The sequence below is a fragment of the Lynx canadensis genome, chromosome B4 (assembly GCF_007474595.2).
Source record: "Lynx canadensis isolate LIC74 chromosome B4, mLynCan4.pri.v2, whole genome shotgun sequence".
NCBI classification, from domain to species: Eukaryota; Metazoa; Chordata; class Mammalia; order Carnivora; family Felidae; genus Lynx; species Lynx canadensis.
Window position 1 is genome coordinate 81,423,072 of NC_044309.1, and position 72,089 is coordinate 81,495,160.

General features: G+C 36.8%; 4 protein-coding genes across 5 annotated transcripts; all 4 read left to right on the forward strand.

Moving 5' to 3' along the window:
- The first annotated feature begins 24,469 nt into the window (after positions 1-24,469).
- On the forward strand, positions 24,470-31,954 carry LOC115519335 (endogenous retrovirus group K member 6 Env polyprotein-like). Of its 2 annotated transcripts, XM_032593987.1 has the most exons (3): positions 24,470-24,576; positions 28,610-28,743; positions 30,007-31,954. In XM_032593987.1, the coding sequence occupies exon 3, from the start codon at positions 30,008-30,010 to the stop codon at positions 30,767-30,769; it is 762 nt and encodes a 253-aa protein (XP_032449878.1). In that variant the 5' UTR covers positions 24,470-24,576; positions 28,610-28,743; position 30,007; the 3' UTR covers positions 30,770-31,954. The 2 variants fall into 2 exon arrangements, with proteins under 2 accessions (XP_032449878.1, XP_032449879.1); XM_032593988.1 differs by lacking the exon at positions 28,610-28,743.
- On the forward strand, positions 26,644-27,249 carry LOC115518727 (endogenous retrovirus group K member 7 Pro protein-like). The gene has a single exon (XM_030322278.1). The coding sequence runs from the start codon at positions 26,644-26,646 to the stop codon at positions 27,247-27,249; it is 606 nt and encodes a 201-aa protein (XP_030178138.1).
- A 5,266-nt stretch (positions 31,955-37,220) lies between the features above and the next one.
- Positions 37,221-38,159, forward strand: LOC115518330 (olfactory receptor 6C2-like). Its single transcript, XM_030321775.1, has one exon. It carries the CDS (start codon positions 37,221-37,223, stop codon positions 38,157-38,159), a length of 939 nt encoding a protein of 312 aa, XP_030177635.1.
- Positions 38,160-50,269: 12,110 nt separating this feature from the next.
- Positions 50,270-51,244, forward strand: LOC115518728 (olfactory receptor 6C2-like). The gene has a single exon (XM_030322279.1). The coding sequence runs from the start codon at positions 50,270-50,272 to the stop codon at positions 51,242-51,244; it is 975 nt and encodes a 324-aa protein (XP_030178139.1).
- The last annotated feature ends 20,845 nt before the right edge of the window (positions 51,245-72,089 follow it).

Genomic DNA, 72,089 nt, shown 5'->3' on the forward strand with positions numbered 1-72,089 from the left:
AATATTAGTTCCTAAAAGGCCAGAGTGGTTCCATTACCTGCTCTGTTTCCTTCTAATCCCTTTGTCTTAGAGGAGCAGGATGGGGAGAGGGGTGGCAGGGAATGTGGGGGGAAGGTCCTGTGACTAATTCCTCCAAGTTTTCTGGTCCATAAAATTCACACTGATGAAAAGCATCTGATATAGTCATCTGTGCAAACATAAGCTGTGCATCTGGGTGAGGCACAGCAGTGGATTCAATTTTTTGTAAGCATTTGATTAACACAGTAACACATATAATTAAGATTAAGAGTGATAAATGAATTTCTCCTATCATTCTTAACCATGATCCTATTTCTGATGGTAAACAACTAAAGAGATCAAAATAACCTCCAAGCCCTGTTTTCTTATGTCGCACTTCAGCTAATAGGTAGATATCATCCTTTATAAATTTTAGTTATGTTACTTCACCAGACCAATATGGAAACAAAATTTTTCTAACAGGGCATGAGTGCCCTCCTGTTGTTCCATTAAAATATCAAGTTGCCTCTTATTTTGTAAGACAATCTCTGTGCTATCAACCTGAGTTTGTTGATAATTCAAATGCTTGAACAGAAGCATTTGAGGTGATGGCTATGACTATGAATAAGTTGTATATTGTCCTTTCCAAGTCTATTGTCCCAATCCAAGGAAAAAAATGCTTAGGAAAAGGTATGACCAAGACCCTTTCTATATACAATTGAGTTATTGATAACAGCAATCCAAAACTATAACCATCCCAGCTTCACCAAGTTCTTTTTAATTGATATTAGAAGAATCCCAGACTTGGTACAAGAGCAGTGGGGGGGGGAAAGTCTTTCTAATGGTGGCATCATAGACAAAATAAATAACCCCATAATGTCCTTTCCATTTAATAAGAAGAGTGAAGTAAATACGTGTGCCACACACACAAAAATATCCAGAACCTTCTAAGGACAAAGCGTAAGTGGGTCCCTTTGCTCAGACTGTTTTACCAGTTTATTTTTTTAATTAATTTATTTATTTTGAGAGAGAGAGAGAGAGAGAGAGAAAGAGAGCAAGCAGGGGAAGGGCAAAGAGAGAGAGAGAGAGAGAGAGAGAATCCCAAGCAGGCTCCACGATTAGCACAGAGCCCAATACGGGGCTTGATCTGACAAACCATGAGATCATGACCTGAGCAAGATCAAGAGTCAGATGTTTAACCAACTGAGTCACTGAAGCGCCCCTCTTTTACCAGTTTCAAAGGATATCTCATGATCAAAATGTAATCCACTTTACAGAGTATAGGATAATCTGATTTACTGGAATTGTGTGAGTGATTATAAGAGCATCTTATTTTTCTGTATACTTGAAGCAATAATGAGTTTGATTTTTATGAGTCAGATTCAGGCTAAGAGATGGGGTGTTTCCAGGAAAAAGATGGGTGGAATTAAGCTTCCACTATTCTCTATATTTTTTATCAATTCCCCATATCATCCCATTAAGGGGAAGCATATCTGCTTCCTAATTATCCAGGTCCATTACAGATTTCATTTTTCTACCACAAGGATATATTAGAAGAAACCATATAGTCATATAAACTCCAACACAGAGTGAGTTTATGATCATCTGAATCATGTAAGAGTGCATAGCTACAAACATTCACTAGAAAATAACCTATGTTCTACCTATACCATTTATATTTTTAAAACATAAGAAAAATTATTAGTTAATGTCCAGATCTGAGTGACAAGAGATTTCCTTATAAGAACAGGGAATCCAACGGAAGACAGTTATATCTGGGGCTTGTTTTCCAGATGGAAGTTGGTACTTTCAAAGACGCCAAAAGAGAAACCTACAATTTTACCAATAAAGTTTCTCCCTCCTTTTAGGGATAGAGATCAACTATTAATTCAGGCACCTCCTGAGTATGGTTTGTTCTGGCACAAATCCATCAATCAATCAGGTTTGTAGAAACAAAAAGTTTTTGCAGGATAGGGACAGAAGGGTGTGATAAGGCTTGACCATCAGCAATGAGGGTCACAAGAAAAAAATAAAATATTAACCCAGGGGCTAAAATCATTCCTAATAACAAGGGCCATTGTAAGAACTTGGAGAAAGGCAGATAAGTCAGCTAGTATATGAATTCCAGGCAGGATAGAGTAATTTAACAAATAAGAGATTCAGTCCACAGGACAAATAACAATATAAAAGCAGATATGAAAGCAACAAGTTCCTCCAATACTATAGGTGTTTACCACCAACTAAGAAGTCTTACTGTGTGTAATAGAGCAAATAGCATTAGGATACTAATTAGGAAAAATAACAGTGCAAATACTTTGATCCATCAGTCCTTCATAATTAATTTCCTCAAGAATCTGAGGAATGCTCTCCAAGTTAAAATTCCAAGCATAAACCCTTCCTTGAAATTCTTCATTGAGCAAATGGGTTCAAAAGAAGGAATACAAGGATGTATGTTACAAATGGAGTCAGATTCCTTCATAGAAAAGTAGATAAATGAGCTTTTCCAAAAAAATAATTATGAAAAGGAGTCTAAAGAAAATAACTAGTTAGTGATTTAAAGAAAAAAAGCCACAGTACAAGTCAATTCTAAGGCTACCACTTTGGCAGCCTTAGAAATATTTCCCCACCAGTATTGTTTCATGAAACTTACAAGTTTATCAGCTGCCCAGCAGGTCATCTGATGAGTCATTTTCATCAGAGGTCTTCTCATGGACTACTAAGACAGGTGTTTTGTTCAGGTCATACGATAAATGGGTCAGCAGACTGAAACTACAACCATTGTCAGCCCAATAAAGTTTTTCCTTATGAGGTGCTCTAGATTGAGTATCCTTAACAATAAGCTTTAGATTTTTCTTAAGGAGGTAATTAGTATTAACTTTGATGGCCTTGGTTTTGAAAAATTTTAAGACTTTCTCACTGCTTGAACAGACCCTTTTATGTCTCAGTTTATTGTGGTATAAGAGCAGTAGCTTTCAAACATGTTGGATCATTCCACGGTGAGAAAAACAGTGCATATTATGTCCCAGCACATACTTGCACATAAAAAAACATAACCATAACTGAAATAAAAGTTAATTAAACTGACATGCATTTCCTACTTTCAGTATATGCCATGCTCTATTTTCCATTGTATGAAACTATTTATTTATATGTAGATAATAAATATATAACAAAATCGATAAATTATAGACAAAAAAAGACATATATCACCTATCCAACTATATATATAGATAGATATGCATAATATATGTATTTTCTGTTTGAATAAATGTTAATCATAATTCATCAATGGTGTGTGAGCACAGTTTGAAAAACAAGCAGTTCCGGTAAATCCTTCCAGAGCAGGAGAAATCTACGGGACTTCACTGCTCCTTACCTTCTAAAGGGACACCTGCTGTCTTGTCTGCATTCTCTTGGCATCAATGCACACAGTTGGCACAGAGTTAACTTATGCTTATTACTCTGTTGACATTTTCTCTGGTTCATTTGGTATTGTTGGCTCTTCTTGCAACCTTTTTAACTATTCGCAATCTTTGCTTTTCAGTGAAAATGAGGAAGCCAGCAATTGTGAAATACCACAAATTAGCATTCCATAGTATAGTAGCTAGCTTATAAATACATTTAAAATTTTTAGAAATATAAAAAAAAGAAATTTTTAGAAATATTTCTTGTAATATATTTTTTTAAATCAAAAAGCCAAAATTGTGCTTTTTAATATAACTTATGCTTAGCATTTAATGTTTATCTTTTTTGGAAGTAATTTAAATATTTAATGAATAGCCATTATTCAGTTTAACTTAGTCTAAACTTTGATCTTCTTCATATTAATTTAAATTACTTGCTTAACACTTCTGCACAGCAAAGGAAACAACCAACAAAACTAAAAGGCAACCAACGGAATGAGAAAAGATATTTGCAAATGACATATCGGACAAAGGGCTAGTATCTAAAATCTATAAAGAGCTCATCAAACTCCACACTCGATAAACAAATAACCCAGTGAAGAAATGGGCAGAAAACATGAATAGACACTTCTCTAAAGAAGACATCCAGATGGCCAACAGGCACATGAAAAGATGTTCAGCGTCGCTCCTTATCAGGGAAATACAAATCAAAACCACACTCAGGTATCACCTCACGCCAGTCAGAGTGGCCAAAATGAACAAATCAGGAGACTATAGATGCTGGAGAGGATGTGGAGAAACGGGAACCCTCTTGCACTGTTGGTGGGAATGCAAATTGGTGCAGCCGCTCTGGAAAGCAGTGTGGAGGTTCCTCAGAAAATTAAAAATAGACCTACCCTATGACCCAGCAATAGCACTGCTAGGAATTTACCCAAGGGATACAGGAGTACTGATGCATAGGGGCACTTGTACCCCAATGTTCATAGCAGCACTCTCAACAATAGCCAAATTATGGAAAGAGCCTAAATGTCCATCAACTGATGAATGGATAAAGAAATTGTGGTTTATATACACAATGGAATACTACGTGGCAATGAGAAAAAATGAAATATGGCCTTTTGTAGCAATGTGGATGGAACTGGAGAGTGTGATGCTAAGTGAAATAAGCCATACAGAGAAAGACAGATACCATATGGTTTCACTCTTATGTGGATCCTGAGAAACTTAACAGGAACCCATGGTGGAGGGGAAGGAAAAAAAAAAAAAAAAAAAAAAAAAAGGACGTTAGAGTGGGAGAGAGCCAAAGCATAAGAGACTGTTAAAAAACTGAGAACAAACTGAGGGTTGATGGGGGGTGGGAGGGAGGGGAGGGTGGGTGATGGGTATTGAGGAGGGCACCTTTTGGGATGAGCACTGGGTGTTGTATGGAAACCAATTTGTCAATAAATTTCATATATAAAAAAAATAATAATAAAAAATAAAAAATAAATTACTTGCTTAACAGAACAATCATATTTGAATTAGACATTAAACAGCCAAACATCATTTATTCCTCTTGTTGACAAATTTTGTAACATAGAGAAACAGGAGCTTATTTGACTAGTAAACGGAGGGAGAAAAAGTTGTTTGCATTATATCTAAGGCTGATGACTCTGAAGACATTCTTGTTTTTATTAAACCAACAAACTTGAGTTAGCTTTTATTTATCAAAGATTATCCTAGATCACATGAACTTGAAAAACACTTGCATTCATTTGTGTTATATTTATAAGAACTTTAGGAATACTTAACTTATAAACACTTGATTTACCTTAAGCCAATTTAATAGAGCTCTTTTACAAATTAATTTTGGCCATACCATCCAGAGGTAGAAAAATATCATGTCTATAACATGCATGCAGACAAATCCACAGACATAGAGATCTTATAGCATTTTTTTTTTTAATTTTAGCTATGCCTGAGGTATGAAACTCAAAAGAATAGCTGGATCCAAATTGTTTCTGGCATATGGGCCAAGTTAAAATTACCTACTCAAAAGCTCAAGATCTTTAACCAAAGACTTTTTCATTATTTCTATTATTATTATTTATATGTGGATCCTTTTAGAGCTTTTTGGAGTTATTTTGTTTTTTAGGAACTTCTGAATACCAATCAAAGAATGCATTCCATTGTCTCCAAGAGGTTCGGAATCCTCTCTTTTAAGGGTGTCTGTTAAGGTGGACTCATTTAAAATAAAGCCTCCCCAGGATGGTCATTGCAATTTTAAATCACCCAACAGCTATTTTTAAACACCAGGAATTACTCATTTGACCCTCTGTGGAAGAAAAGAGTATTCACCTAAGGGAAACCATCCTGCAGCACAGCTGTGAGCTGGCACCACAATCATCTCCCTTCGTAATCTTCCACTTGTAATCTTCCAAAGAAAGTCTACAACCAGAAGGAAAGAAGGCTGGACTTAAGAGGACTCACAGTTGAAGAAGACAGCTGTCCCTGAAGTGGTGAGCACAAAAGTCTTGAGTGAATACCACACCCAGTTCTAGGCCACACCAGGCCTGCAGCAGTGGGATTGCTTCCGGTCCAGCTTCTGACAACAGCCGTGTCAATCTAAAATTGTCAAGAAGAATTAAGCAAGAGCATTTATTTGGGATCAAACAATTGCAATTTGGGGTACATAGATTTGGGAGCAAACTAAGTAGTATCCTACTAGGGAACAAAAGGCAGTAGTTTTTTAAGCAAATAGAGAATGTTTGCATAAGTTGTTCACAAAGAATTTTTTACTAGTGTTGCCAACAGAATGTTAATCTTGATTGAATATAATTGGCTGCTAAGGCTATCACTAAGCACTCTCTTACTGTAACAAGTGCAGCTATTTAGGCTGAGTCCTTGGAATATTTCAGGTTTGCCCCAGCACAAAAGTTCATGGTTCCCCCAGGGAGGACTTGCATAAAGCCCATCTCCTTAATGTCCTCCTGGCTCCATTTAAAAAATCCTTGACATAAGTGACCCCGTTTTTTAAAGACTTTAAGTTTTGTTTTTGTTTTTTTAAGAGAGAAGTGCACGGGCACGAGCAGGGGAGGGACAGAGAGAGAGTTTGAGAGAGAGAATCTCAGGCAGGCTCCGTGCCTTCAGCACAGAGCCCTATATGGGGCTTGATCCCACAAAATGTGAGATCATGACCTGAGCTGAATCACTTAACTGACTGAGCCACCCACGTGCCCTGTGACTCCATTTTATTTCACCTTTCACAGCACCTATAATGTATTTACCCTTAGAATTTGTTAAGAGGATAGAACTTATGTTAAGTGTTCTTAGCACAATAAAATGTCCCAAAATACACACACATACATTTTTCGGATAAAAAAAAAAAAGGAAAGAAGCCTTTATATTTATGATTTTGAGTACCTAAGTCACTTGATGCTATTTAAGATTCCTCTACTTGATTACCAACACATCATCCAGCAATACCTATTGTTATTAAAAAGAACCATTCTTTGAGATTTCACATTTTTTTAACATCCTAAGGACATGTTTATGCTTCACTTGTGAAAATTTATGAAAAGAACATCAAGATATCTACTATTTGGTGAAAAAACAGAATAAGCTCAGAAAACAACACATTCATCATAGTTATAATACTAGTACTGTTATCTTATCATGAACATTAAGGATCTATCAGCTGGGTGATATTATGATTTACAATAAGAAATATCCATTTGGTACAGGAGTACTGATGCATAGGGGCACTTGTACCCCAATGTTTATAGCAGCACTCTCAACAATAGCCAAATTGTGGGAAGAGCCTAAATGTCCATCAACTGATGAATGGATAAAGAAATTGTGGTTTATATACACAATGGAGTACTACGTGGCAATGAGAAAGAATGAAATATGGCCCTTTGTAGCAACGTGGATGGAACTGGAGAGTGTGATGCTAAGTGAAATGAGCCATACAGAGAAAGACAGATACCATATGGTTTCACTCTTATGTGGATGCTGAGAAACTTAACAGAAACCGATGGGGGGAGGGGAAGGAAAAAAAAAAAAAAAGAGGTTAGAGTGGGAGAGAGCCAAAGCATAAGAGACTCTTAAAAACTAAGAACAAACTGAGGGTTGATGGGGGGTGGGAGGGAGGGGAGAGTATTGAAGAGGGCATCTTTTTTTTTTTTTTATTTTTTTTTCAACGTTTTTTATTTATTTTTGGGACAGAGAGAGACAGAGCATGAACGGGGGAGGGGCAGAGAGAGAGGGAGACACAGAATTGGAAACAGGCTCCAGGCTCTGAGCCATCAGCCCAGAACCTGATGCGGGGCTCGAACTCACGGACCGCGAGATCGTGACCTGGCTGAAGTCGGACGCTTAACCGACTGCGCCACCCAGGCTCCCCAAAGAGGGCATCTTTTGAGATGAGCACTGGGTGTTGTATAGAAACCAATTTGACAATAAATTTCATATATTAAAAATATATATATATCCATTTGGTCTTCATCTACTTAGGATCACAGAACTCCTAAACCTTCCTAATGTGATGGAAGCAATAAAGGCTATCTTTTATTATGTTAATGAGGTGATTTGGGAAGCCCTTGGTAACCTAAAGATGGAGGCTGGTTGCCAGAGGAAGCAACCATGTGTAGAAGTTTGGAGCTTTCAGTCCTCCCTTCCTCACTTCTGGGAATGGGAGAGGGGCTGGAGATTGAGTTCAATTGCCAATAGCCAATGATTTAATCAATTATGCCTATGTAATGAAGTTTCCATTAAGAAATAAAAGAATGGAGTACAGAGAGCTTCCAGGTTGGTAAACATGTGAAGGTGCCTGGAGAGTGGTGCACTTAAGGAGGGCATGGAATCTGTGCCCTTTCCCACATAATTCACCCTATATATCTCTTCCATTTGGCTATTCCTGAGTTATATCCTTTTATAATAAACTGGTGATCTAGCAAATAAAATGTCTCTCCGAGCTGTGTGAGTCACTCTAGCAAAGTGACCTTCCAACGGGAAGGTCAATGGAACCTTAGGTCTATAGGAGTCTGTCAGAAGCAGAGGTGACAACTTAGACTAGCCATTGACCTCTGAAGTGGGTGGAGAGCAGTCTTAGAGGACTAAGCCCTTAACCTATGGTATCTAACAATATCTCCAGGTAGATAGTGTCACAATTCAGTTGAATTGTAGGATGCCCAATGCCTGTTGGAATATCACTTCATGTGCAAAACAATACACATCAGAATAGGTGTCAGAATTATAAACTGGAAAAAAATCTTTCCTGGGAACCTTTCCTTCCCAATCCCACATGCCTCAAAACACACAAAAATCACTATGCAGTAACATCCTCTATTTCTCCTATCATAACATTTTTTCTATCTATATCCTTTAGTGTATTCTTAATATTGAAGTCAGACATGTAATTAATATTTTTCCCTTGGGTATGAATAGTACCCTGGCCTTTCAAATGTTAAAAGTATGCTTTTCTCAACTATAAAAACAGTATGAAAAGTAGTTGAATAATTTATAACAAAAAAAACCTTTTAAAAATGTTTTCAACAACAAAAAAATGTCAAAATGTTTGAAATCAAAGATGAATTTTGGTTAAAACATAAATATGCTTCTTCCATTTTTATTTTTGTATAGCAGTATGAGTAAAATGCAGTTAAATTTAATAATACATGCATTTTATCATTTTACATGTGATTAGTAATCTTCCAAACATCACAAAATGAGCTCTCCTAATGCTCTGGTTTCTCTTCAAATCGCATAAATCTTCCACCATTTACAAAAGGAGCTCTTTTCTTAGTCCTATTTCATAAATGATCAGATCTAATTTATATAGAATATATAATAGCCAACTATAAACAGGCTCCCAAATTAATAATAGTGTACAATAATCAACTTTCTTAGTCTCTTAAAAGTCTCAACTGTCATAGTAGCTTTTGTATTTGAAGTCTTGATAGGTTCCAGTTCCTTTTATCTCTTGTTATATAATACCTTCCTGTTGCCACCTGCTATATGATCTAAGGTGTCTCACTACTGTGACCAATTCCAACCAGAAAAAAGGGAGAAAGGCAGGATATGTGTAATGTATTTTTAAGTTTATGTCCTAGATTTGCAGAGATCATTCTATTGACTAGAATATAGCCACTTGGTTAGCAAAAGAGTTTTAAAAATTAACCTTGAGATCATAGTTTCTAAATTCAAATCCTGTTATCACTCTTACCATCTGTGACATTTTTAGCAAGTTCCCTAAACTTTTAAAAGCCTTCCCTTTGACTAGAGCACTTAGTCCGTTTTTAAAAAAATAGCTTTGCTAATATGCAATTTACATACCATACAGTTCCCCCATTTAGAGTGTATAATTCAATGATTTTTTGGTATATTTGTAAGGATTGTGCATGTATCACCAACACCTAACTTTAGAACATTTTCCTCACTTCAAAAAGGACCTTGCACCCATTAGCAGTCACTCTCCATTCATCTCTTGTCACACTTCTTCTCAGTCTTGGGCAACCACTAATATATTTTCTTTCTCTTTAGATTTGTCCACTCTTGATTTTTCATACAAATGGCATGATATAGGGGCGCCTGGGTGGCGCAGTCGGTTAAGCGTCCGACTTCAGCCAGGTCACGATCTCGCGGTCCGTGAGTTCGAGCCCCGCGTCGGGCTCTGGGCTGATGGCTCAGAGCCTGGAGCCTGTTTCCGACTCTGTGTCTCCCTCTCTCTCTGCCCCTCCCCCGTTCATGCTCTGTCTCCCTCTGTCCCAAAAATAAATAAACGTTGAAAAAAAAATTAAAAAAAAAAAAACAAATGGCATGATATAATGTGTTCTTTTATAACTGGCTTCTTTTTAGTCCATTTATTTTAAAGTAAAAAGTGTTTTTTAGACCAGCCATGTTCTTAAGTGTTTCACTTTTTTTTTAATCTTTGAAATCTCACTATAAATTTATAAGGTATACAGTATATTCTTTTTTATATACTCTTTGTGGTTCTTTTAGAATTAAAACTATTTGGTTATCTTTCTAATCTACTAAACCACTTTTTACAGGTTTCTGTAATACAATTTTTTGTCTTGTCTTCTGTCTCTTTGAAAATAGTAAACATGGCTCTGTTGCAGTTTAACCTTATATTTCTATTATCTGAAATACTGTGGGTCTGTTTCTGTTGTCCATTTTCTTTTTTCATTCATTTTCTTTTTTCATTCTTTTCTCATGTGTCTACTAATTCTTATCTATTTTGTGGACATTACATTTGAGAATTATTTGTAAAAAAAAAAAATAAGCTAGAATAATGCTATCATACCATGAAGAAGATATTTTATTTCTGCTAGGTGGCCAATCAGCAGTCCAGATACATCTGAAAATAAGCTTGATGATGCAAAATCGAGCTATAATTCTATGTCACAATTCTTTCGCTCCTGGTTTGCTTTCCCTTTAAATGTATTCACTAGTGTCACAACTGAGAGAGTTGAGTAGTTTACTAGAGATTTAACCCCTCACCCTCAGATTTGCAAAATGCCATAGGCAAAAGTAGCCAGGACACCCAAAATGTTACTCAGATTCTACATCTTCCAGCAACTCTTCACCAGTATGTTTGCTCTTTGGTGTTTAGATTGATCATGAATCCCAGAATTCTTTCAGTCATGTATGCTGACTCAAAATTATCAATCAGGTAAGTCACTGTAACATAGAACTGAGAATAATAGGGTACAGAAAACTTGTTGACTTGAAGAGGAGATTCAAGTTCAAGGAAGCTCAGGTACTTGGAAGTTATCAGGAAGAATTATGAAGTGAAGGAAAAGAGGGAAAGAACCATGTGGCTGAAGTATCTCCAAATCTGCATTGTGGTCTCCTCGTGTCATTGCTGACTACTAAGTCCCTCATGTGGAAGATAAAAATCCATGTAGCTAGACAAGAAATGTCCAGTGAGGTTTAAGCAGAGCAAATGCCCAAAATCAAAAGGGGTTGGAAGGTATTTTACTTTCAACCAACCAAAGTGGAGTATACCCTCACTGAAAACCAAAGGCATTCAGGATAGAATCCATAATTATATGTTTTCTTTTTTTTTCAAATTTATTTACTTGTTTTTGAGAGAGAGAGAGAGAGAGAGAGAAAGCACATGGGACAGGGGCAGAGATAGAGGGAGAGAGAGAGAATCCCAAGTGGGCTCCGTGCTAACAGAGCAGAGCCCAACACTCAGGTCCAACTCACAAACTGCAAGATCATGACCTGAGCTGAAAACCAAGAGTCAGACACTTAAATGACTGAGCCACCCAGGTACCCCGACAATTATGTTTTCTTAAAAGTAAACTATACTATTCTTGAAATATAAGTTTCTAGACTTCAACAAGTAAATCTTAAAAGAGATAAAAACGGATCTAGCAAGTACATGTTCTGCCTACAAGAACACTTAAAAACAACAACAAAATCAAGACACATGCCAACGTATCATCAACAATTTCAAGTTTTCAACAAAATAATTATTAGATATGCTGTATTATTTGTTAGGGATGCCATAACAATATACGACAGATTGGGTAGCTTAAACAACATAAATTCATATTCTCACAGTTCTGTCAGCTAGAAGTCCAAGATCAAGGTGTCAACAGGTTTGGTTCCTTCTCTACTTGGCTTAGAATACAGATAATACCTTTTCACCTTTTCACCTCTTCATATGATCTTTCTTCTAGGCACACACATCTGGTGTCATATTCTGGCTGTGTCTTAATATAACCTTCTAGTAAGGACACTTCTCATTGAATTAGGACTCAACCTAAAGATCTCATTTTAACTTAAGTACCTCTTTAAAGGCTCTACCTCCAAGTGCAATCACATCCTGAGGTACGAGAAACTTGACCTTTAACCTGTGAATTTTGAGGGGAACATAATTCAGCTCATCATACATGCCAGTAAGCAGGAAAAAATGGAGAGCAACCAAGATGGATACACAGGAGGCTACTGAATTCACCTCCCATAGACACACTGACTGTACAGCCACACACAGAGCAATTACCTCTGAAAGAAATCCAGAAACTACCCGAGTGACTCCTACACACTGGTTTAAAATTTTTTAATGTTTATTTATTTTTTTAATGTTTATTTTTGTGAGAGAGAGAGAGAGACACACAGACAGAGCACAAGAGGGGAGGGCAGAGAGAGAAGGAAACACAGAATCAGAAGCAGGTTCCAGGCTCTGATCTGTCAGCACAGAGCCCAACATTGGCTCAAACCCAGGGACCTCAAGATCATGACCTGAGCCAAAGTTAGATGCTCAACTGACTGAACTAATCAGGTGCCTCTCCTACACATTAGTTTAAATGAGAAAATACCCACATCAAAACAAGTAGGAAAGGCTGAGATACAGTCTCATCATAAACCCCATCCCTGGCACAGTGCCATATAATCAGACTAGAACTCCAACTCCCAACTTTCCCTGAGGAGAGAAAGGTATGGACCTCACATTCAGTACCCTGACTTTTAAGACTCCTGCTGAAGGGATGAGCCCCTAAAACACTGAGCTCTGAAAGCCACTGAGACTTGCATCCATAAAGCCAACAAGGCTTTAGGAAACAAAGGAGCAGTTGTTAACAAATATGTGCGCACTCACTGTGAATATCTCACCAGAGCTTAGCACAGAGGGAGAAGGCAAAATTGCCCATCTCCCAGACATTTCATCTGCATACTTTGAAAGCTGCTGTTTACGAGTCTTGCTTTTAATATGGCACACATCTAGAGTCTGCCTCTGATCTTCAGCAAAGACTGGGAAAACCAGAGGACACTATTTTACATCACAAAAATGTAGAGCTTTTGTATGTATTCAAAGCTAAGTTATCAGCTTAAAATAGACTTATAAATATAAGATGTTTTATGTAAGCCTCATGGTAACCACAAAGCAAAAATTTATAGTAGATACAAAAAAGATAAAGAGAAAGGAATCCAAGCATACCACTATAGAAAACCATCAAATGACAAAAGAGGGCAAAAGAAGAAAAATAGAAAAAAGAATTATAAAACATCCAGAAAACAATTAACAAAACGGCAATAGTAAGTCCATACCTACCAATAATTACTTTAAATTAAAATGGACTAATTCTCCTCCAATCAAAAGACATACAGTGGCTGAAAGGATAATATATAGATCCCAACTATACACTGCCTACAGGAGACTCACTTCAGCTTTCAGGACAAAATCGACTGAAAATGAAGGGATTGAAAAAGATATTCCATGCAAAGAGAAACTAGTAGAAAACAGGTAGCTATACTTATACCAGAAAAATAGACTTTATGTCAAAGACAGTACAACAGACAAAAAAAAGTCATTATATAGTAACAAAGAGATCAACTCATCAAGTAGATAAATCAGTAGATATTTATGCACCCAACATAAAAGAACACAAATATATAAAGCAAATGTTAACAGATCAGAAGAGAGAAATGGACACAATAAAATACTAGTAGGGACTTTAGTACCTCACTTCCATCTACAGATAGATCATCCATAGAGAAAATCAATGCAAAAACATTTAACTTTAACTACACATTAGGTCAGATCGTCCTAAGAGACATTTATAGAATATTCCATCCAACAGCAGCAGAATATACATTCTTCTCAAGTATATATAAAACATTCTTCAAATTGAATCATGTGATAGGCCACAAAACAAGTCTTAATAAGTTTAAGAAAACTGAAACCATGTCAAGCATCTTTCCCAATCACAATGGTATGAAACTAGAAATCAATCAATTACAAGAAGAAAACTCAAAAATGTACAAATATGTGGAGATTAAACAACATGATCAACTACTGATTAACATGATCAACTACTGATTAATCAATGGGCCAAAGAAGAAATCAAAGGATAAGTGAAAAAATATCTTGAGAAACTAAAATGGAAATACAACATACAAAAACATATGGGATGCAGGAAAAAGTTCTAAGAGTAAAGTTTATAATGATAAATGCCTACATTAACAAAAAACAAAAAAAGAAAAGGAAAGAAAAGATCTCACACAAACAACCTACCTTCATACTTCAAGGAACTAAACAAGGAGAACAAACAAAGCCCAAAGTTAATAGAAGGAAAGAAATGACAAAGAATGAAAAGAAATGAAATAGAGACTAAAAAGACAATATAAAATATCAATGAAACTACTACAAGAAAATTACAGTCCAATGTCCTTAATAAACATAGATATAAACATCCTCAACACAATATTAGCAAACTCAATTCAACAGGACACAAAAAGAATCATACACCATGATCAAGTGGAATTTATTCCAGAGACCCAAGGGATGTTTCAACATCCACAAATCAATCAATGTGATACATCACATTAAGAAAATGAAGAATAAAATTCCATATAGATGCAGAAAAAGTAGTTGACATAATTCAACACTTTTTTCATGATAAAGAGCCTCAACCAACTAGGTATAGAGGGAACATATCTCAACAGAATACAGGCCATATGTGAAAAGTCTACAAATAACATTAATCTCAGTATGAAAAACTGAAAGCTTTACTCTAAAATCAGGAACAAGATAAAGATTCCCACTCTTAACCTTCTTGTTCAACATAGTATTGGAAGTCCTAGCCAAATAATTAGGCAAAGAAAATGAATAAAAGGCATCAAGATCAGAGAAGTAAAACTATATCTACTTGGATATGACATATTATATATAAAATTCTAAACAACCAAAAAAATTGTTACAAATCATAAGAAAATTTTAGTAAATGTTCAGATTACAAAACCAATATACAAAAATCAGTCTCATTTCTATATACTAATAATGAACTGAAATTAAGAAAAAGAAAATAAGAAAACAATCCCATTCACAATAGCATCAAAAAGACTAAAATACTTAAGAATAAGTTTAACCAAGGATCTATATACACTGAAAACTATTAAAACGTTCATAAAGAATACTGAAAAGAACACAAATAGCAAGATATACCATGCTCATAGACTGAAAAAATATTGTTAAAATGTCCATACTGCCCAAAGCAATTGACATTTTCAGGTCAATCTTTACAAAAATTCCAACAGCATTTTTCACAAAAAAATAAAAAATCTTAAGATCTGTATGGAATCACAAAAGACCCTGAGTAGCCAAATCAATCTTGATACAGAAGAACAAAGCTGGAGGCATCACATTTTCTGATTTCAAACTATATTACAAAGCTATAGAAATCAACACAGTATAGTATTAGCATAAAAGCTGACACATAGATCAATGGAAAAGAAGAGAAAGTCCAGAAATAAACCCACACAAATATGGTCAATTAAATTGTGACAAAGGAGCCAAGAATATATAAGGAAAGATTTTTATTTTTATTCTCTTCAATAAATTGTGCTGGAAAAACTGAGTTGCCACATGCAAAAGAATGAAATTGGACCCCTGTCTTATGCCACACACAAAAATCAATTCAAAATACATAAAAGACTTGAACATGAGACCTGAAACCATAACTCCTAGAAGAAAGGAGGGTGAGCTCTCAGACATTAGTCTTGGCAATGATTTTCTTGGATCTGACACCAAAAGTAAAAGCATCAAAAAGCAAAACTAAATAAGTGGAACCACACCAAATTAATAAACTTCTGCATTGCAAAGGAAACCATCAACAAAATAGAAAGACAATCTTATTGAATGGGGGGAAATGCTTGCAAATCAAATATCTGATAAGGAGTTAATACGCAAAATATACAAAGAACTTATATAACTCTATAGAAAAAAAAAACAATCCAGTTTAAAAAATAGGCAGAGGATCTGAATAGTTTTCAAAAGAAGACATACAGATGGCCAGCAGAAAAAGGTGCTCAGCATCACTAATCATGAAGGAAATGCTAATCACAACCACAATAAGATATCACTCACACTTGTTAGAATGGAAGACAAGAGATAAGACAAGAGATAACAAGTGTTGGTGAGGATGTAGAGAAAAGGGAACCTTCATATATTGTTGTTAGGAATGTAAGTTAGTACAGCCACCATGGAGGCTTCCTCGGTATGGAAGTTTTTCAAAAAACAAAAACAGAACTACCATATGACTCAGCAATTCCACATTTGAGTATTTATCCGAAGGAAACAAAAACACTAACTTGAAAATACATACGCACCTGCATGTTCACTACAGCATTATTTACAATAGCCAAGACATGGAAACAATTGATAATACAATGATAGATGAATGGGTAAAGAAGATGTGGTATATATAATGGAACATTATTCACCATAAAAAAGAAGAAACATTGCCATCTGCAACATGCAAAGACCTTAATGGCATCATGCTAAGTGAAATAAGTCAGACACAGAAAAACAAATACTGTATAATCTTACTTATGTGTGGAATCTAAAAACAAATTTTAAAACTCAAACTTATAGATACAAGGAATTGGTTGGTGTTTGTCAAAGGCAGGGTGTGTTGGGGTGAGCAAAATAGGTAACATTGGTCAAAAGGTACAAACTTCCACTTCCAGTTATAAAATAAATAAGTGATGGGGGTATTACATACAGTATGGTGACTATAGTCAAATATATTGTATATTTGTAAGTTGCTAAGAAAGTAGATCTTCAAAGTTCTCATCACTTGAAAAGAAAGGAAAGGTTTGTAACTGTGTGCATGTTAACTAGACTTATTATGGTGATTATTTCACAGTACATAAAGATGCCAAATCATTACACTATAAACAAGACACTAATATAGTGATATATATCAATTATATTTCAACTTAAATGTTTTTTTAATTTTAAAAAGTAGACGCAGAATGTCAAAGTATTAGTGATGTTAAGAGCAACTAAAAATTTCATACATTGTTTCTGAGAATAAAAACATGTTACAACCACTTTGAAATTGTTTGCCTGTCAAATATAAATTTGCATTAGCTCAGGCAATTGAGACCTAGGTATTCACTTGAGAGAAATGAAACACCTGTCTACACCAAAATTTGTAGATCAATGTTCATATCAACTTTATCCAAAATAGCCAAAACCCAGAGATACTCAAAATGTCCATCTATTATTAAATAAACAAATTGTGATATATCTTAATTGTGGAATATTTCTCAGTAAGACAACTACTGATATATGCAATGGTAAATGAATATAAAAAGCACAAAAGAGAAGAATGCCATGTATGATTACATTCATATGAAACACAAAAAAAAAGACTTGTGCTTGAAAAAATCTAATCTAATCTAAAATGATGGAAAACAGATTTCTGGTTGGCAGGGAATAGAGGATTCTACTAGGAAGGGACATACAGGAACTTTGTAGGAAAATGGAAATGTTTTTTTCAGTGGTGGTAATAATGAGGTATATTTTCATAAAAATTCATCAATTGAAATATTAAAAAGCGTCCATTTATTGTATGCAAATCTTACTTTAATAAATCTGCAACCCAGCCTTGCCCCATGTTAAATTTTTTTTTTTTCAACATTTTTATTTATTTTTGGGACAGAGAGAGACAGAGCGTGAATGGGGGAGGGGCACAGAGAGAGGGAGACACAGAATCGGAAACAGGCTCCAGGCTCTGAGCCATCAGCCCAGAGCCTGACGCGGGGCTCGAACTCACGGACCGCGAGATCGTGACCTGGCTGAAGTCGGACGCTTAACCGACTGCGCCACCCAGGCGCCCCTACCCCATGTTAATCCATAAATGAATGAAGACGGGGAGGAGCCAAGATGGCAGAACAGCATGGAAGCTTGTGTCTCGCATCCATGAAATACAGCCAGACCAACACTAGAAAACCGATTGGAAGATTAACACAACAATCTGCACAACCTGAACCACAGAATTCAGCAGGTACGCGACAGGAAGAGCTGAACTTGGGGAGCAAGAAGCCCCGAAAGGTAGGGAACCCCTTTTGTGGGCAGAGATAGGACAGAGACTGGGGAGGGGGGGAGCATACAGGAAAAGCACCCCTCCCCAAAAGCAGCTGGAGAGAAAGTGGAAAATTGGAAACAGCTACAGGGACTAAACTAAAAAGGGAGACAGGAGAAAGGAGAGGGTTTAAATTCCATTAAGATTGTAAACAAGGGGAGTGCAAAGGCTGCAACTCTGCAGCTCGATACTTGGCAGTGCTCTGGTGGGAAAGGCGAATCCCCAGGAACAGAGTGGGGTCCGGGAGGTTCTCAGACCACATGGGGAAAAGCAGTTCCACTGATGGAAGGACATTTGGCACAGACTGTTGAAGCCACCTGGTCCCAGCAGACCCCGGAAGGCAGCCACATTCGCTGGTGCTGGGGCAAGGTTGTTGAGGGTGAAGCCTGGTGTCAGATTTGTGTTGCAATTTTCCGTGGTCCCTGAAACGCAGAGGCTACACTGTCTCGCGATTTTTTTGAGAGGCAGGCTGGCACCTGGCTGCAGTCTCAGGGCACCGGCAACAGCGGGATCCAGCATGCATTCCTCGGTGCAGCCGACATTCGGCCATTGCTCATTCGGCCATCGCTCGTTGAAACCCTCCCACAGAGGGGCAGAGCGGGTCAAAGCCCCAGTCCTTCAGAAGTAAGGGGCTGGGGAAAACAGCGGCATCTGAGACAAAACTTGGGAGAGAGGTACCGCCTGGGGCCTGGTCACAGAGAGTGGAAAAGCGGGGAGTGGACAAGAGCTGAAAACAGAGGACCGAAGCACGACTGCTGATCCAGGAGAACAGACTGGGTGGCTGAGTGGTGCCATTTTTCACTGCTCCTGCGCATGCGCACGCACACCGACCTGCACCGCAACAATCCACCCCTGTAGGCTAGCAGTGCCATCTAGGAGAGAGCGGAGCTGTTACACCAAGCCCTGACCAACTGGGCCAACTTCACTCTTCAAGAACACAAACCTCTCACCACTGGCTTAATCTATGGACTATAAAGAGCTATATGGACTGACCCCCAGGGGAAAACAAAGCAATTTCAGTCCTACTTCAATCTGCTAGCAGGTTCATCTATTCAATTTTTTTTTCTCTCTTTCTCCTTTTTCTCTTTTACAATTCTTTTCTTTTTCTTGAATACAGAAAGAGGAAAAACTCATTTTTATTTTCAATTTTTATTAAAAATATCTGTCTTTAATTTTTATTACTATTTTTCTTTTGTGTAAATTTTTTCAAATTCTATTTTACTTCCATCATTTTATTTTAGTCTACTTCAGTGTACTCAACTTTTCAAATTTTCAATTTCCTTTTTTTTCTTTTTCTTTGTTTCTTTTTTCTTGAATGCAGAAAGAGAAAAACTTCATTTTTACTTTCAATTTCTTTTAAAGATATTCTTATTTAATTTTTATTACTATATTTTTTCCTTTTATGTAATTTTTTTCAAATTCTATCTTACTCCCATCATTTTATTTGTCTACTACAGTGTATTCACTTTTTCAAATTTTCAAACTATTTCTTTTTTGTCTTTTCCTTTTTTATTTTTTCTTTTTCTTAAATACAGAAAATGAAAAAAATTCATTTCTTTTTAATTTTTATTAAAAATACTTTTCTATAATTTTTTCTACTATATTCTCTACTTTTGTGTATTTTAGCCGACTTTAGTGTATTCATTTTTTTCAAATTCTCAAATGATTTCCTTTTTTTTCCTTCCCCCCCCCTTTTTTTTTGTTTGTTTCTCTAATCTGTCAAACCACTTTCTACACCCAGACCAAAACACACTTAGGATCTAGCATCATCTATTCAATTTTTGTGTGGGTGTGTTTTTAATTTTTAATTTTAATATTTTTTTAATTTTAATTTTTTTTAATTTCAATTTTTCTACCGCATTAATTCCTTTTCTCCTTTCAAAATGACAAAACGAAGGAATTCACCCCAAAAGAAAGAGCACGAAGAAACGACAGCCAGGGATTTAACCAACACAGACACAAGCAAAATGTCTGAACCAGAATTTAGAATCACGATAATAAGAATACTAGCTGGAGTTGAAAATAGATTAGAATCCCTTTCTGCAGAGACAAAAGAAGTAAAAAAATAGCCAGAATGAAATTAAAAATGCTATAACCGAGCGCCAATCACGGCAGCAAAGATGGATGAGGCAGAACACAGAATCAGCGATATAGAGGACAAACTTATAGAGAATAAGGAAGCAGAGAAAAAGAGGTAGATTAAGGCAAAAGAGCATGATTTAAGAATTAGAGAAATCAGTGACTCATTAAAAAGGAACAACATCAGAATCATAGGGGTCCCAAAGGAGGAAGAGAGAAATAGGGGTAGAAGGGTTATGTGAGCAAATCATAGCAGAAAACTTTCCTAACCTGGGGAAAGACACAGACATCAAAATCCAGGCAACACAGAGGATTCCCATTAGATTCAACAAAAACCGACCATCAACAAGGCATATCATAGTCAAACTCACAAAATACTCAGGCAAGGAGAGAATCATGAAAGCAGCAAGGGAAAAAAAGTCCCTAACCTACAAGGGAAGACAGATCAGGTTTGCAGCAAACCTATCCACAAAAACCTGGCAGGCCAGAAAGGAGTGGTGGGATATATTCAGTGTGCTGAATCAGAAAAATATGCAGCCAAGAAGTCTTTATCCAGCAAGGCTGCCATTCAAAATAGGAGAGATAAAAAGCTTCCCAAACAAAAATTAAAGGAATTTGTGACCACTAAACCAACCCTGCAAGAAATATTAAGGGGGACTCTCTGAGGGGACAAAAGATGAAAATATATATATATATTATATATATACCAAAAGCAACAAAAGATTAGAAAGGACCAGAGAACACCACCAGAAACTCCAACTCTACAAGCATCATAATGGCAATAAATTCATATCTTTCAGGACTCACTCTAAACGTCAATGGACTCAATGCTCCAATCAAAAGACATAGGATAACAGAATGGATAAGAAAACAAGACCCATCTATATGCTGTTTACAAGAGACCCACTTTAGACCTAAAGACACCTACAGATTGAAAATAAGGGGATGGAGAACCATCTATCATGCTAATGGTCAACAGAAGAAAGCTGGAGTAGCCATACTTATACCAGACAATCTAGACTTTAAAATACTGTATATCAAGAGATCCAGAAGGGCATTATATCATAATCAAGGAGTCTATAGACCAAGAAGACCTAACATTGTAAACATTTATGTGCCAAATGTAGGAGCACCCAAATATATAAATCAATTAATCACAAACATCAAGAAACTCATCATAATAGTAGGAGACTTCAACACCCCACTCAGCAATGAACAGATCATCTAATCAAAAAATCAACAAGGAAACAATGGCTTTGAATGACACATTGGACCAGATGGACTTAACAGATATATTCAGAATATACATTCTTCTCCAGTACACATGGAACGTTCTCCAGAATAGACCATATGCTGGGACACCAATCAGCCCTAAGTAAGTACAAAAAGATCGAGATCATACCGTGCATATTTTCAGACCACAATGCTATGAAACTCGAAATCAACCACAAGAAAAAATTTGGAAAGGTAACAAATACTTGGAGACTGAAGAACATCCTACTAAAGAATGAATCGGCTAACCAAGCAGTTAAAAGAGAAATTAAAAAGTATATGGAAGTCAATGAAAATGATAGCACCACAACCCAAAACCTCTGGGATGCAGCAAAGGCGGTCATAAGAGGAAAGTATATAGCAATCCAGGCCTTCCTAAAGAAGGAAGAAAGATCTCAGATACACAACCTAACCTTACGCCTTAAGGAGCTGGAAAAAGAACAGCAAATAAAACCCCAAACCAGCAGAAGACAGGAAATAATAAAGATTAAAGCAGAAATTAACGTTATCAAAACCAAAAAAAAAAAAAACCAGTAGAACAGATCAATGAAATCAGAAGCTGGTTCTTTGAAAGAATTAACAAAATTGATACCACTAGCCAGTTTGATCAAGAAGAAAAAGGAAAGGACCCAAATAAGTAAATTAAGAATGAAAGAGAAGAAATCACAACCAACACAACAGAAAAAAATAATAAGAGAATATTATAAGCAATTATATGTCAACAAAATAGGTAATCTGGAAGAAATGGACTAATTCCTAGAAACATATAAACTACCAAAACTGAAACAAGAAGAAATAGAAAATTTGAACAGACCCATAACCAGTAAGGAAATCTAATTAGAATCAAAAATCTCAAAAATAACACGGGTCCAGGGCCAGATGGCTTCCCAGGGGAATTCTACCAAACATTTAAGGAAGAGTTAACACCTATTCTCTTGAAACTGTTCCAAAAAATAGAAATGGAAGGAAAACTTCCAAACATTATGAAGCCAGCATTACCCCGATTCCAAAACCAGACAGAGACCCCACTAAGAAGGAGAACTATAGACCAATTTCCCTGATGAACATGGATGCAAAAAACCTCAACAAGATATTAGCCAACTGGATCCAACAAGACATTAAAAAAAATATTCACCACTACCAAGTGGGATTTATACCTGGGATACAGGGCTGGTTCAACATCCACAAAACAATAAACGTGATTCATCACATCAATAAAAGAAAGGACAAGAACCATATGATCCTCTCAATAGATGCAGAGAAAGCATTTGACAAAATACAGCACCTTTTCTTGATAAAAACCCTCAATAAAGTAGGGATAGAAGGAGCATACTTCGAGATCATAAAACCCATATATGACTGACCCAACACTAATATCATCCTCAATGGGGAAAAACTGAGAGCTTTCCCCCTAAGGTCAGGAACAAGACAGGGATGTCCACTCTCACCACTGTTATTCAACATAGTATTGGAAGTCTTAGCCTCTGCAATCAGACAACACAAAGAAATAAAAGGCATCCAAATCAGCCAAGAGGAGGTCAAGCTTTCACTCTTTGCAGATGACATGATACTCTATATGGAAAACCCAAAAGATTCCACCAAAAAACTGCTAGAACTGATTCATGAATTCAGCAAAGTTGCAGGATATAAAATCAATGCACAGAAATCTGTTGCATTCCTTTACACCAACAATGAAGCAACAGAAAGAGAAATCAAGGAATCGATCAAGGAGCAAGATTCCATGCTCCTAGATAGGAAGAACAAATATTGTTAAAATGTTGATACTACCCAAAGCAATCTACATATTCAATGCGATCCCTATCAAAGTAACACCAGCATTCTTCACAGAGCTAGAACAAATAATCCTAAAATTTGTATGGAACCAGAAAAGACCGTGAATAGCCAAAGCAATCTTGAAAAAGAAAACTAAAGCAGGAGGCATCACAATCCCAGACTTCAAGCTATACTACAAAGCTGTAATCATCAAGACAGTATGGTACTGTTACAAAATCAGACACTCAGATCAATGGAATAGAGAACCCAGAAATGGACCCACAAACATATGGGCAACTAATCTTTGACAAAGCAGGAAAGAATACCCAATGCAATAAAGACAGTCTCTTCAGCAAGTGGTGCTGGGAAAACTGGACAGCAACATGCTGAAGAATGAACCGGGACCACTTTCTTACACCGTACACAAAAAGAAACTCAAAGTGGATGAAGGACCTCAATGTAAGACAGGAAGCCATCAAAATCCTCGGGGAGAAAGAAAGCAGGCAAAAACCTCTTTGATCTTGCCCGCAGGAATTTTCCTACTCAACACATCTCTGGAGGCAAGGGAAACAAAAGCAAAAATGTACTGGGACCTTGTGGGGGGCCAGGCCCTGGTGCCAGGGTGAGACCGGGTCGAGCAATGTTCCCCGTTGACTCAAGCCAACCCGGTGGTTCCCCCTCCCATTCCCCCACTTTCAAGGGCATACAAAAGCCTTGTCAAGGCTGAGAAAGTTAATTCCTGAAGCCTGTGGTCTGCAGGTGTTGGCAGTAATGCTACCTCCCTTTTTCTACCCCGAGTCAGATAGAAACAAACATGGGAATTGTGTTTTGCTAGCAATCTATCAACAAGGTCTTGTGACCCGTTCAGAAAGTTCGCAAGGTACACAGAACTAAATGTTTTGGCTGGCAGTGATCATGTGAAACCTGTTTATTCTTAGAATGACCTGATCCATAAGAGTCTTATATTATAAAAGATTGTGTATAGCAACAATAAAGTCGTCACTTGGGCCATCAGCCCAGGGGACCCTCCTGTTCCCAAACTTTCTCTTCTCTTTTTTTTTCTTGCATTCCCCTACCCTCAGGACCCTGACCTCGGTGATTGTCGCGCCGGTCGCGACAAGTGGCGCCCGAACAGGGACCTGAGACAACAAGGAGGAAAGTGAAAGCGGACCGCACGGCGTCTAATTCAGGTAGGGGAACTGTGCCAGCAGCACAGACGACGGGAGTAAAACCATGGGACAGAAACAGTCTATGGAACAGGGATATTTTATAACTGCCTTGCAGGCTCTTATGAAGGAGAAGGGAATTAAGGTTTCTCAGTCAGCCCTTAGGGAATTTTTTTGACATAGTGCATGATTATTGCCCATGGTTTCCAGACGGGGGTACAGTTGATTTAAAGGATTGGCAGCGAGTTGGTCAGGAACTTAAAAATCAAATGAAGATTCGTGGAGCTGCAGTTCTAGGGACTTTGTGGTCTACTTGGACCTGTATTAAGGAGGTCCTTGATCCGCAAGATTCTATTGAAATAGTTTCTCTTAGCTCGGAAGCAGCCCAACCCTTAGTGACTTCAGATGCTCCTGTCCCTCCAGAAACTACTTTCAATGCCCTTTTGGGACAGTCACGGGTGCCTTCACCTTTACCTCCTCTCCCCCTCCTAGAACAGTTATCTGTGCAAGATCCAGAAAATAATGATGACTCTCCTTTTGGGGATCAGGGAGATGATGGGCCATATTTGGAAGATCAGAGGAAGCCTGCCTTCTTGGCCTTCTGGTCCAGAAGATACCTTTAAAACGACCTTCTCTTCAGGCACCAGATAGAGGCTTACCTCGGCTGGCTTTCCCTATTACTCAGAATCAACAGTCCACTGAACCTTACCCCGTTATGGGAGCTACTCCTTTGCAGCGGACTCTGTATCAAGCAACACAGTATGGGGAAGACACCTCTGCTTTTCACGCTTACCCTGTTATTCAGCAGGGGGGACAGAGAGTGTACTCCGCCCTAAGTTTTAAATTGCTGAAAGATTTGAAATCCTCTACAGCCCAGTATGGTCCAACAGCTCCCTTTACCCTGTCTATGCTTGATAATTTGAGCAGGGAGGCATTATGCCCAGGAGATTGGAAGGTCATTGCTCAGGCTTGTTTGAGTGTGGGAGATAACCTCTTGTGGAAAGCAGAATTTGCAGAGAATGCTGAAAAATAGGCTATGTATAATAAAAGAACACACCAGTGGATTTTAACATGCTCACAGGTACAGGACAATATTATGATGTGGGCCTCCAGCTGAATTATCCTGAAATTGCATATAATCAAATTAATACCTGTGCCATTGCAGCTTGGAAAAAACTCCCCTCCACAGGGGGCAGAACTGAGGAATTGTCTAAAATTAGGCAAGGGCCAGATGAGAAGTACCAGAATTTCGTTGGGCGCCTTTTGACTGCAGTCAGTCGTATCGTTACTGATGGGGAGGCAGGTACCATTATTGTAAAACAACTGGCTTATGAAAATGCTAATTCTGCATGTCAGGCAGCCATTCGTCCTTGGAAAAATCAGGGTACCTTGGAGGATTATGTCAGACTATGTGCTGAGATTGGACCATCTTATATTCAGGGCATTACTTTGGCAGCCGCCTTAAAGGGAATAGACCCCTTACAGGTGCATGCCCAACTTCAGGGTAAAAACGTAAGAACTAATCCAAGGAAGTTGGGTGGAATAGTGTGTTTCAAATGTGGCCAAAAGGGCCATATGAAGGCCCAATGTCATAGTACAGAAATAATTCCAACCACCCCCGGTTTGCCAAGTGGCCCTAACATTAATAATAAGCCGGCAATTATTTGTCCCAGATGTAGACGGGGGTATCACTGGGTCAATGAGTGCCGCTCTAAAACTGATTGTAATGGCAAACCTCTTCAGGGAAACTGGAAGCGGGGCCAGCCACAGGCCCCTCAAACAATTGAGGCAATGTTCCCACAGGCACCTTCCCACCCATTGTGTCCAACACTGGAGACCTCCCAGGTATTAGCCAACTACACCACGGTACCCCCGCCAGTGCAGGACTAGATCTTACCCCAGCTCAGTCCATTTACCTAGAAGGAGGACAGCCCCCTAAAGCCATCTCCACAGGGATGGGGGCCTCTACCCAGGAATACTTGGGGGTTATTATTGGGAAGATCCAGCTGGACTCTTAAGGGATTGGTGATCTATCCTGGAGTTATTGATGAAGATTACACTGGAGAAATAAAAATTTTGGCCAGCTTAACTATGGGAACTTTGGTGCTTGAGCCCAAGACTCCCATAGCACAATTGATCTTGATACCCCAGATATCCTCCAATAATAAGGCTGTTAAACCTTATCGGGGAAATCAAGGGTTCGGCTCCACAGATCTTTACTGGGCTAAAGTGATCTCTGTAGGAAAGCCCATGCTTACATTGCATATCCAAGGAGTCCCGTTTGAGGGACTAGTGGATACAGGTGCAGATGTCTCAGTTATTGTTCAAAAAAATTGGCCTGTCACATGGCCTACTCAAGTGACTAATATTCTAATTAAAGGTGTTGGTTATGCCTCTGCTCCGTTGCAAGGCTCTGATTATTTACATTGGAGACTGCCTGATGGTATGACTGGAACTTTTCAGCCTTTTGTTTTGAATATAGATCTTAATCTCTGGGGCAGGGACATATTAACCACTATGAATTTGACTCTGGAGACTAAGGCAGTCCCGATTCAAAAACAGACTAATCTTGCTATGCACCTTATGAAGGAAATGGGCTATATTGAGGGGAAAGGCTTAGGGAAGGAGTTGCAGGGGAATCCTGAGCCATATGTCCCCGAGCCTAAAAGAGACCATTTCGGATTGGGTTTTTCCTAGGGCCATTGGAAACTCCCCACGCTACGCCTCTCCAGTGGATGACTTCCACTCCAGTGTGGGTTGACCAATGGCCCTTACCTATTGTTAAGAGGGAGGCTGCTATTCACCTCATAGAGGAACTGCAATTAGGTCATTTAGTTCCCTCCACCAGTCCCTGGAACACCCCAAGCTTTGTGATTAGAAAAAAGTCAAATAAATGGAGGTTGGTGCAAGATTTGAGAGCAATTAATGCTGTCATGAAGCCCATGGGGGCTTTGCAACCTGGCCTCCCTTCCGCATCGGCCATTCCTTTACAATATCAATTGCTAGTTTTGGACTTAAAAGATTGTTTTTTTACCATTCCGTTGGCCCCTGGTGACGGAGAACATTTTGCATTCTCCCTGCCTTCCACTAACTTACAGGAACCTGCTAAGCGGTATCAGTGGAAGGTCTTACCGCAAGGCATGGCTAACAGTCCGACTTTATGTCAAGAGTTTGTGGCCAGAGCAATTACCCCTTTTAGACAGAGTTTTCCCCATGTATATTGTATCCATTATATGGATGACTTACTTTTGGCTGCTGAAACTGAGGAATTATTACAGGAGGCTTTTATTTCTCTTCAAAGATGCTTTAAAGCATATAATTTGATTGTTGCCCCTGAGAAAGTTCAAAGGGAAGCACCTTTTGAATACCTAGGGTATCTCATCTCAAAATCAACTGTGCGACCTCAGAAAGTATCAATTAGAACCAGACATTTGACTACTTTAAATGATTTTCAGAAATTATTAGGAGATATAAACTGGATTAGAAATACACTAGGGGTCACCACAGAACAATTACTGCCTTTGTTTAATATTCTAAAAGGAGATAGTTCTCCAGTGTCACCGCGAAGTCTCACTCAAGAAGCTAAAGAAGCGGGGCGCCTGGGTGGCGCAGTCGGTTAAGCGTCCGACCTCAGCCAGGTCACGATCTCGCGGTCCGGGAGTTCGAGCCCCGCGTCAGGCTCTGGGCTGATGGCTCAGAGCCTGGAGCCTGTTTCCGATTCTGTGTCTCCCTCTCTCTCTGCCCCTCCCCCGTTCATGCTCTGTCTCGCTCTGTCCCAAAAAAAATAAATAAAAAACGTTGAAAAAAAAATTAAAAAAAAAAAAAAAAAAAAAGAAGCTAAAGAAGCTATAAGACATATAGAACAGGCCATTCAGCAGGCCCAAGTCACTAGAATTGACCCTTCTCAGCCTTTGTATCTAATAATATTAAAACCTCAGGTCATCCCCTTTGCAATTCTGTGGCAATCTCATGGTCCACTTGAATGGCTACATTTAGCCTTACACTCTCTGCATGTCATTAATCCTTTGCTATCTATGGTTTGTCTTCTCATCATTAGAGGAAGATCCCGAGCTGTTCAGCTCTTTGGACACGATCCAGAATTTATTGCTTGTGCCTTTCTGACACAGAAGCTGGTGGACGCTGCTTTTGCCCAGTCCATCGAATGGCAACTTGCCTTGGCTAATTTTACAGGTCAAATTAAATTTCATTTACCTTCTGATTCTTTAATACAAGGTTTCAGTCTTATAGATATTTTGCCCTATAATCCTATTGTTTGTCAGCCGATTGAAGATGCTACTTCCATTTTTGTGGATGCTAGTAAAGAAGGTAAAATTGCAGTATATTATGTCACTTCCCAACATAAAAATTTGATCACTTTAAATTATACGACTAAATCTGTCCAAAGGGCTGAGCTTTATGCTGTACAGGTAGCCCTAAAAACTTATCCAGAATCTATAAAGGTCTATTCTGACAGTCAATACATTGTCAAAGCCGTGTTGCAACTTCCCACTGCCTTTATACTGACAGCAGATGAGGAACTTTATCATCTATTTCATGCTATACAAAAACTTCTTAATTCACGGCACAGTCCAATTTGTATTTCCCACATTCGAGCTCACCCAGCTGCCTGGTCCCCTAGTTGCTGGGAATCGGATAGCCGATGCAGCAACCCATTTATTGCAAGTTCTGCCCATTACCACTCCTTTGGAAACAGCCAAAAGGAGTCATGATAATTTTCATCAGAATGCGGCAGCCCTTCGACGAGAATTCAAAATATCTCGTGAAGCGGCCAGACAAATTGTTAAACAATGCATCTGTCCACAATTCTTCCCACAGCCGGTCTATGCCATTAATCCCCGAGGTCTTCGGCCCAATGACTTGTGGCAAATGGACGTCACCCAATATTTACCTTTTGGGAAATTGCAATATATACATGTGTCTGTAGATACTTGCTCAGGCTATATACATGCTTCAGCCCACTCAGGAGAAGCATTTGTTGATGTTAAAAATCACCTATTTTCTGCCTTTGCAGCAATGGGCAAACCTCATAAAATAAAAACTGACAATGGTAGTGCTTATACTTCTAAATCTTTTACAGAATTTTGCCACCGATTCCAAACTGAGCATACAACTGGCATTGCTTATAATTCCACAGGACAAGCTATTGTTGAGCGAGCTCATCTGACTCTAAAACAGTATCTGCAAAAACTTAAAGAGGGGGAGATATTAAAGGGAAAGATAAAGTATTCCCCACATGTATATCTCACTCTTGTGTTGTATGTTTTAAATTTTTTAAATGTCAATGAAGCAGGGATGACTGCCACAGAGCGTCGCTGGGGAAAGAGTCAAGAACCTCTCTTGATGGCAAGATGGAAAAATATGCCGGAAGGCATTTGGCGAGGCCCAGACCCAGTCCTTCGAAAAGGGTGAGGGTATGCTTGTGTTTCTGCACAGGATGAGGAAGCACCACGCTGGGTCCCGCTTCGGCTCCTCAGAGACATTATGGTTGCGCCGAAAAATGGCCAAATTGACAGTGACGGAGCTCCCCCAGAAACGGCAACGGTGGAGTCATAAGGCGGGTACACCCACCTGGGGACAGATAAAGAACCTGCTGACCCAAGCCACTGATGTAGTGATAGCCTCAGGTAGAGAGGTAACAGCCAGACATGTCTTCTTGGCATGCCTGTGCATTCTAACTACAACCGGGGAGTCTGCTTTCTATTGGGCATACATGGTAGGTCCTCCTACAGTACAACCTGTAACATGGAGAGACCCCACACCCAAAGTATACACCAATCTCACCTTTATGGGAGGGGAAGATGCAGGGTTTTTGCCCACTGTGTCGGCCTCTATAAATTGGACGGCACTCTCTGCAGGAGTACCCATCTGCCTGCAAAGGGAGTCTACGCCGTACAAACTTGCTTATGGGTGTTTGGGTACGAAACCAGTAGGGCGGTCTATTACTTATACTATGTGGCAAAATGACAAGCGTCTTTCTGAACGGGTACCCCGCTCCGTTGCCGCTTATTGGCAAAAGAGAGAATTATTAGGAGAATGGATGTTTTTTGGACCGCGTGATCCTCCTCAGAATCTTCCTATATGTCCCTCAGCTGGTCAAGGCCTTACTGGGGACTCACCTTGGGGTATATGTGCCCAGTCCTCTTCTTTGAGGATGACTCCTAAAGACATAAACTATACCATTACAGATTATTCCTGAAAGGCCCGGCTAGCTCAGTCGGTAGACCATGAGACTCTTGATTCCAGGGTCGTGGATCCACCTCCTAGCGAGGTACAGGTACACCATAAGATTATCCCACAAACAATTTTGCAATCCCCTGAAGGAAGAATTCATTCTGATCTTTGGAAATTATATGCTACCTTTGATAAAATATATACTAATGACAGCTTTAGTTTTCCAGAATATTATGTTTCTCCAGTTCTGCAATTGTGTGCCTGTGTTCCTCCACCCTACTATCTGATTGTTGGAGATGGGACCATTACTCCAGTGAAAGAAGATGGTCATCAGTTATACCGGCTGACGTGTCCTGCTTGTGTTTTGACCAAATGTCTACCAGTAGATGGACCCTCTAGAAGTGGAATGAAGGTTTATCTGGTCTTACAACCTCCCTATTGGATGTGGCCAGTAAATGTTACAGGACCTTGGTATCCTAATTATGGGATGCAATTGGCTTTAGAAATCAGTAAACATCTGCGCAGGACCAAACGGTTTCTTGGACTCTTAATTGCTGGACTCATGGCAGCAGTGACTGTAATTGCCTCTGCAACTGTATCTGTAATATCCTTACATGAAAGTGCCCAAACGGCATCCCATGTAAATGAATTGGCTCATAATGTATCCAAGGTGTTTGCCACTCAAGAACGAATAGACCTTAAATTGGAAGCCCAATTGGAGGCACTACAAGAAGCACTGATGTATCTTCGTGATCAGTTTGCTGTTTTGTGTACCAGACTTTCTTTAATTTGTCACGATGCATATAAGCATATCTGTGTTACCCCTTAAGAGTATACCAATGTGACATGGGGACAAGTGCGTTGTCATTTACAAGGGGTTTGGCATGATGCTAATACTAGCTTAGACCTCTTACAGCTACAAGAAGAGATAAATGCTGTTGCAAGTAGCTCACTCAGTTTCCCTAACCCTGGAGATCTCGCTGAAACCATACTGCACCAACTTAATGGGTTTAATCCATTTAATATTCTTCAGCATTCCTTTTGGATCTTTATTGGAATTGTTTCCGTAATATCTGTTATACTTGTCTTGCTGTGTTATTTCTGGAGATGGGGTCTTACTGCCTTTACCACACACCAGGCCAGGATGCACATGTTGCAATTACAAACAATAGGGGGACATGTGGGGGGCCGGGCCCCGGTGCCAGGCTGAGACCGGGTTGAGCAACGTTCCCTGTTGACTCAAGCCAACCCGGTGGTTCCCCCTCCCATTCCCCCACTTTCAAGGGCATACAAAAGCCTTGTCAAGGCTGAGAAAGTTAATTCCTGAAGCCTGTGGTCTGCAGGTGTTGGCAGTAATGCTACCTCCCTTTTTCTACCCCGAGTCAGATAGAAACAAACATGGGAATTGTGTTTTGCTAGCAATCTATCAACAAGGTCTTGTGACCCGTTCAGAAAGTTCACAAGGTACACAGAACTAAATGTTTTGGCTGGCAGTGATCATGTGAAACCTGTTTATTCTTAGAATGACCTGATCCATAAGAGTCTTATATTATAAAAGATTGTGTATAGCAACAATAAAGTCGTCACTTGGGCCATCAGCCCAGGGGACCCTCCTGTTCCCAAACTTTCTCTTCTTTTTTTTCTTGCATTCCCCTACCCTCAGGACCCTGACCTCGGTGTCTGTCGCGCCAGTCGCGACAGGACCTCATCAAAATAAAAAGCTTCTGCACAGCAAAGGAAACAATCAGCAAAACTCAAAGGCAACCAACAGAATGGGAGAAGATATTTGCAAATGACATATCAGATAAAGGGTTAGTATCCAAAATCTACAAAGAACTTATCAAACTCAACACCCAAAACAAATTAATCCAGTGAAGAAATGGGCAAAAGACATGAATAGACACTTCTCCAAAGAAGACATCCAGATGGCCAACTAACACATGAAAAAAATGCTCAACATCACTCATCAACAGGGAAATACAAATCAAAACCACAATGAGCTACCACCTTACATCTGTCAGAATGGCTAACATTAACAACTCAGGCAACAACAGATGTTGGTGAGGATGCAGAGAAAGAGGATCTCTTTTGCATTGTTGGTGGCAATGCAAGCTGGTGCAGCCACTCTGGAAAACAGTATGGAGGTTCCTCAAAAAACTAAAAATAGAACTACCCTATGACCCAGCAATTGCACTACTAGGCATTTATCCACAGGATACAGGTGTGCTGTTTCAAAGGGACACATGCACCCCCATGTTTATAGCAGCACTATCAACAATAGCCAAAGTATGGAAAGAGCCCAAATGTCCATCACTGGATGAATGGATAAAGACATGGTATATATATACAATTGAGTATTACTCGGCAATCAAAAAGAATGAAATATTGCCATTTGCAACTACATGGATGGAACTTGAGGGTATTATGCTATGTGAAATTAGTCAGTCAGAGAAAGACTAAAATCATACGACTTAACCCATATGAGGACTTTAAGAGACAAAACAGATGAACATAAGGAAAGGGAAACAAAAAGAATATAAAAACAGGGAAGGGGACAAAACAGAAGAGACTCATAAATATGGAGAACAAACTGAGGGTTCCTGGAGGGGTTGTGGGAGGGGGGATGGGCTAAATGGGTAAGGGGCATTAAGGAATCTACTGAAATCATTGCTTCACTATATACTAACTAATTTGGATGTAAATTTTAAAAAATAAAAATTAAAGTAAAAAAATGAATGAAGGTAATAATTATTTAAAAGAAAATAAGATGTACCTTCATGACTCAGGTATATGCACGAAGACACTCATACGCTTAATTTAAAGAAAATATTACTACTTATAATAACTAATATTAATAAAATTACAATGCTGTTAGAAATATATCAATATTATGAAAATTTTTCAATTCTATCAATTATCTGATAATGTACAAAATATTTTCACAATTTTTTATCATTGTAAAATTTTTTTATGATTGCAAAAATATAAAAGAAGCCAAAACAATTTAAGGTAATTGGAAACAGCATAAGTATCCATACAGTGATATTTTACAATGGTGAAACTTTAGAAGCAGCATACATTTACAATAGTGATAAAAGTTGGTTGAAACTTTCATGTTATTAAAACAGTGGACTAGGGGCGCCTGGGTGGCGCAGTCGGTTAAGCGTCCGACTTCAGCCAGGTCACGATCTCGCGGTCCGTGAGTTCGAGCCCCGCGTCAGGCTCTGGGCTGATGGCTCGGAGCCTGGAGCCTGTTTCAGATTCTGTGTCTCCCTCTCTCTCTGTCCCTCCCCCGTTCATGCTCTGTCTCTCTCTGTCCCAAAATAAATAAACGTTGAAAAAAAAAATTTTTTTTAAAAATAAAAAAAAAATAAAAAAAAACAGTGGACTAATATTAAATAGATTTTAAATGATGCATATCACTGGACACCTGGGTGGCTCAGTCAGTTAAGCATTGGACTCTCAGTTTCAGCTCAGGTCATGATTCCACAGTTTGTGAGTTCGAGCTCCACATCGGGCTCCATGCTGACAGTGCGGAGCATGCTTGGGATTCTCTTTCTCTGTCTGACCCTCCCCCGCTTGCTCTCTCCCTCAAAAATAAACTTTAAAAAATGATGCATATCAATAATTATTGAGATACACCTAGGTTCACATATTTCTAAGAATAAAATAGCTGAGACAATCTGTATATCCCAACACAGAGGTATTTTTAATGTTTGTGCATTTGCAATTATTACACGTGACAAACATGGATATATTTATAAGAAAGAAAATATGGAAGGATATTTTCCAAAATATTAACTTTTGCTACCTCTAATTTGTCTTTATCTTTTTCATTGTGATTTTTTTTATTGTTACATAGTTAATCAAATGTTTTAATATATGATTTGCTCATCTTACAACTATTCAGAAAAGCAGACAGGGAGATCTATCATCTCTTAACTTCCTTACATGATAAGAATTTGTAAAAAGAAACTGGACTAGGTTAAGAGTTAGTGTTGTCCTACCAGTGTCCTAAATGATTCTATTGCTTTTCCTGTCTCCAAAGGCCACGTTCCCACTACTACTGTGTCAGGTATGTTTGTTTGTTTTTTTTACCCTAAGGTCAGATGATACAAGATGATTACACAGATGATTCATTAGTGATTTTTGAATCTGGGTCACCAAGGACTCCGTTTATTAATTTTGTTGCAGATTTGGCAAATAAATATCAAGCTTGAAATTTGAAAATTCTCTCTCAGCAAAATAGTTCAGAACATCAACTCTTCCAAGGCTACTAGGAGTGCCCTTATACCTGCTTTTCTTCTCAATGATTAAAAGCTAAAAAAGACAAATAAAAATAAAAAACTATTTTCTAGGCTTGTGATGGCACTATAGCTATTGTGAGGGAACTGATACAATTGTTTGAAGATAAAAACTCAAGGAAATCATGTATATTCCCAAGCACTATTACTGCAGGAGTGGCCAGATTAGATTCAACCAGTAGTGACCAGAAGTTTCTTGCTGGTTTTCAACATTATATTCGTTTTCAAGTTGTAGCTATAAGAACAGTTGCAGTTAAACAACTTAATAGAAAGAAGCTATGATTAACTTCCAGAGTGTAAGTATTATAAATTCTGTCATTTCAGTTCAATTTTTTTTGAGACTTGGGTCACATTCACCTCTGGTAAATGAATTTCCTGACTGTATAAAATTCAGCAGTGGAAGTTCTAATATGGGTTTTGAACATCATTTTTAGAGTATTTAATCTTGGATAGTGTATAGTCATTGATAGCATTAGTTTAAGCAACAATAAATAAGAGGTCACCTAAGAGTTGCATAATTTGAATGCCATGATGGAAGTGATACATCTCCCAAGCACAAATTCTGGGAACTCAAAATTAAAAACCAATGGCTAAATATGTGCATTCCCAGCAAAACTGGAGACTGGAGACTGAGATGGAATGGGGAAATACAGATCACTGGAGGGAAGATTACTCCAGATAGATAATCCATGTAAAGTGTTTCAGTATATAGCATATAGTAAAGGCTCAATAAATGTAATATACAAGTTATATTATAAAAAAAAAACACGGGGAGAAATAGGATGAGAATGTGAGAGTTTCATTTTAGACTTTTTATGTCTGGAGTGCATTTGGTTATGTGACTAAAGAGCAATCATTTTTAGAGATAAGGAGTTCAAGAAAATACTCAGAGTATGTGTGTTAAGAAGTATTAAGAACTATTTCAACGTAAGAGAGACCAGTGAAAAAAGAAAAAGAAATTAGAAAGCAAAAAGATGACAGGTAAACAAGTAGGTGATATTAAGTTATGAGAGAATGCTGTGAATATTGTGTGGTTGAAAGTACACATTCTACTTAGAAATTTGCTAAACTTTAAAAACAAAAAAAATGTGATAATTTTTGGCATAAATTATTTCATTAGATTCATGAGGACAAAACAGGACTACAGTATATTGATGACTGGAAAATCATTCTGGACAAGGTCATTAAAATAGTTAAAATACATTTATTACTCATTATTAGCCATGTACTTTTTAAGTACCTTATATACTAACATTTAACTTAGTATGTATACATGAAGGAAAATATTATTTCCATTCTGTAGATGATAAAACTGAGTCACAGTGAAAGCAAGCCATGCTTGAAGAATATGTTTAATAGTTCAATCTCAATTTTTTTGTAGTTAGTAATATTAGAAACAGTTTTTCAGAATGTACTCCAACCTTAATTAAACAGTTTGAAAACTGAGAAAAATTGTAAGGATTTTTACATGCCTATATATTTTACACCCAACACCTACATATTATCATTCTATATAATATATTTGTCACCAAAACACTTCCTGTATTCTGTACCACCGTGGAAAATGAGTGCGATTTTACACAGAAAATCATGAGAGTCAGGAAAATCAGTAAGGAAGAACTTGTTTAAAGAAAACACGTATTTTTTAAATTATAATACTGGAGCTCAACATATCTGGTAGTGGATGTGGAGAACCTATACACAGTGAGTCCCAAACTATTTGTGATATATTTGTTCTTTATCACAAGGATCAAACTTGGAAGAAATGCATGATGGTGGTAATGAAAGTTTAAGATTTAGCTTTAGGAATCAGTCTGTGAACAGGGACAAATTGATCTCACAAAGCATTAGCAGTCAAATCTACCTGTAGGGAAAATCAAATCCTAGGTCTAACTAAAATAAGATATAAATTGTGAATAAAATGTAATGATAAGGAAGCACCCACAATATTTTGGAGTGTAATATTGACTTTTCTGATTTTTTTAAATCTCCCGTGAAATTACCAAAAATACACAATTGTGGAACTTAGGATACCAATGTATTGATAATATTTGTATATAAAACTTTTTTTAAGTGCATGTGCTTGTTTGCATAGTTTTTTCTTCCATTAATTACCGCTCTGTGCATATCGAATATATCTGAATTCTAAATGCAGATTGAAGTCAGAAGTCAATGATGAGAAACCACACAGTAACAACTTTTATCCTACTGGGACTAACTGATGATCCACAACTGAAGATTATGATTTTCATCTTTCTATTTCTCACCTACATGTTGAGTATAACTGGGAACCTGATAATCATCTCCCTTACTTTCATAGATTCTCACCTTAAAAATGCTATGTACTTTTTCCTACAAAATTTCTCCTTCTTAGAAATCTCATTTACCTCTGCTTGTATTCCCAGATATTTGTACAACTTATCAACAGGAGACAAGACAATCACATATGACAACTGTGTCACTCAAATGTTTTTTACTGATCTTTTTGGTGTAACAGAATTTTTTCTCCTTGCCACCATGTCCTATGATCGGTATGTGGCCATCTGCAAACCCCTGCATTATGTGACCATCATGAACAACAGGGTCTGTAGAAGACTCATTGTTTGGTGCTGGACAACTGGCTTCTTGGTCATAATCCCACCGCTCAGCCTGGGCCTAAAGCTGGAATTCTGTGACTCTGATGTTATTGACCATTTTTTCTGTGATGTATCCCCCCTCCTAAAGATATCATGCTCAGAAACATGGCTCATAGAGCAGATGGTCATAGTCTGTGCTGTGTTGACCTTTATTATGACCCTTATATGTGTAGTTCTATCTTACATATACATCATCAAGGCCATTCTACAATTCTCTTCTGCCCACCAAAGAAAAAAGGCATTTTCTACATGTTCTTCCCACATGATTGTGGTCTCCATCACCTATGGAAGTTGCATTTTCATCTATGTTAAGCCTTCAGCAAAGGAATTAGTGGCTAGTAACAAGGGTGTGGTAGTCCTCATTACATCCATTGCTCCTATGCTGAACCCCTTCATTTACACCTTGAGAAACAAGCAAGTTAAACAAGCTCTCAAAGACTCAATCAAGAGAATTGCATTATTCTCAAAGAAGTAATGGAATTTGCTAATGTAGAGAAATCATGTTTTCATAAAAAGTATACTCCTTTAGAGTTTTAAGTCATACCTCTCTTGGCAAGGAAACTATTTTAGGAAGCTCTTTTAAAAAGAAACTATAATACATTTCTAAGAAACAAAAGACAGACCTCACATCTTAACAAGACTTTACAAAACTGCAAACAAAATAAGACAAAATAAGCAGAACCAACAAGTCCATTGCATATTTTGGATAGAGTACTTGTGCTTATTGCCTTTTCCAGTTCTAGCTTTCAAGAGTATTTTTGATGCCAGACACCATTTCAGCCCTGGAGATAGAATAGAAAACCTGAAAATTTCTTGCCCCTAATGCCTTACATTTTAGAAGGGATATGTGACCAGTGCATTAAATAAACTATTCACATCACTGTCAACCTAAAATTGACAGGAGGCAATAGTCAAGCCAAAGGGTGTATTTGGGATCAAAAATTTGCAATTCAAGTACACAGATTTGGGCAGCAACCCAAGTAATATCCCGCTAGGCAGAAGTCAGGAGGTTTTAAAACCAAAAAGGGAAGGCTTGTAAAAATTGTCTTCAAAAAATTTTGATTGGTGTTGGCAGCAGAAAACTAATCTTGGCTAAACATAACTGATTGCTAAGGCCATCACTAAGTAAAAATCCATTACTATAGCAAGTTACAAATGTTCTTGCAGAGTCCTTGAAGTATTTAGGGTTTGGCCCTGTTCAGAAGTTCCTGGTTCTACCTGGTGAGCATATGTACATAGCCCACCCGCTTAATGGCCTTTCAGATTCATTTTAAAATGCCTTAACATAAATTACTCCATTTTATTTCACCTGTCACAATTACAAACAACAACAAAAATATCTTTAGGCGAAAAAAAAAAAGGAAGCTATGACAAATGTTTGTATCTTAATGCAGAAGCTGAATTATAACATGTAGGCTCCTACAATTTTGAATCCTGAAAGCAATCACAGACTAACAGGTTAATTTGAACTAAAAGTGCTAACAGTTCTTAAAAGACAAGTAAATTTGTAGGGAAAATGGTTATATATCTGCCTCTGTATTTGTTTCTATACCTTTATCTATAAATATATACGCTGGATCTTGAGATACTAAAATGATAAGGAAGATTGTGAAAACAGGTAAATAACGAAATGTATCTAAACTAGGCACAGAAATGACTACAACTCAAAGGAAACCTATGAAACCAGTACCTTCATCTATATTAAACAATAAGCACGGAAACAGTGGCCATTAATCAGGGCGTGATAGTTCTCATTGCTTCCTGTATTCGGAACTATTTCCTGAACTCCTTCATTTACACCTTGAGAAACAAGCAAGTATAAAACAAAATTATAATGACATTTCAAGGAACTTGATTGTGATACAGATCAAAAATAAATTTGTATTGATGACACATTGAAACAATATTTTGATATACTTGATTACATAAAAATATACCATTAATTTATTTATAATATGGCTACTAGAAAATTCTGAATTCAATATGTGGCTCACATCACATTTCAACTGGAATGCTTCAGATATTTAAGCAGTGCTGGTTAGTAGTGGACTCAGAATTTAAATTCTGTTAATTAGACCCAAAATTCTGTTTTTGATTCAAGGAAGCCTCACCAGAGAAACACTTTCAGCAAAAAGGTATTTTCGAGAAAATAGGTAACTATGTTCCATAAATTTCACTCACAGTTTTTACAAATTAAGGTTAATGGCCTATCTGAAATTGTTTTTTTCAATGGTTTGAGATAGGAAACTATTCTTTTTTTTCCATAAGAATATTAAATAACAATTATTTCTTGAAAAAATTGCCCTTTTCTCCTTGCATTCAGTGACAATTTTGTCATAATCAATCGTTATGTGAGTGAATCTTTTTCAGGTTTCATCATTTTTAACTCCATTGATATGCTTATCTCTGAATCAATAATATAATAATCTGTGTATAGCTTTATAATAAGTTTTCATATTGAGTAGTGTAATTCAAACTGTCTTCTACTTCCTCAAGTTTACCTTGCTCTTATCAACCCTTTGTTTCTCATAAAACTTTACAAACCTTGGCAATTTCTACAATTAAAAAATTCTCTTCAGTGATTTTAAGATTGCTTTCAACCGGTAGGTCAATTTGGGGGAAATTAATATCTTTATAACATTGAGAATTCTAACCCATTAAAATATGGTATAGGCCAGTCCCAATTGTATATTTAATTACTTTCAAAAATACTTCGGTTTTAAGTGTATAGAGGCTTTACACATCATTGACAGAAATATTATTGGCATTTCTGGGGTGCTTGGATGGCTCAGTCAGTTGAGCATCTGACTTCAGCTCAGGTCATGATCCAACAGTTCCTGGGGTCAAGCCCCACATGGGGCTCACACTAACAGTGTGGTGCCTCTTGGGATTCTCTGTCTCTCCTCTCTCCCTGCCCTTCCCCACTCATGTTTTCTCCCTCTCTCAAAAATACATTTACTTAAAAAAAATAACCAAAGGCTAAATTTTTTAAAAAGGAAATATTACTGGTATTTTGATAGATTCATTCCTCAGCGTTTGATAATATGTGGTTATTTTACATGAATTTTTAAATTTTTTATTTTCTAATTGTTGCTAGTATTAGAGATAACTATTGTTTTTGAATATTGATTTTTGTCTACCAACCTTCACAAATTTACCTGTAAGGTCTTTTAAATATGTCAACACATAATCAAATCATATGCAAATAATGACAAGTTACTATATTTATTTTTCTTTTCTTTATTGCCTGTCTAGGCTCCCTAATACAATGATAAATAGCAATAGAGTGAGTGGACATCCTGTCATATTCATCAACTAAACAGAAAAGTTTTCAATATTCAAAATAATACATGTAGGAATAAATTTAAGCAAGGAAGTGAAAGATCTGTACTTGAAAACTATAAAACACTGATGGAAGAAAGTGAAGATGACACAAATAAATGGAAAACTATATCATGCTCATAGATTGGAAAAATTAATATTGTTAAAATGTCCATACTACCCAAAGCAATCTACAGATTAGATGTAATCCCCATTAAAATACCAATGGCATTTTTCAGAACTAGAACCAAGAATCCTAAAATTTGTATGGAACCACAAAAGCCCCCAAGTAGCCAAAGCAATCTTGACAAAAAAAAAGGAAGAAAGAAAGAACAAAGCTGGAGGTATCAAACGCCCTGATTTCAAACTATATTACAAAGTTCTAATAATCAAAATAAGGTGGTACTGACATGAAAACAGACACAAAGATCAATGGAATACAATAGAAAGCCCAGAAATAAACCCACACACATGGTTAATCGATCTATGACAAAGAGGCAAAAATATACTAGGGAAAAGATAGTCTTCATTAAATGGTGTTGGGAAAACTAGAGAGCATGTGCCAAAAAAAAAAAAGAAAAAGAAAAAAGAAACTTGACCACTATCTTACACCAATTCCAAAACTAAATGCAAAATGGATTTAAGACTTAAATGTAAGACGTAAAATCATGCAACTCCTAGAGGAAAACTCCTGATATTGGTCTCAGCAACATTTCTGGGGGGGAGACCAGTCTTCTCAGGCAATAGCAACAAAAACTGAAATAAACAAATGGGATTACATCAAACTAAAAAGCTTCTGCATGGTGAGGGAAAAACCAACAAAACAAAAAGGCAACCTACTGAATGGGAGAAAATATTTGCAAACCATACATCTGATAAGGGGGTAATATCTAAAATATATTAAAAAACTTACACAACTTAATATCAAAAAAAAAAAACCCTGTCAAAAAATGGACAGAGAACTTGAATAGACATTTTTCCAAAGACATACAGATGGCCAAAGACACATGCTCAACTTCACCAATTATCAGGGAAATGCAAACCAAAACCACATGAGATTATTACCTCATACCACTCAGGTTGCCTATCATTATCAAAAAGACAAAAAGTAACAACTGTTTGTGAGAATGTAGAGAAAAGGGAGTTCTTGTACACTGTTGGTGGAAATGTAAATTGGTCCAGCTGCTTTGGAAAACAGTATGCAGGTTCCTCAAAATATTAAAAATACAACTACCACGTGATTCAGCAATTTTCCTTCTGGTTATTTATCTGAAGAAAACAAAACCACCAATTTAAAGAAACAAATACTGCACCTCTATGTTTACTGCAGCATTATTTACAACAGCCAAGACATGGAAGCAAGCTAAGTGTTCATCTATACAATTATTATATACACATATTCACTTAATATATATTATATATATTATAAATAATATCTATAAAGGAATATTAGCCAGCCATGAAAAAGAATGAAATCTTGCCATTTGTGACAACATAGATGGACCTAGAGGGTATTATAAAACAGGAAATAAGAAAGACAGAGGAAGACAAATACTGTATGATTTCACTTATATGTGAAATCTAAAAAACAAAATAAATGGGGTGCCTGGGTGGCTCGATCAGTTAAGCATCCAACTCTTGTTTTGGCTTGGGTCATGATCTTGCAGAGAGGGGAATCAAGCCCTACATTGGATTCCTCACTGAACATGGAGCCTTCTTGGGATTCTCTTTCTCTCTCTCCCTCTGCCCCTCTCCCCCACTCACGTGCTCTTTCTCTCTGTAAAATAAAAATAATAAACAAATAAAAAACAAAATATATGAACAAAAAACCAAAACAGACCAACAGATATAGGAAACTATTGTTTATTATAGGGGCGGGGAGTTGGGTGACAGGTGAAATGGGTGAAGGAAATTAAGAGGTACAAATTTCCAGTAATAAAATAAGTCATGGGAATGTAATGTACAGCATAGGGAATATAGCCAATAATATTGTAATAAATTTGTGTGGTAGCTAGACTTATCATGGGTATCATTTTATATGTGTAAGAATATTGAATCACTATGATATATATCTGAAAATAACAGGATATTGTATGTCAATTATACTTCAATAAAAAAACAAATAACATGTTTTCTAGATCCCCTTCATCAAACAAACTTTGTTTCCGTTCCTACTTTGCTGAGAATACTTAATAACGAATGAGAACTGCAGTTTATCAAATATTTTTCCTGTATTGAGATGACCTTATTTTTCCCTTTTATTCCACTAATGTGGTAGATTATATTTATTTTCAATGGTTAAACCAACCTAAAATTTCTGTAACAAACCTCACATTATGGTTATATGTATCCTTTTCTGTATAATACTCTATTTAACTTGATAATTTATATTTAAGGATTTTTATGATTATTATGAAATAAAATCAACGTGTAATTTAACTTCTTGCAAAATCCCTTCCAATTTTGGCATGAAAGTTATAATGCCCCCATAACCAAGTTGAGCATTATCCTTCCTCTTACTTTTCTCTGTACTGGTTTATAGAAAATCAGTATAATTTTTTCTTTAATTTTTTGGAATAATTTACTACTGAAGCCATTTGGCCCTGAATTTTCTTTGTGAGAATATTACTAATTATGGATTCAATAATTTTGCCTTATATTGGAATATTTATATTTTTTTCCTGTCTCATGTTTTCAGTTCTTTTAACAGAAATTAATAGGTTAATTTTATGTAAACTATTTTATTGGCCTAATGTTCTTTATGGTGTACTTAATTATTCTTTTAATAATTGTTACATCTTATTGATGTTCCTGTTTTTCACTGTCACTTTGGATAATTGCCATTTTTTCTCTTTCCCTTCTTGACTATACCTACAAGAAGTTTATCTTTTTTAAAAAAACCATTTTGTAGGTGTGTTTGTCTTATATTTATTCTCTATATAACTGATCTAAACTATTATTATGTTTCCCTTCTGTTTATTTTGTTTTAGTTTGTTCTTCTTGGGGTCTCTTAAAATGAATGCTTAGGTCACTGGTTTTTCAATATATTAAATTTTCTAAATTATATATTTAAAATAAAATTTCCCTCTAAACAATGCTCTTGCTATATTGCACAAATTTTTTTTTAATTTTTTTTTAACGTTTATTCATTTTTGAGAGACAGAGACAGAGTATAAGCAGTGGCGGTGGGGGGGGGGGGCAGAGAGAGAGGAAGACACAGAATCCGAAGCAGTCTCCAGGCTCTGAGCTGTCAGCACAGAGCCCCTTGCAGGGCTCAAACCCACAAACCGCGAGATCATGACCTGAGCTGAAGTTGGCCGCCTAACCGACTGAGCCACCCAGGCACCCCATATTGCACAAATTTTGATATGTCATATATTATTGTAAGATGAAAGAAAATTTACCATTACAATCCACATCTCAAGAAATTACTAGAGCATATACTAGAAGTTTTTTTTTTTTAAGTGCACAGATTAATACAAGGAAATACTATGAAAAATGAAAAGCAGTAGTGAATGAGCAAACCAGGTGTTTATTGTGATAATAAAGTATACGTATCTTGGGGCACCCGGGTGGCTCAACTTGTTAAGTGTCCAACTCGATTTTGGCTCAAGTCATGATCTCACAGTTCATGAACTCAAGCCCCGCCTCCAGTTCTGTAATGAGCATCTAGCCTGCTTGAGATTCTCTCTCTCCCTTTCTCTCTGCCCCTCCCCCACTGACACATGTGCTCTCCTTCTCCCTTTCAGAATAAACTTTTTAAAAAAGTATTTTGATGTAAAAACTATATATGATGACATGAACAATTAAGTTTATTGTGAAAAGAAAATATATCTTTACATGAATTAAAAGAAAACTATCTTTACATGAATCTACATACAATCACATCTAAAGAAGTGCCGAAACGTGAAGATGGAAATAGTATTTTTATTTTTTGAATATTCATATATATATAGTTCCTTAAAATACTAAAAAGAATTAGTTGTTTTGTGTTTTCTAATATTTTCCTGTTTTATCCTTTTTAATGATTGAGAAAATTTGATTAATGGGATAGAGTTGTGATCTTCATCTTCTATACATTTTAGGGAAGAAATTCAGGAAAAGAAGCCTACTTCTTGACTATCTGGTTTTTTACTGTTGCTATGTTGACCTTTGCCTGTTGCTATTGTTGTCTTTGTATCTCTGAGGACACTGCCCTCACTGCTGCATCTTTTAGGATTTTTGCCCAAATTCATTACAAAGGCTAATTAGTGATGTTTGATCGTGGGTCACCAAGGACTCAGTTGTGTACTACTTAGTTTGAAGTTTAGCAAATAAATCAAATACAAATTTTAATACTGTAAAAGCCTCTTATCCTTTCCAGAGAAGTCATAATAACAATGACTTCAAAGCAAGTGGGGGAAATATCTTAACATTTTACTCTCAACCAAGAGAGAGCTAGACAATATTTCCTAGGCATAAAGGGGACCAAAATTCTTGGTCTGAAAATCTTCTCAGTGTGTTGAAAATGAAAAAACCCAAGGAGTTCTAAGCCTTCCCAAAGCATCAGAGTAAGTAGAGTCATAAGCTGAGAACCAAGTAAATTCCACAGAAACCTTTTTTAATAGATCCTCTTCATCAAAGTAGCCTTTAGGACTCATTGTTAAGTAACAAACTGAAGCTATTATTAACTCTCAGAGGGTAAGTAAAATGGCCATTTAATTTACTTTCATCTTTGATAAATCTGCATGTCACTTTTCTGAGAAGCAAATGTCGTGGCTTACCAAAATCAGATGTAATATTTGAATTATTATATAAAGACCCACAGATCTTTCTGACATATATTTTTAATGCTGCTTTTTGTATTTTACATAAAGATAATATGCGGTGAAGTTATCTCTGCCACACACTCATTTTGCTCTTTAAAGAGAAACTGTACGTCTACATTAAAATCACTGATGTGATGGGTATTGAGGAGGGCACCTTTTGGGATGAGCACTGGGTGTTGTATGGAAACCAATTTGTCAATAAATTTCATATATATAAAAAAATAAATAAATAAATAAATAACATAAAATAAAATCACTGATATGACAATTTATATAATAATACTGACAAAGTTAGTTATCCTAGCACTTTTTTGAAGTACAAAAGTCTTTGAAAGATGAAAACTACTTTCTTAAACCTTGACTCTTAAAAACAGCAGTAAGGAATGGAATAAATGAAAAAATATTTTGGAACAAGAGCTACCACCTGGAGGGTGCAAGGAAGAGTATGTTACCATGTAAAGCTTTAGGAGACACTGGAGTGAGAAATAATGGATTAAGGACATTAGGAAGGCTAAAAAGAGTATCTTTTCACTTAATTATTTATTGTAGTTATTATAGTGTGTCCCTTCAGTTCCTAGGAATATCAAATCTCTTCAAAAAAAAAGTCAATGTCATCTCTTCTTTCCAATGACAGGGATAGTAAACCTTGGGGTTTAATTGTGGAAAGTGGACATACAGTGAGGATGATTCTGCTCAAATCTCTGGAGAAAGTAAATATTTTATGGAACAAATGACAGTCAATCACAACACAAGTTGATTGATTAATTTTCCAGGATATTGAAAAGCATATTGCTTTCAATTCATTTTTATAAGAAATACTCAAATCCTGGAGATACCAGCTCAAAACTAATATATATATGTATATGTGTATGTGTGTGTGTGTGTGTATATATATATATATATATGTACATATATATATATGCAAAACAATATGTGTGTGTGTGTGTGTGTGTATATGTAAAACAAAGTTTGATAGCTGAGGAAAAACTATAGAACTATGAAGCCAATGCAAACACAGAGTTTTTAAGCTCCAGTTTTAAAATATGAAAATATGCACCAAAGAGACATAAATGGAAAATTTAGGGGGAGAAATCTTTATCTGCAGAAGAATGAAAGTCTTAAATGGAAGCTGAAGGGGTGAATATTTCATGGTGTAAACTGTATAAATTAAGACCCAGTGGCACCACAGCTTTTATAAAATAAAAGTGTCAATAATCTTGAAAAAAAAGCGTTTGATGCAATGTAGTAATTTTAGCATGGATTTAATTAAACAGTCACAGAGGGAGTTGAAGGAAACTAATACAAAGTTTATAGATGATACCTTGGTAAAAAAGCTGCTTTTCACAGACATTTTAACCTTTGTAGAAAACAAAGAGATACATAAGAGTGTTGGAAATTTATTTACAATTTGTGGTACATTCATAAAGCTACTGAAATATAGGTAAATTTTTGAAATAACTTACCAAAATGAAGAGGTATTTAAAATTTGGAGTTACACAAATAAAATAGATTGAAATTAAATAGAATTAAATTAAGTGCATTTATATCATAGAAATGTAAAAATATTTATAATATATTTTAATATAAAAAGTTTGTGAAAATTATTCAAATATGTAAATTCCTTGACCTCCAGTTTCAATATCTTATTGACAGATTCTTCAAGAAAACAAAACAGATACCAAGAAAAATACAACTATTTATCTGTTTGACAGCTAAAGCAAGGAAGAGATGTCAGTTAATAGTTTGGCCAGCATGGAAGGTAATAACATAAACAAAGAGGTGACAGTTTCATGGTATGCATGACTTCATTCATAAAAAAAAAAAAAAAAACAAAAAACTGTTCTAATTCAAAAAAAAAAATCCTCAATGTTAAATACTAGGACATATAAAATTTACAAGATGAAACCCAAATATGACAGAAGATAGCTTTGAATATGTAGTCAAATGATAAGATATATGTATTTATACAACAATGTCTCACCATTGACTATAAATCTAGGATTGTTAGTTTTGATAGCTATCCCATCTGGGGCGCCTGGGTGGCTCAGTCAGTTAAGCGTCCGACTTCGGCTCAGGTCATGATCTTATGGTTTGTGAGTTCAAGCCCCGCGTCAGGCTCTGTGCTGACAGCTCAGAGGCTGGAGCCTGTTTCAGATTCTGTGTCTCCCTCTCTCTCTCTGACCCTCCCCCGTTCATGTTCTGTCTCTCTCTGTCTCAAAAATAAATAAACGTTAAAAAAAATTAAAAAAAAAAAAAAAAAAAAGACAACAATCCCAGGCCAGGGTACCTGAGTGGCTCAGTGGGTTAAGCATCCAACTTCAGCCCAGGGCATGACCTTGTGGTTGGTGAGTTTGACTCCAGCATCAGGCTCTGTGCTGACAGCTCAGAGCCTGGAGCCTGCTTCAGATTCCATGTCTCCCTTTCTCTCTGCCCCTCCCCAACTCACACTCTGTCGCTCTCAAAAATAAACAAACATTTTAAAAATCTGGAAAAAAAGACAACAGTCCCTGACTTCAACAAACTTACTTTCTCACCATAAGTGCTAAGATGGAAGTAACAATTATGTGTTATGGGAGCACAAATAAGGGTCAATTAACACAGTTTAGAAGACTTCTCAGTAGAAGTGATGCTGCAAGTGAAAATCACAAATAAATAGTTGAACCTGGGTAGTTTTAGAGGCTGGGAAGTAAAGACATAGTGTAGAAGGAGAAAGGTGGGGAGTGGAGGGTAGATAGATAATCAACGTAAAGTGCTTATCACAAGACCTATCACATAGTAAATTCTCAGTAAATATAATCTATTCTTCTTACGATAAGGAATGTGGAGAAAGATGAGTTACACAGAGTATAATCCCACTTAGGATTTTGTGTTTTTGGGTTCATGTCACATGAATTATATACAGGAGTACAAAAAATAATAGCTGATATACATAAAGCCCATACCATGCATCAGACTTTATTATAAATTTATTATATCTTCTAATCACTTTCACTGTATATGGTAGATACTCTTTTTTTGTTGTTATTTGTTTATTTTTGAGAGACAGAGCAAGCAGTGGAGGGACAGAGAGAGAGAGTGAGGATCCCAAGCAGACTCCACACTGTCAGCTCAGAGCCCAATATGGGGCTCCAACATATGAACTGTGAAATCATGACCTGAGCTGAAATCAAGTGTTGGTTGCCTAAACAACTGAGCTGCCCAGGCGCCCCATGGTAGATACTCTTATTATCTCAATTTTATAAAGAACTGAAGGCCTGAGAAGTTGGGAAAATTGTCCAAGGTCATACAGACATAGACAGGAAAGGCAGATATTGAATGATAGAGATCTTGCTACATACAGAAGGTGTGCTCTTAATCAGCATGATGCTGCCACTACAGCTAAGGAAGAGAGTAAAGACAGGTATGTGAAGAGTATATTTAGTATTTTTTTAATATTTGTTTATTTTTGAGAGAGCACAAGCGGGGGAGGGGCAGAGAGAGAGGGAGACACAGAATCAGAAGCAGGCTCCAGGCTCTGAGCTGTCAACACAGAGCCCGATGCGGGGCTCAAACTCACAAACTGTGAGATCATGACCTGATCAGAAGTCAGACGCTTAACTGACTGAGCCACCCAGGCACCCCAGTATTTTAAATTTGATTTTGAACTTAGTGATAATGATAACAAGGCATTAGAGTGTTTGCCATACTTAACTAAGCAGACCAAAATATGTTTTTTTTTTCCAGCTGTATATCATTGGGCCAAACGTTTCTTCACATGTAGCAAATAAATTGTGCATTAAAATATTCTCTGTATCATGTATCCAGTGGACACTGAGTGTAAATTTTATACTACCAGAGAAACATAAGAGTCAGAGGAGTGACCCAACAACGTGTAATATGCATGTTAAAACACAAAACAAAACAGACATATGCTTGGTTATCGTGGCAACAAGCCACAGATGGATCAGCAATGCCTGGTGGAACCGCGATTCGTTGTTATACATTTAAATTTTATCATGAGCAAATCCTCAAGAAAGACATAAAGCAAATTTTAAATTTAAATATTCACTTTTGAAATAAAGAAGAAATGTCAGACATAAGAGGTAATCATAGTTTTGTTCACCTACAATATGGGTCATATCCAATTACATGAGAAAATCCATTCTTGGCTACAGATTGAAACTGTAAAAGAAAGCAAAATGAGGTGGCAGAATAATTTTTTTAATGTTTAAAAATCTATCACAAAACTGACAAAATAATAAAATAAAATAAATAAAATAAAATAAAATAAAATAAAATAAAATAAAGGCTTGGGGAGCCAGAATATTAGCAACATCAGTTACTAATTTATAGAAGAAACGACATGTTAATTAGTATGCTCTAATAGTCACTGTTTATTCCCATCTAGCTTTGATCCCACTCTATTCAAATAAAATATCTCTAAATTTTACATGAATTGAATGAAATTCAGTAGTCAATGATGAAAAATCATACAGTAACAATCTTCATCCTATTGGGCCTGACAGATGACCCTCAACTTCAAATTCCAATTTTTATGTTTCTATTTCTCACTTACATATTGAGTATAACTGGGAATCTGACCATCATATCCCTCACTTTAGTAGACTCTCACCTTAAAACACCCATGTACTTTTTCCTACAGAATTTTGCCTTATTAGAAATTTCTTTTACATCTGCTTGTATCCCTAGATATTTATACAACATAGCAACAGGTGACAGGTCAATTACATATAATATTTGTGTTATTCAAGTGTTTTTTACCGATGTTTTTGGAGTAACAGAATTTTTTCTCTTGGCTGCCATGTCTTATGACCGCTATGTGGCCATCTGCAAACCCCTGCAGTATGTAACCATCATGAACAACAGAGTGTGCAAGAGGCTCGTCCTCTGCTGTTGGATGGCTGGCTTGTTGATCATACTCCCACCACTTACTTTGTTCCTCAATTTGAAATTCTGTGATTCAAATATCATTGATTATTTTTTCTGTGATGCATCTCCAATCTTGAAGATTTCATGTTCAGACACATGGCTCATAGAGCAGTTGGTTATTGTCTGTGCTGTGCTGACCTTCATTCTGACCCTTGTGTGTGTTCTTCAATCTTACATTTCTATCATCAAGACCATTCTACAATTCCCCTCTACCCAACAAAGGAAAAGAGCCTTTTCCACCTGTTCTTCTCACATGATTGTGGTTTCCATCACCTATGGAAGTTGTATCTTCATCTATGTCAATCCTTCAGCAAAGGAATCAGTGACTATTAATAAGGGTGTGACAGTGCTAATGACGTCCATAGCTCCCATGTTGAACCCATTCATTTACACTCTGAGAAACAAGCAAGTGAGACAAGCTTTCAGTGATTCTTTCAAAAAAATTGCATTGGTATCGAAAAGTAAGAGAATATTTAAGCCCAGAAATAAAATAACAAGCTAAGCATAAACCATTAAGCTCTAAATCTGTTTGTCTCTTTTTTTTAAGTTAATGAGGGTTTTTTTGTTTTTTCAAGTTTTTTTGAAATTCAAGTTAGTTAACATAGAGTTTAGTAATGATTTTAGGAGAATTTAGGGATTCATCACTTACATACAACACCTAGTGCTCATCACAAGTGCCCTCCTTAATACCCATCTCCCCTCCAGCAAATCTCAGTTTGCTCTCTTACAGTTAAGAGGCTCTTATGGTTTTCCTCCCTCTCTGCTTTTATCTTACTTGTCCTTCCCTTCCCCTATGTTCATCTGTTTTGTTTCTTAAATTCCACATATGAGAGAAATCATATGGTATTTGTCTTTCTCTGACTGACTTATTTCGCTTAGCATAATACACTCCAGTAATCTGATCTCTATTTAGGTTAACTTTCTCACACATATAATGCACCCAAAATTAATACCTTTCATCACATGAATTTACTCCTTTAACCTCCTTCCCCTCAAACAAACCCCTTCCAGCGCAATATCCCAATCAGATAACATGATGATAATTTTCTATTAAATGTAAGCCTGACTTTACTTCTAATCTCACAAACAAAATTGAAATGCAGAAAAATAAAACAAATGCAAACCAAACAAGGAGATACATAGCTTATCTTCTATTTTCTTGGACTTGTAAAAAATAGTTGATATTAAGTGTTCTCCCAATCTTCCAATCTAACTGCTGCTGGAAACTTCAATTGATTACATTAAAATTTATTGCGCACCTAGTTCTTGGCAGGCCAAGTTCTAGGCAGGAATTTTTATTTGGTAATATCCCTGAATGTATTTAGCTCACTAATAATCCTACATTACTAATTTTTAAAGCACCAATGGGAGGTGGTGGGCAGGGGGATGGTTTAAATGAGTGATAGGTATTAAGGAGGGCACTTGCTGTGATGAGCCCTGGGTGTTGTATGTCAGTGATGAATCACTAAATTCTACACCTGAAACTAAGATTACACTGTAATTTAACTAACTGGAATTTAAATAAAAACTTGAAAAAGAAAAAAAGTACTACTGGCAAAAAAAAACAATATATAATTGAAAAGTAAAGAAAACCAAAATAAATACACATCCAAATAAATGTGTTTTAAATGGAAGTAGAATTTTATATCTAGGATCCTGGAGTTATTTATATGCGCGCACGCACACACACACACACACACACACACACACGAAATGCTGAAAATTTAAAAGTAAAAGATTCATAGATTACACAGAATACATATGTTAAAAGTGAGGAAAAGCGCTTTTCTAAAAGGATATGAAACTATAAGTGCAATGTCAAATGGTAATTGCAGTTGAGGGATTAAAGAAAAATACTCAATTGCTTAAATATAATATGAATATCAAACTCAAAATGTAGCTAAATTAACCGTTAAGTTTAGCATATCATGGAAACAATTCCATAAGAAATCCAGAAAACAAACCATCAATATACCTGAAAAACAAAGAGAATTGAAAAGGAAGTCCAAATGAAAAGCTGCAATTAAAATAATAGTTAAATTTTTTCTATGAAGTAAATGGCATATAGATTAGAATACCAGAAAATGTACATCAATTTTTCTTAAAAGAGCTCATAAAACTACTAAGTAAATTTTCATATTGATAAGTTTTCTGCTGGCTTTCTGGCATCCAGGCCTAACGGCCATCCTTTTGGATTCTCTCCTGGTATCTCTAGGACTTACAGTTGCCTCTCTTTAAAAATTAAAAAAAAAAAAGAAAGAAAGAAAGAAAAAAGCTCTCTCCCTTATTCTTCCCTTCTACTGCCATTTTTCATTTAAGTCAATTTAAATGTCTTCCACTTACATGCTGTTTCTTTCTCTCCCACCACAAAAACATACAAACCAAGTCTAGAGAGAAATTGTTTACCTTACCTGCTGCTTTGACCTCAACTTTCTCTTCTATAGCACCAATTTCACTAAAATTTTGTTTATACTGTGTATCTAAAATCACCTATAAAGGCACTTTATTTTTATGCACACTTTATTACATATAATACCTAGTAAATAAATGATATTGAATACATTACGTTCAAATATACTGAATGAAAAAGCCTCACAACTGAAAAAAATGTTACTTCTTGAAAAGAACTGCTAATTTCTGGCATAAAAAAATCATATGAGTAAAATATGCTACACATTTTTAAAGGACTTTAAAACAAGATTTAACTACCCTGCTACATTTGATTTCTATTTTAAGACATGACAAAAATTAACAAAAGTTGTTGTTTACTGGGAGATCAATTTAGGCTAACTTCACCTATACTACAATATCAATCTGTCTGTCTGTGAGTTTACTTTAATACACACACACATATTTTTTCAATGGATAATCTTTGAAAGAACACTGGAGCTGGTTTTTAATCTTTGTTTCATTGGTAAATTGAGATTTGAGATGTGAGAATATTAAGTAATGTTAATAAGAGTTGAAGCCAGGGTTCGGTCCTTTGTAATGTTATTATAGGTCTGTAATGTCTATATGTTATGGCACTGCCTCTTCAGGATTGTACACATAATAATCAAAATTACATCAAGGAACATCAAGAAAATTTATTTTCTCTAAAACAGCCAATGTTTAGACCAAGAAAGTGGAAGAAAATCTAAACAAATACAGGTTGAATATTTTATAACTGGATGGAATTACTCAAAACCAAAAATATCATTATTTGATATAATTTATGATGCTAAAAATTTCAATTACTTATTGAAATGGCACATTGTATCCACTATCTTGCAAAAACGTATAATTTTTACAATATGTAATTGAATTTAAAAAAAGCTAATAGTTTAATATATAGTAATAAAGAAGAGGCAAATGTCCCTTAAAATGCAATTCAGAGACTTCCAGGGAAAATGGCAAAATAGGAGGATCCTAAGCTCACCCCACCCCAGGGACACACTTAGATAACAGCCACATCAGTACAAATAACCCAGAAATGACCTGAACACTGGCAGAACAGACTCTCCACAGCTAATGGTAGGGAAGAGGCCATATCAAAAATGGTAGGAAGGGAAGACACTCAGTCAGGAACCAAACCAACCACAAGACTGTCTGTGGGAGGGAAGGACACACAAGCTTATAGAAGGGACAGGGAAGACCCCACGCCATGTATTCCAGGCATGGGGGACCTACAATGGGAAGATGAATCCCCATAACATTTGGCTTTGAAAATCAGAGGGTCATAACTTCATGAGTTTTTATAATCAATGGGGATTACCGCTTGGAACTTTAAAAATCAGGGGCGCCTGGGTGGCACAGTCGGTTAAGCGTCCAACTTCAGTCAGGTCGCGATCTCACGGTCCGTGAGTTCGAGCCCCGCGTCAGGCTCTGGGCTGATGGCTCGGAGCCTGGAGCCTGTTTCCGATTCTGTGTCTCCCTCTCTCTCTGCCCCTCCCCCGTTCATGCTCTGTCTCTCTCTGTCCCAAAAATAAATAAACGTTAAAAAAAAAAAATTTTAAAAAATCAGCAGGCTTGGCTCTGGGAGAGCAGGAGGGCAATAGGAAACTGAGCTTCTGCCATTAAAGAGACAGAATAACAAACAGCCCCACTGAGATACAGCGTAAAAGTGGCAGTTTCAAAAATGTCTGGGGTGAAGTACAAAGAGATTTAATTACTAATCTTGGAATATGTGCTGGAAGGGCAGGGATCTTTAGGAGTCTTCTCCAAAAACAGGAGTGGGCAGGCACCGTTTCCCTTGCCCACCCATCACAGGTACCTGAAGAAACCAGTACAAACACCCTGTACTAGTTTGCTAACAGCATGCCTCACCCTTAAGTTTTCCTACAATCTGCCCCCTCCAACATGACTTTGGCAAGAGTTCAACAAAGCAGATCCAGGCCTCCTCCCACAGCAGACCAGCATAAACCTTGCTAATACCATGTACCACACCCTTGCATTCTCCTGAAAACCTGAAGTCCATCCAAAGTGAACCCACAAGTGTGACACTGTGCAAGTAGCTCCAACAGTGGCCATCACCACTCTAAAGTGACTCCTGCCGAGGGAAGAGGGGAAGATGACCACACACACCAGTCCAACTGTGGCCCAACAGAGGGTTAGGGGAAGACATCTGGTACGACTGCAGGCCAAGCCCACCAATGACAGCCCCTCAGGGGACAACACAAGGAGGACATCCTGCAGTTTGGTGTGACCACAACTCTGGCAAATGCCTGGTCTGATCCAACTAAAGTCCAAGGTGGTCACAGACTGGCATATTAACAATATAGGGACCAAATCTCATCCGCACCAGACAAAGTGAGCCATTTCAGATGACTAGACTGAAGGCATATGTGGCTCAGCCAGAATAGGGCATACGCAATACATATAGTTGACACCTCTGAAGTGCCAGGTTTTGGCGAACAGAGGAAACTGCACTGCAAGGCATTATAGGACCTCTTCTTCATAAGGCCACTACTTTCATGAACAGGAGATGCAGCTGACTTTCCCAACACATGGAAACAGACCCAGAGAGTTAGACAATGAGGATACAGAAGAATATGTCCCAAATGAAAGAATAGGACAAAATCACAAGAAAGAATCGCAAGAAAGATAAATGAAATAAAGATAAATGAAGATAAATGAAATAAAGATAAATGAAATAGAGATATACAATATGTTGATAGGGAAACTACTGGTAATTTCACAAGCTCAGCAAAATTAAAGTTCACTGAACTTGAAAAAAGAGTGAAGGACCTCAACGAGACCCTCAACAAAGAGATAGAAAATACAAAAAATAACCAAGCAGAGATGAAGAATTCAATAACTAAAATTTAGAAATATACTAGAGGAAATAAATAGTAAACTAGAGGAAGCAGAAGAATGGATCAGCAACCTGAAAGAGTAATGGAAAGCAATCAAGATGAACAGGAGAAAGAAAATTAATTTAAAAATGAGAATATATTAATGAAAATCATTAAATCCATCAAGCATAATAACATTCACATTCTAAGAATCCCAGAAGGAAGAGGGAAAGAAAAGGGGGCAAAAAAAATTACTTGAAGAATAAAAGATGAAAACTTCCCATATCTGAGGAAGGAAACAAATCCAGGAGGCACAGAGAGCATCCAACAAAATCAACACAAAGTCCACACAAAGCCACATACTAAGTAAAATGGCAAAAGGTTGTGATAAAGAATTTTAAAAGCAACAAGAGAAAACAGTTATGTACAAGGAAAACCCCATAAGGCTATTACCTGATTTTTCAGCAGAAACTTTGCAGAGCAGAAGAGAGTGACATGATATATTCGGAGTGCTGAAAGGAAAAAAAAAAAACTACAACCAAGAATACTCTATCCAGCAAGCCTATCTTTCAGAATACAAGACGAGCTAAGAGTTTCCCAGATAAAACTTGGTAGAATTCATCACAGCCTTACAAGAAATGTGAAAGGGATTCTTTAAATGCAAAAAAAAAAAAGACCATGAGCAGGAATTAAAAAAAAAAAAAAAACTAAGAAGCACAAAAACAGTAATTTTAAGGTATATCTATAAATATCAAAGGATTCACACCAAAAAAAGTATGTAAAGTATGACACTATATACATACAATAGAGGGGTTGGGAGAGGAGTAAACATTTAGTGCTCTTAGAATGGGTTCAAACTTAAAGTGACCATCAACTTAATATAGACTGCTATACGCATAAAATGTTGCATATAAACCTAATGGCAACCTCAAAATTAAAAGCCAGTAATATATAGGCAAAAATTAAGAGAAAGGAATCCAAATATATCACTAAAGAAAGTCATCAAACCCCAAGAGAAGAGAGCAAAAGAAGAAAGGAAGAGAGAAGAACTACAAAACAACCATAAAACAAGTACAAAAAAACTGGTAAGAAGTACATACCTATCAATAATTACTTTGAATGTAAATAGACTAAATGCTCCAATCAAAAGGCACAAAATGACAGCCTGGTTAAAAAAGCAAGACCCATCTACAGCTGCCTGCAAAGGACTCATTTCAGACCTAAAAACAAAGAGATTGAAAATGAAGGGATGGAGAAATATTTGTCATGAAATGGAAGTGAAAATAAACCTGGGGTAGCAATACTCACATCAGAAAAAAAAATGGACTTTAAAACAAAGAAAATAACAAAAGACAAAGAAGGAAAAAAATACAATCATAAATGGGATGATCCAACAGGAAAATATAGTAACTATAAATATTTATGCACCCAATATCAGAGAACCCAAATAACATAAAATCATTAATAACAAACAAAGGAAATAATCAATAGTAATATAATAATAGGGGCCCTTAACACCCTATTTACATCAATGGACAGATCATCCAAACAGATAATCAACAAGGCAACAGTGACTTTAAATGACATATTGGACCAGATGGATTTAACATATATACAGAATATGCCATCCTAAGATAGAAGAATACACATTCTTTTGGAGCACATGGAACATTCTCCAAAATATATCATACATTAGGCCACAAAACAAGTCCCAACAAATTAAAAGGATCGAAGTCATACCATGCAACTTTTTTCAATCACAACACTATGAAAATAGAAATCAACCACAAGAAAAATCTTGAAAGACCACAAATGCATGGGGGTTAAATAACATGCTACTAAACAATGAATGAGTCAACCAAGAAATAAGTAATATAGGATTATTAGTGAGCTAAATACATTCAGGGATATTACCAAATAAAAATTCCTGCCTAGAACTTCACCTGCCAAGAACTAGGTACTCAATAAGTTTTAATGTAATCAATTGAAGTTTTCAGCAACAGTTAGATTGGAAGATTGAGAGAACACTTAAAATCAACTATTTTTTTTTTTAATTTTTTTTTCAACGTTTATTCATTTTTGGGACAGAGAGAGACAGAGCATGAACGGGGGAGGGGCAGAGAGAGAGGGAGACACAGAATCGGAAACAGGCTCCAGGCTCTGAGCCATCAGCCCAGAGCCCGACGCGGGGCTCGAACTCACGGACCGCGAGATCGCGACCTGGCTGAAGTCGGACGCTTAACCGACTGCGCCACCCAGGCGCCCCAAAATCAACTATTTTTTACAAGTCCAAGAAAATAGAAGATAAGCTATGTATCTCTTTGTTTGGTTTGCATTTGTTTTATTTTTCTGCATTTCAATTTTGTTTGTGAGATTAGAAGTAAAGTCAGGCTTACATTTAATAGAAAATTATTATCATGTTATCTGATTGGAATCTTGCACTGAAAGGGGTTTGTTTGAGGGGAAGGAGGTTAAAGGAGTAAATTCATGTGATGAAAGGTATTAATTTTGGGTGCATTATATGTTTGAGAAAGTTAACCTAAACAGAGATCAGATTACTAGAGTGTATTATGCTAAGCGAAATAAGTCAGTCAGAGAAAGACAAATACCATATGATTTCACCCATATGTGGAATTTAAGAAACAAAACAGATGAGGGGTGCCTGGGTGGCTCAGTCGGTTAAGCGGCCGACTTCGGCTCAGGTCACCATCTCGCGGTCCGTGAGTTCCAGCCCCAAGTCAGGCTCTGTGCTGACCGCTCAGAGCCTGGAGCCTGTTTCAGATTCTGTGTCTCCCTCTCTCTCTGACCCTCCCCCGTTCATGCTCTGTCTCTCTCTGTCTCAAAAATAAATAAACATTATAAAAAAAAAAAAAGAAAGAAACAAAACAGATGAACATAGGGGAAGGGAAGGACAAGTAAGATAAAAGCAGAGAGGGAGGAAAACCATAAGAGCCTCTTAACTGTAAGAGAGCAAACTGAGATTTGCCAGAGGGGAGGTGGGTGGGGGATGGGCTAAATGGGGGATGGGTATTAAGGAGGGCACTTGTGATGAGCACTAGGTGTTGTATGTAAGTGATGAATCCCTAAATTCTACTCCTTAAATCAATACTACACTGTATGTTAACTAAGTTGTGTATATTAACTAACTTGAATCTCACTGTTTGTGAGATCAAGCCCTCCATCAGGCTCTGTGTTGACAGCATGGAGCCTGCTGGGGATTTTCTCCCTCTCTCTGTCCCTCCCCAGCTCATGCACACATATGCTCTTTCTCTCTCTCTCTCTCAAAATAATAAAACTTTCATTTTTTTTATTTTATTTTTAAATGTTTACTTATTTTTGAGAGAGAGATAGTACCAGCAGGGAAGGGACAGAGAGAGGGGGAGACAGAGGATCTAAACCAGGTTCCGTACTTACAACAGCAAGCCCCATGCGGCTCAAATCCATGAACCGTGAGATCATGACCTGAGCCAAGTCAGATGCTCAACTGACTGAGTCACCCAGGCACACCTCAAAATAAAAAAAAATTAAAAAAATTTTAATCTATCATCTCTTAATTTTTTTCCTTTGTAATTCTTCAGTGGTCACTGGTTTTATTTTTTTCTCTTTTGTATGTCTACTTTTGGTTTAAGTGAATTTTTTTAAGTTTTGATCTCCCTTGTTAGATTCCTTTTGCTGCTTAACAAATAAGACAGTGGCTTGAAACAACACAAATTTATTAAGCATTCTTTAGGTTAAAAGTCCAACATGAGTCGCACAGACATCCTACTTATATCTGTGTTGATTAAGTCTCTGGATGTCATTTCTTCCTGTTCTTTTTCTTGGGGTCAATTTCTTTGTTTCATCATTTTGGAGGAAGAAAACAATAAAATACAAATAAATATTAGGAAATTAAAAACAAAAAAAAATCAAATAAAGGAAACTAGATCCTAGGTGTGTTTTGGTCTGTTGGAAGAAGCTTGATAGAGAAAAAAGGGAAAGGGGAAAAAAGGCAAGAAAAAAACGTAAAAATTTAAAAAATTGTAAAGAAAATGAAACAGAATAAAAAATTTAAAGATAAAAATAAGGTAAAAAAATAAACTTTTCTCTTTCTGTATCCAAGAAAGGTAAAAAAAATTTTAAGCAAAAACAAATTCAAAGAAAAGGAATAAATGAACCAGTAAACAGAATGAAACCCAAATGAATTTACATCCAGTTTCCCCTAGAACTGAAATTTTGAAGCACCCTGTAGTCCTTACATTAAGTATGTGGAGTGACTTGTGGTGGTCTTCTGGGGGGTGTGCTTGGAGGGCACAGTTGGGTGGGGCTTGGTGTAACAGCCCCATTCTCTACTAGATGGCCCTGCTTAGCTACCGGGGTGGATCAGTGTGCGTGTGCTCACACGCATTCATTGGAGACCTGGAAATTGCCTCACCCACCTCCCTAGTCTCTGGCACAAGAACTTCATGCTCTCACCAATCCACAATTCAAGCACCCCTTTTTTGTCTCAGTTCTCTGTCCACTCCCTGCCTCTACCCTGTCCACGTCCAAGCTGTCTACCAGCCAGCCAGCACCTCCCTCCAGAGTTTTATCTCAGACAGGGTTGTGTTTCAAAACCCCACATTTCATAGACCTCTGAGGTTTGGATCAGCTCCAACTCTCTGGGGGAGGGTCTTGCTGAGCAATGGCCAGGTGCCAACTTTCCCCAGAAAACATCTGTGCAAATGCACAGCAGCAGAGGTTCAGAGATTATGGTAAACTACAACACACAGCTGGCACCAGTTTTCACCCCACTCTGACATCTTTGTCCCACCACCAGCAAATGTGGCTGCTCTCCAGAGTCCACCGGGACTCTTGCCTGTGGGGAGAGACCATATGGCTTCTACCAAATACAGTCCAAGCAGGGGAACTGCTTCTCCCCGTGTAGCACATGAACCCTTCAGATGGCACTGCCTGCTCCTGGGGATTTGTCCTACTTCCTCACCAGATCCCTGCCAAGCACTGAGCTCCAAACTTTGCACTCTGCACTCCACTGTTTATAGAATCCTGGTGGTATTGAAACCATCTCCTTTCTCCCCATCAATGGTTTTGGGTAACAAATTTCTCGTTCAGTCCCCAGCAAGTGTTTTCAGTCTTTCTTGCTCTTTCTCTCCAGCTACTCTTGAGGGGAATGATTTTCTTACACGATCCTGATGCACCACACTCTCCCCCTTTCTCTCGCTCTGTCCTCTCTCCGCAAAAATGGCTCCCTGCCCTCCATGGCTTTTCTCTCCCTGAGTTCACATCTCTGCACAGAGTACCTGCCACGTTCTGTGGCACAAGTTATGCAGATTGTTGTGTTAATCCTCAGATCAATTTCTTAGGTGTTCAAAATAGTTTGATGCTGATCTAGTTGCATTTCAGGGATGAGACAAGCTCAGGGTCTCCATGCTGTTCTGCCATCTTAACTCCTTCCCCCTCTGCCTCAGAATGTATTTTAATTGAAAATCTACTTCTAAGAATTTGGATTATCATAAATATATAATTCTATAACAATGCTTTTTGTGACTTTTAAATAATTTTAAAATAAGAAAAATATCAATTTTAAAGGTTTATATAAACATACAGTTAGCTATTATAAAGCCCTCTCAATAATAGAGAAATTATCCTTAAATTTTAAATTTAGAATTACTTTTATTTTATTTTTATTTTTTTTAAATTTTTTTTTCAACGTTTATTTATTTTTGGGACAGAGAGAGACAGAGCATGAACGGGGGAAGGGCAGAGAGAGAGGGAGACACAGAATCGGAAACAGGCTCCAGGCTCTGAGCCATCAGCCCGGAGCCCGACGCGGGGCTCGAACTCACGGACCGCAAGATCGTGACCTGGCTGAAGTCGGACGCTTAACCGACTGCGCCACCCAGGTGCCCCTAGAATTATTTTTAAATGTGATGGAATAATCAAAAAGATATAAGACAACACTCAAAATGATGTATATTCATAAATTCTTAAAAGTATGTCATATTTTTAAGGAAAAATGCAAGTAAATTCATTATATATTTACATTGTATATAACTTATAAATACGTTGGATTACTTAGGTGTTCTATTTACATATAGTCATATGGTTGATTGGTTTTCTCCTTAAAGAAAGGCAATTATATTTTTTGAACTTATAAAGCAGTGTTATATTACAAAAAAATTATTGAAAACATATTCAAGAATATTAACAGTACACTAACTTATAATTATTTATGTTTCCTTATTTGATTACCTGTATTTTTACTTTTTAAGTAAATAAAAATAGTAAGGAAGAAAATGGTCTTTTATGATAATTTAGCTGCTATAAATGATGAAAACAAAATTTTAAAAAGTCTGTCTGGTCAGTTTTAGGTTATAACTGTAGGTCTGTATATCCATTTTTATAAAGTACCTGTGTTTGTTGTGGACAAGTTTCATTATTTTGTAACAACTAAGCTTTTTGGATGTCCTGAGATGACAACGTATGATACAATGTACAGCTAGTGAATTAACCAATTTATGTTTCTTTTTGTTATAATCGATAGGAGGGAAGTATCTTGGGCAAGGAAGTATTAAGCTGTCTCTGAGTAACCTACATTAGGATTTGCTCATTAGGCTGGCAGTAGAGGGCAGAAAGAAGTGTAGTGGGAGAGATGTGTGCAGATGTGTTCATATTTACATTTTAATGATAACCGTTAATGTGTGTGCATCTCTTTGGCTGTATTATAGGAATACAGTAAGTGATTCAGTGGAAACATACCTCCTTGCTAATATTTGAATAGTATAATAGATAACGAATTCTTTTAGAAGCATCATACCTGTGTACTCTTGTTATTTTAGGTCTCATTTTTAATTGAACATTAAGGAATGCAGTATTTTAACTGTGCCAAATCTTTATCTAGAGGCCTGTTGCCATTTTTGTCCATTATGAAATTTTTGTCCCCACGAAAGGTAGGATTACATTTTTTTTCTTTCAGATGGAGTTGGTGTAGTGTATTCTTAGTTATCAAAATACTCATAGTTTTTGGAACTTTGAAATGGCAGATATTCATGGTGTGTAAAAAGGCATGATACATAACTGTATAGACTTAATTACATTAAAATTACATTAGTTGTGTAGGTACACACATGAGACCTAGAAGTCAAACTGTAAAATGCTTATGATTATGGATGACTGTTTTTTGCTTGTGTTTTTCAGTTTCCTTTTATGCACATGTGAAATTTTAAAAAATATTTTTAAAAACCTAAAATAATTTTAATTAAAAAATATAAAAAGTCTGTCTGGCTCCTTATCAGCTGATTGTCACTGTTTAGTATTAGACTGTCTGATGTTACTGTTGAGCCTTCATTTCCCTAAGGAACCATCCCCAACATTGCATCTTTCAGGATTCTTGTTCAAACACCTTACACAAGGGATTCATTAGTGATTTTTTATATCTGAAACACCAAGAAACCTTTTGTTTATATACTTAGTTTCTGTCTTGTCAGCAGTGCCGTTCCCCCCCCCAAAAAGGCAACCTTATTGGTATAAAAATTAGAGTGCTGAGAATTCTAACTCTTCAAACCAAATAGAGTTCCTCATAGTCTGGAAGCTCCTGAATAGTATTTTAGTTTCAAGTGGGAAAGAACTAGAAGATATTTCCTACACTAGAAATGAAAAGTTCTAAGTGAGAAAATATTTGCAATGAGAGAAGAAAAAAAATTCAAAGATGTATGTATGACGCCATCTCAGTGAATATGACAGGCCACAAGTAAGAGTGGCCAGAAACCTGGAGACAACCCATTGTTAACATTTTCTTCTTCATCTTTTTAACCATCAGGGCTATCTGTCAACTGGAACTATTACTGGCACACAGAAAAGTAAGTATAATGTTTGTGATTTCACTTATTGTTTCCTTTGAGAGATTTAGATGACAATTTCTTTGGAGTAACAGATTGGATCTATTTTTACCAATGTTGTGATGAAAGGACTATTTAAATAAATGTAAAATGAATCATAGGATCTTTACTGATTGAAATGTTTTCGTCAAGGCTGCATGATATTTGTGTAGATAGCTCACCAAATATTATAATTTTATCAGATATACACATAGATGATATAGACTAGGTATAGATATTTAATGACATATTACCTGACATTGATTTATTTAGTGACCCATGAACTCTTTCAGATTGAAGAAAAAAATCCCTGAAAGTCAATAAAGCAAATATAACTCAATCAGTCACCGTTCAGGGTCAGTTAATTTCCCAAACATTGCCTCTCAAGAAATTTGAAAATAAAAAAGAAGAAATGAAAAGGAGAAGAAAGATTTGTTGGATATTGCCCAGACTACTCAGGGCTGAGAATATTACTATAAGATGCTTTAGGAACATCTAGGTTGAGGATAGGACAATGGAGAGAATTCAGGGGCTCGTAGAACTAATGCTTTCAAATATATCACACTAAGTGGCTGGTGAGTGTGACAGCTCAGCAGAAAACTATGGCCTAAGGTCAGTCTTCCCTCTCTAACAGGAGAGCAGTTTTAGCTGCGGGAAGTGGACACAGAGTGGGGGTTGGCAGAGCCAATAGCAATAGAAAGGCAATGTTTTAAATGAACCAATTAAAATCATTCACATAACAAACTAAATGGGATCTCCAGGGGCAATTTTCCTTAAAATGATCAATTTAAGAAAGCTGTAACCCCTGGAGATACTTATTCAAGACTAAAATTATTGACTAGCTGCTATTATAAATAATTGGTGGGGAAAAAATGGTGATAACTTAGGATCTATTATGGAGCAGCTATGGTCCAAAACCCAGATTTACAAAGCCCTTTTTGGCAGTATCTTACATAAAGATGAACTGATAAGCTATAATTGGCATCAACAAAGAGAAAATTCTCTAGAGAAAACTTTTTTGTTAAGATTTTATTTTTAAGCTATCTCCACACCCCACATGGGGTTTGAACTCACAACCCCAAGATCAGGAGTCACATGCTCTACTGATTCAGCCAGACAGGCACCCCTCTATGAAAACTTTATCTGCAGAAGGCAGAGAGAAAATTTTGTTTTGCTTTGTTTTATGTGATAATTTAATCATAGGCTGAATAGGTAAACATTACATGGGTGATTTCAGAGCCACTAACAATTCCCACACCGAAGTGCCAGTATCCTTTAAAACTTTTTTTTTTAATGGAAAGCAATAGTGATTTTCATGTGAGCAAAAAATATTCATGTAGTGGCCTTGAGGTGTAATATTGATAAAAACATTATGGATGTCACTTTAGTAACACTCAGAAGTGTTTAAAAAATAAGCACATCCTTGTCCTAGAAATGTCACTGATATTATGACCAATGTGAGATTTTTCTACAAGGATGCTATTGAAAATTGTTACAATTTTTTAGAAGCAAAAAACTAAGGGGAAATCTAAAAACTAATGAGTCATGGTTTAAAAATGAGGTGTATTGCCATATTAAAAATGGAGAATTCTTAGGGGAAAAAAAACATAAAATCTTGACATCAGAGATGAGTTTTAAAATATGACAGACACAAAAACCTGAAGTTAAATAGATGCCTATCTCTAATTATTGAGATGGAAACAGGTGCACAAAATGTTTCAGGATAATAGCATATGAGACAAGTGGTTTATTCAATCATATGTCATGCATTTACTAATCCATTAGTATATAGTATTTCTGGGTAAAACCACAGAGAGTAAAGCTGGGGAAAATATACTCCCAAATAACTGGATTAGTTATTTCTACCCTATGTTACTTTATAATTTTTTTCTTTTGGCTTATCAGATTAAGCTTTTCAATAATATACATTGTTTCTATAACAAAATAATAAGAAAAAGAATGTCTTGTAATTTTACAAATACTTTACATGATAGAAAGAATAATCTAGACTTTTATCTTAAAATACGGTACTATTCCCACCAACAGTGCAAAAAGGTTCCTGTTTCTCCAAATCCTCGCCAGCATCTATAGTCTCCTGATGTGTTCATTTCAGCCACGCTGACCGGCGTGTGGTGGGGGAGAGATGAAAGTGGGTGATGGGCATTGAGGAGGCACTTGTTGGGATGAGCACTGGGTGTTGTATGGAAACCAATTTGACAACATATTTTTTTTAAAAAGTGGGGGTGCCTTGGTGGCTCAGTCACTTGAGTGTCTGACTTCAGCTCAGGTTATGATCCCACAGATCATGAGTTAGAGCGGGCTCTGTGCTGACAGCTAAGAGCCTGGAGCCTGCTTCCAATTCTGTGTATGTCTCTCTCTCTGCCCCTACCCTGCTCACACTCTATCTCTGAAAAATAAATAAACATTAAAAAATTAAATAAAAAAAAAGAAAAAGAAAATGATCTGCAGTTTCATTAGCCAATGAAATCACTTTTTAGGGACCATTTAGGTAAATTTTAATGCAATATTTTAAAAAACAAAGTTAATGTTATAGGTGGGTGTGTATGTATGTGTGTGCGTGTGTATATATATATATATATATACACACATATATACACACGCACACACAGTACTATTTTTGGCCTAGCAACTTGTGTCTGCTATTTCCATTACACCCTCTTGTCTCTGAAAGCTTTTTTCCAATATTGTTTCCTGTGAAACACAGAAAGATTTCTTCATGTCTTTGGTACCGGGGTCTCCAAAAACATACAAATAAAATCATTTTATTAATTTGCATATTTAGCAAATAAACCAAATGTTAAATTTGATACTGTAAGAATATCAGTATTTACAAATCAAGAAAATTTATGATGTTTATAAGGCCTTTGAAACAGACTTTCTGTTATTTGCTTTTGTTTGTTTTTTAATATGAAATTTATTTCAAATTGGTTTCCATACAACACCCAGTGCTCATCCCAACAGATGCCTTCCTCAATGCCCATCACCCACCCTCCCCTCCTTCCCACCCCCCATCAACCCTCAATTTATTCTCAGTTTTTAAGAGTCTCTTATGGTTTGGCTCTCTCCCCAACTTTTTTTTCTCTTCTCCTCTCCCATGGTCTTCTATTAAGTTTCTCAGGATCCACACAAAAGCGAAAACATATGGTATCTGTCTTTCTCTGTATGACTTATTTCACTTAGCATAACACTCTCCAGTTCCATCCACATTGCTACAAAAGGCCATATTTCATTCTTTCTCATTGCCAAGTAGTATTACATTGTGCATATAAACCACAATTTCTTTATCCATTCATCAGTTGATGGACATTTAGGCTCTTTCCATAATTTGGCTATTGTTGAAAGTGCTGCTATAAACATTGGGGTACAAGTGCCCCTATGCATCAGCCCTCCTGTATCCCTTGGGTAAATTCCTAGCAGTGCTATGGCTAGGTCCTAGGGTAGATCTATTTTTATTTTTTGAGAACCCTCCACACTATTTTCCAGAGTGGCTACACCAGTTTGCATTCCCACCAACAATGCAAGAGGGTTCCCGTTTCTCCACATCCTCTCCAGCATCTATAGTCTCCTGATTTGTTCATTTTAGCTACTCGGACTGGAGTGAGGTGGTATCTCAGTGTGGTTTTGATTTGTATTTCCCTGATGAGGAGTGACGTTGAGCATCTTTTCATGTGCCTGTTGGCCGTCTGGATGTCTTCTTTAGAGAAGTGACTATTCATGTTTTCTGCCCATTTCTTCACTGGATTATTTGTTTTTCAGGTGTGGAGTTTGGTGAGTTCTTTATAGGTTTTGGATACTAGCCCTTTGAAACAGACTTTCTTTTAAATGATGGACAGTCTAAGAAAATATTTATCCACTTATAATTGTACAAAATCAACCAAAGGAAAACTTTTGCAATTATGGAAGAAAGGTAACTCAGAAAGAGGTGGGAAATTATTACTATGCTCTTCAGTACCACACTCAATATTCAACATTTGAAGTAAATTATGTACTAAAATAATTTCTGTATCTAGTATATACTGTCACTGAAAATTAGAAACGAAGGAGGGAGCCTGGAAATTGGTATTCCTTTTCAACACACACACACACACACACACACACACACACACACACACAAAAGAGAAACAAAATTAGCTTTAGTTACGGTGGTTAAACAGAAACCTCACTTTAAAAGTAGATCTAGAAAGTCTTTTTAATGGTAATGTGCTATCATTTTGCAGCTATCATTAATGCAGCTTAATTTTATCAACTTTCAAAACTTCCAGCAAAAACATAAAACTGATTATGAAGTTTAGAGTCAGCTAGTGAATAGAGAAGCTTTTGGGGTATAAATGCAAGTGTTGTTACAGTACTTTTATGAGTCAATTCTAATAGTATAAACAAATTAAATCTAAGACACAGGTTAAGAATGTCAAGATACAGGGGCACCTGGGTGGCTCAGTTGGTTAAGTAAGCATCTGACTCTTGACTTCAGCTTGGGTCATGATCTCATGGTTCATGAGTTCAACCCCTGCATGGGGCTCTGAGCTGACAGCACTGAGCCTGCTTGGGATTCAGTCTCCCTCTCTCTGCCCTTCCCATGCTTGCTCTCTTTCTCAACATAGACATAAATAAAAATAAAGAATGTGAAAATACAAAGAGAAATATAGTGGAAGAACCCACATTTTTACCTTACAATATTTATAGTTAAAAATCTATAAAGATCTCTTCCCCGTAACTACAAAAAATTATGCAATTGAGGAATTATGTCAAACTATGTAGACAATATTTATTAGAAATTTAAAGAAGAAATGTCAAGGGAAAGTTTATTTATCTTTATTAATCATTGCTTATCATGTCTGGGCTTTTTAAAGTAATGTTTTGTTGAATTGTAATTCATATGCAGTAAAATGCAAATATCTTAAGTGTTCTATAAGATTTGAGTATTGGGGCACCTGGTGGCTCAATCAGTTAAGTGTCCAACTCCTGATTTCAGCTCAGGTCATGATCTCATGGTTTGTGAGTTCAAGCTCTGCACTGGACTCTGCACTGACAGTGTGGAGCCTGTTTGGGATATTCTCTCTCTCTCTCTCCCCCTCCCCCGGTCTCTGCCCCTCCCCTGTTCATGCTCTCTTTCCCAAAATAAATAGAACTTTTTTAAAAATTAACAAAACAAAAAATTGAGTATTGTAAACACTGAAGCAACCCACCATTCATTCAAAGAAACATGTAGACTTCTACCACAATGGAAGGTTCCCTAATGCCACCTGTTCCAACAACTGTTTCCCATATGCCCACAAGAGGCATGTGGGAACATGGTAATAACTGTCATCCATAGATATTTTGCCTGTTCATGAACTTCATACAAATAAAATCATATGACATTTTTCTGAACCTTACTGTTTTTACTTAGCATAACAGTATTAAGACTCATCATTTTTAAATGTTTAAATGTTTATTTATAATGAGAAAGTGTGGGGGGGGAGTGGGGGAGGAGCAGAGAGAGAGAGAGAGAGAGAGAGAGAGAGAGAGAGAGAGAGAGAATATCTCAAGCAGGCTCCACAGCATCATCACAAGAGCCCTACATGGGCCTCAGTCCCACAAACCATGAGACCATGACCTGAGCCAAAATCAAGATTTGGAGGCTTAACCAACTGGGCCACCTAGGCACCCCAAGATTCATCATTTTTGTTCCATGCATCAATAGCTTGTACTTTTTAATTTTATCAACATTTAGTATTGTCAGTCTTTAAGATTTTAACCATCCTAGGGACACCTGGGTGGTTCAATCAGTTAAGCATCTGACTTCTGCTCAGGTCATGACCTCATGGTTGGTGGGTTGGAGCCCCCCCCCCACCCCCCTACCTTGGGCTCTGTGCTGACAGCTTGGAGCCTGGAGCCTACTTCGGATTCTGTTTCTCCCTCTCTCTCTCTGCCCCTCCCCCGACTTGTGCACTCTCTCTCTCTCTCAAGAATAAACATTAAAAAAATTTTTTTAAAGATTTTTAGCCATCCTAGCAAGTGTGAAAGGAAATTTCATTGTGATTTTAATTCACATTTCTCTGGTGACTTATGATGTTGACAATTTTTTATGTGTTTATGAGCCATTCATATATCATCTCTTGTGAAGTGCTCACATATTTTGCCCATTTGGATTGATTTATCTTTTGATATTTGATAAATAGAAGTTCTTTATATATTCTCATTGTGAGTCATTTTTCAGATATATACAGTGCAAATATTTTCCTAGGTTTACTTGCTTATTTCTTTACTGGTGTATTTTTTGGAGAAAAAAATTATAATTTTGATATTACCTAATATATAAGGGTTTTTTTCTTTTACATGTGGCACCTTTTGTGTTCTGTCCAAGAAATTCTACTTTAAGGTCATGAAGATTTTCTGTTTTCTTACAGAAGCTGTATTGTTCCATGTTTTAGGTTTGGCTTTGTGATCCATCCTAAATTACTTTTTGGAAACGGGGTGTGATCAAAATTTTTTCCCCTTATGGACATCTGATTTTTCTGGCACTATTTGTTCAAATTCATTTTTCTTTCCCTATTTAAATGACTGGGAGACAATGAAATCAATTGACCACATTCACATGGGTATAAATGTGAACTCTCTTAAGATATTCCACTGTTCTATTTTCTATCTTCATGAAAATACTATATTGGCTTGGTTACTGTGATTTTACAATAAGTCTTGAAATAAAGTAATATAGGACAATTAATTCCCTTTTTTTTCCAATGTTATCCTAGCACTTATAAATGCATGCATTTTCACATAAAATTCTAAAATTAGTCTGTTAATCTCTTCAGTAACCCCTGCTGTAGTGGTGTATGGGTAGCTTAGTCAGTTGATCCTCTGACTCTTGGTTTTGGCTCAGGTCATGATCTCAGGATTCATGAATTTGAGCCCCACGTCAGGCTCTGTGCTGACCGTGTAGACCCTGCTTGGTATTCTCTCTCCCCTTTCTGCCCCTCCCATGCTTGCTTGCTCATGCTCTTTCTCTCTTTCTCTCTCTCAAAATCCCCACTGTATTTTTCTAACATTGCACTGAATCTATGGAACAATACGGAGAAAACTGACATCTTAACAATATATTCAGGTTTCCAATTCATGAACGTTTCATATCTCTTTTAGGTATTTACTAATTTCTACAGTTAGGATTTAGCCTTCTACAGCTTTCATTTGATGTTATTTGATATTATTGATGCTATTTTTAAAAGACTTTTTTCATTTTCCAATTATTTGCTGCTGATGTATAGAAACAAAATTAGCATTGTTCATTGACCTTGCATCCTGGAATCTTGCTAAAGTCGCTAATTCAGAAAGGTTTTTAAAATATAGACTCCACAGGTTTTTTTAAATTAAAAAATGGTCTTATGTGTAGAAAATGACAATTGTATTTTTTATTTCTAATATTCATATCAATTCTTTAAATAAATAAATACACAGATGGATGGACAAATAGAGAATACATGGATAGATACATAGATATAAAGATTCTAAGAAAATCATGGATTTTTTATTTCCAAAATCTGGTACTCTTTATTTCTGCACACCTAGTTTCCATCTGGTATCATATTTTAACACGAAGAACTTTTAGCATTCTTTTCAGTGGAACTCTACTGGAAATAGTATGTCTCAGCTTTTTCTGTGTAAAAATGTCTTATTTTGCTTTTATATCTGATGGACTTTTCACTGAATAAGAATTTTAGGTTTTTGTTGTTGTTGTCTATTTCAGCATTACAAAGATGTCATTCCATTGTCTTCACACTGGTGAGTTTTCTTTGCTTTTCAGCCCATTCCCAGCTTTCTGGATCCTAGGAGATTCTTCTCTGCCCCGTTACACTGCTCTCATTTGGGGAGATTAGCCTCCATGCATCTTGTGTAGACTAAGAATATATTAAAAGGGTTTCTCTTAGCTGTATGCCCCCCTTCCTCATTCTTCTGTTTTTGAAAACTTGAAATGTATTCAGAAGACATTTGACTTGCATTTGGGACAATATCTGTTCCTTCCCCAAAGCACTGATATACTACCTTGATTGAGTACCTGGTATGGATTTGCGGGGAAGTGTTGCATAAGAAAAGTCACTCTGAGTAGAGAACCTTGAAATTCCAATGTTACAGGGGCTCTTACGCAGCCCAGTAAAATTACGTTAACATTTTGGCTGGTTTCTTTTTACTTTTACCTATGGCAAACCCCTCCATCTTTATCCTT

Excerpts from the sequence above, each read along its gene's own strand:
- LOC115518728 (XM_030322279.1), top strand. The coding sequence starts at position 50,270 with ATGATGAAAAATCATACAGTAACAATCTTCATCCTATTGGGCCTGACA.
- LOC115518330 (XM_030321775.1), top strand. The coding sequence starts at position 37,221 with ATGATGAGAAACCACACAGTAACAACTTTTATCCTACTGGGACTAACT.
- LOC115519335 (XM_032593987.1), top strand. The coding sequence starts at position 30,008 with ATGAGGAAGCACCACGCTGGGTCCCGCTTCGGCTCCTCAGAGACATTA.
- LOC115518727 (XM_030322278.1), top strand. The coding sequence starts at position 26,644 with ATGGGAACTTTGGTGCTTGAGCCCAAGACTCCCATAGCACAATTGATC.